The following is a 51,392-nucleotide window of genomic DNA, read 5'->3' on the forward strand; positions in this document are numbered from 1 at the left end:
CATCCATGTTCTTCATGGCATTTGAAAGTTGAATGCCTCTAACATCTTCCAAGTTCTCATTCTCTTCTTGTGAACCCTTGGTTTCATCAAATTCAACATCATGAACTTCCTCAAGAGTACCATTATCCAAATTCCAAACTCTATATGCTTTGCTTGTAGTGGAATAGTCAAGTAGGAATCCTTCATCACATTTCTTGTCAAACTTGCCCAATCTTGTGCATTTCTTCAAGATGTAGCATTTGCAACCAAAGACCCGAAAATATGTAATGTTGGGCTTTCTACCATTCAAGAGTTCATATGGCGTCTTCTCTTTCAATTGGTGACAATAGAGGCGGTTGCTACAATAGCAAGCCATGTTGATAGCTTCGGCCCAAAAGGATTGACTCACATTGTACTCACTAAGCATAGACCTTGCCATATCAATGAGTGTTCTATTCTTCCTCTCAACAAGGCCATTTGATTGTGGAGTGTACTTGGCCGAGAATTGATGTCTAATTCCAAATTCATCACATAACTCATCAATTCTAGTGTTCTTAAACTCACTACCATTGTCACTTCTAACTCTCTTGATGGTTGTTTCAAATTTATTGTGAATGCCTTTGACAAATGATTTGAATGTTGCAAATACATCACTTTTGTCCACTAGAAAGAATACCCATGTGTATCTAGTGTAGTCATCCACTATCACAAAGCCATATTTATTTCCACCGATACTAGTGTATTGTGTTGGCCCAAACAAATCCATGTGCAATAATTCAAATGCTTTACTAGTGCTCATCATGCTTTTCTTAGGATGGGTGTTTCTAACTTGTTTGCCGGCTTGACAAGAGCTACAAAGCTTATCCTTTTCAAACACAACATCTTTCAAGCCTTTAACTAAGCCATGCTTAATCAATCTATTCAATTGTTTTATTCCAACATGACCAAGCCTTCTATGCCATAACCAACCCATGCTAGACTTAGTGAACAAGCATGTAGACAATCTAGCTTCACTAGCATTGAAATCAACCAAGTATAGATTCTCATATCTAAAACCTTTGAAGATCAAGTTAGAGCCATCTACACTTATGATCTCTACATCATCTATTCCAAATATGCATTTGAATCCAAGATCACACAATTGTGCTACGGATAGCAAATTGAAATTCAAGCTCTCTACTAGCAACACATTGGAAATGCTCATGTCATTGGATATTGCAATCTTACCAAGCCCTTTGACCTTGCCTTTGCCATTATCACCAAATGGGATACTATCATAACCATCATTGCCATTGGTGTTGATTGAGTTGAACATTCTTGCATCACCGGTCATGTGTTGAGTACACCCACTATCAAGAACCCAATGCCTTCCTCTGGCTTTGTAATTGACCTACAAAAGAAGATCAATTCTTTTTAGGTACCCAAACTTGCTTGGGTCCTTGAAGGTTAGTCACTAGGCTCTTTGGTACCCAAATGGCTTTCTTCTTTGAGCCCATCCATGGTTTACCAATGAACTTAGCCTTTACACCATTTGTACCCTTAGTAAGCATATAGCATGAATCAAGCTTAATAAAGGATACATTAGCATTTTTATTCTTATTTTTGCATTCTTGCTCTTTGTGACCCACTTGCTTGCAACTAGTGCAAAACCGACCATTGTTCTTCACAAAACTAGTCTTGTGAGGAGTAAAGGCCGCTTTGCCTTTCTTGGGGGTATAGCCCAATCCCTCTTTGTAGAGAGATGCTCTTTGGCTACCCAAGCACATAAGCAAGCAGTCCTCACCACCATAAGCCTTAGCTAGGTTGTGAGTGAGCTTAGTGACCTCCTTCTTGAGGTTCTTATTCTCAACCACTAGTGAGACATCACAAGTGAGACCATCACTACTAGATGAGGTAGAAGTGGAAGTGCTACAAGAAGGGTTAGTAGGAGCGACAATAATAGGCATAGATAGTGGTTCATCAATTATGTCACAAGTTAAACCTACATTGCATGTTTCAACATGCTTTTTATTTTGCTCATCAAGCAAAGAGGAATGAGCCTTTTCAAGCTTTTTGTGAGCTTTGCCAAGCTTCTCATTGGCTTCCTCTAGCCTCCCATGAGATGCATTGAGCTCATCAAAGGCTTGCTTAAGGACTTTTAGTTCCTTACGCAAGCTTTTGCAGTCCCTTCTCTTGATATCAAAGTGTTCTCTAGCATCTTCTAGCATATCAAATAATTCATCCTTAGTGGGTTCATCATCATCACTATCACTATCATTTTCATTTTTATGTTCATTATCATCATCATATTCTTCATCACTTTCACCATCGCAAGATTGTACCTTAGTGGCCTTAGCCATGAAGCATGATGAAGATTCAAAGAGAGAAGGCTTCTCATTGATAGCAATGCTTGCAAGAACCTTCTTCTTGGTGGTCTTGTGATCATCACTATCATCATCATCATCATCACTTGAGGAAGCATCACTATCCCAAGTGACTACATATGAACCACTCTTCTTTTTCTTGAAGGCCATCTTGTCATTCTCTCTCTTTTCCTTCTTGTCCTTCTTCTTGTTCTTCTTGTTGTCATCATCATTTTCACTATTGTATGGGCATTGAGCAACAAGATGATCTTTGCTTCCACACTTGAAGCACCTTCTTGACTCTTCTTTGTTCTTGAATGAAGATTTTTTTCTTCTTGCATGATAGCCCTTCTTCACCATGAACTTGCCAAATCTCTTGACAAATAGAGCCATCTTCTCATCATCATCATCATCCCATGATTCATCTTCTTCACTTGATGTTTCTTGCTTAGCTTTGCCCTTGGATGATGTGGCCTTGAATGCCACGCTCTTCTTCTTGTCATCTTTCTTCTCTTCTTTCTTCTCTCTCTTTTCTTCCTTCTCATCATCATCTCTATAGGCATCATCGGTCATGATATCTCCCAAGACTTGATTTGGTGTCATTGTATCCAAACCGGACCTCACTAGAATAGTGACCAATGTACCAAATCTTGAGGGTAAGCATCTCAAGAACTTATTTGAGAACTCCTTGTCCTCTATCTTCTCACCAAGTGCCTTGAGATCATTTACAATCACTTCCATCCGATGGAACATGTCTGGCACACTTTCATCTTCCTTTATCTTGAAACTAGCAAATTTATCCTTGAGAATGTATGCCTTTGCACCTTTGATTGCCTTGGTGCCCTCAAATGATTCTTCCAATTTCTTCCATGCCTCATGAGCTCTCTCAATATTCTTGATTTGCTCAAATGTTCTCTCATCCAAAGCATCATGGATGGCACTAAGAGCAATGTCATTGTTTTGGAGTAGCAATTCTTCGGCGGCGGTGGGAGTCTCTTCATCTTCAATCTCAATTTTTGTTTCTACCACCTTCCAAATCTTCCTATTGATTGACTTGATATATGTTGTCATCTTAGCCTTCCAATAGGGGTAATTTGTGGCATCAAATTGGGGTGGCTTTTTGGTGTTGTTGATTTGAGCCATTTTTACACCGAAGGTTGTTAAGCCTCAAATCACGGTGACCTCGGCTCTGATACCACTTGAAAGGTCCTAATGGCTAGAGGGGAGTGAATAGCCTAATAAAAAATCTTCAACAACACTTAACAAAAGGTTAGACAATTATGAGGCGAAGTAAGTGTTGTGCTAGCCTACTTAAAATGCAAGCCACCTACCACAATTCTAGTTTAGATAGTGTCGATTCACACAAGAGGTATGACACCACCCTATGTTAGTGTGCTCTCAAAGACTAACTAAAGAGCCACACCAACCAAGCAAGCAAGCTCTCACAACTAGCTACACTAAAGAGCTTGTCAACTAGTTTGCGGTAAAGTAAAGAGAGTGATTAAGATAGTTATACCGCCGTGTAGATGAAGAACCAATCAATCACAAAGATGAATAACAATGAAGACCAATCACCTCGGAATCAATGATGAACACAATGATTTTTACCGAGGTTCACTTGCTTGCCGGCAAGCTAGTCCTCGTTGTGGCGATTCACTCACTTGGAGGTTCACGCGCTAATTGGCTTCACACGCCAAACCCTCAATAGGGTGCCGCACAACCAACACAAGATGAGGATCACACAAGCCACGAGCAATTCACTAGAGTACCTTTTGGCTCTCCACCGGGGAAAGGTCAAGAACCCCTCACAATCACCACGATCAGAGCCGGAGACAATCACCACCCTCCGCTCGACGATCCTCGCTGCTCCAAGTCGTCTAGGTGGCGGCAACCACCAAGAGTAACAAGCGAAATCCACAGCGAAACATGAACACCAAGTGCCTCTAGATGCAATCACTCAAGCAATGCACTTGGATCACTCCCAATCTCACTATGATGATGAATCAATGATGGAGATGAGTGGGAGGACTTTGGCTTAGCTCACAAGGTTGCTATGTCAATGAAAATGGCCGAAGATGTGAGCCACAGCCGGCCATGGGGCTTAAATAGAAGCCCCCACGAAATAGAGCCATTGTACCCCTTCACTGGGTACACTGCGCTCTGACCGGACGCTCCGGTCTTACTGACCGGACCCTAGACTCAGCGTCCGGTCCACTGATGGACGCCACGCGTCACCAGCTTCAAATGCTGTTTGTCAGATTTCAACGGCTATGAACCTGACCGAACGCTCCGGCAAAACTGACCGGATGCTGGAGCCTTAGCGTCCGGTCGAGTACAGTAAGGGTCGAAAATGGATTTTCCTCGACCGGACGCGTCTGATCCACCTCGACCGAACACAGCCCAGCGTCCGGTGGTAAACCCTAGCCACTGTACCACCAGTCAGCGTGACCAGACACAGGCGTCAGCGTCCGGTGCTTTTGGATCCAGCGTCCGGTCACTTGACCGATGTTGGCATCTCCTCTGTTTTCACTTCTAACTTCTCCACCCTTGCTCCAATGTGCTAACCACCAAGTGTATCACCTTGTGCACATGTGTTAGCATATTTTCACAAATATTATCAAGGGTGTTAGCACTCCACTAGATCCTAAATGCATATGCAATGAGTTAGAGCATCTAGTGGCACTTTGATAACTGTATTCTGATACGAGTTTCACCCCTCTTAATAGTACGGCTATCAAACCTAAATGTGATCACACTCTCTAAGTGTCTTGATCACCAAAACAAAATAGCTCCTATGGTTTATACCTTTGCCTTGAGCTTTTTGTTTTTCTCTTTCTTCTTTTCAAGTTTAAGCTCTTGATCATCGCCATGCCATCACCATTGTCATGCTATGCTCTTCATTAGCTTCTCTTCTTAAAGTGTGCTACCTATCTCATGATCACTTGATAAACTAGGTTAGCACTTAGGGTTTCATCAATTCACCAAAACCAAACTAGAGCTTTCACTGGCCCAGCGCGTGGCCTGCCCAAACCGGCCGGCGATTTTGCAAAAACACACCTGCGTTTACCTCTATTTCACTCAAGACCCATAGGCACTATTCATTTGAGTCACGTATCTCGCACTGAGAACCCCGTACAAAAATTTACTTGGACTCTTACCCCTGTCTTCATCCTCCAAAGCAGAGAAAGCACTGGCCGGTGATGGGAACGACGTGATGGGGCTGGAGAAGGCATGGTGGCGGCGGACCACCCGCCGGCGAGCCGCACGAGGACCCGTGCGGCCTCGAGCTAGCCGCGGCAAGAGCCGAGCTGGCCCCCGAAAGCTAGCCCACGCGAGCCAAGGAGGTGGGCACGCCGGCTGTGGCAGTGCCAACCAGGCGGGTGGCAAGGTGCTGTGGGTACCCGGGAAGGAGGGCGCGTGGCAACATGGCGTGACCCTGAGCGCCTCTGGGTGGCTATGGGCGTGCCGGGCAACGGTGTCGACGGTGGCCACTGCGGGGCATGGCAGCCGGCTAGGCAAGCCGGGATGGAGAGCAGCCTAGGCGCGTGAGAGGAAGGTGAGGAGCCGCGCACGGGCTCGGCGTGCCTGCACATGTGGTGCCGGGTAGCGACGCCGGTGGGTCATGGTAGGAGGCGGAACGACGCAACATGGGGATGCGCCGACGTGCAGGACAGGGGCACGGGTGGCCGGATGTGGCACGGTAGCCCAGCGGCGGTGGCCGAGGAGCGGGGAAACAACGCGGGTTCGGCCGGCCTGGAGCACCATGGCGACGGCGCTGTAGCAGAGATGGAGCAGTGCGCGTCGTAGGGAAGAAGAAGAGGAGGGACGTCGGTGCTTGCGATCATCGTGCTTGATCCGTGGCGGAGCGAGTTCGCGAGGAAAGCAGTACGACGGTTGGCTTGGGACGCTGCGACGATGGAACAGCGCAGCGGGGCCGTAGCTCTAGCACGGGACCGCGGGGTGACGCGTGCGGGCACGCAATGGTGGCGTGGAAGGGCAGCGCTGCGGCTGCGGTCCATGGCGGAATGGTGCGTGGCCACGACCGGGCACAAGCGCGCGACGCAGAGAGGAAAAAGGAGGGGTGCGGGGAGTAGGCCAAGGCGACACAGCACTGTTACGACGGTACATGGTTTGGCAGAGGTAGGCAAGGAAAAGACCGAGGGAGAGTGGACCGGAGCTTGGGCGTCTCCTCCACGGCAGCAGAGAAATAGAGAGAGAAGGAGACATCAGCGGCTCTATCATCTTCTTCATCAACACGGCATGGCAGGACGTCCTGGCCCAACGTGGCCGACAGGGTCAGGCCAGGCAGCGATGCATCCCATCATCACTGCGACCGTGGCCACGTTTACGTGCAATCCTGAGGGAAATTTCAAGCGAACTAGTACACGGTAGCAGTAACCAGCAGAGGCAGATGAACAGAGAAAAGAAAAGGCAAGCAAGAGAGGAGCAGTTGGTCAACTTTCATAGTCTTGCGGAGAGGACAGATAGGGACGTGTTACAGCTGCACTAGCGCCACAGTTACACATAGGAGTACGTTTGCCCCTTTTTTTTAATTCTTTGTTTTAGAGTTATCGTTGTAACGTATATATATATATATATATATATATATATATATATATATATATATATATATATATATATATATATATATATATAAAGGTTTATTTGTAACGTACAGGCGGAAAATTTTAGCAAATCTCGAATTTAAATTTGATTCAAAAGCTATATATATGTATATCGTTCTATTTATTGATGGATTTTATTTTATTTATAAAAGTTGCTTTTCATGCTTAATCTAATAGAACAAACCGTTCGCTATCGATTGGCCAGAATTGTCATTCGACATTGCTGAATATCTCTACGCACTGAGTAATTTAACTTGGGCATTGATTTGAGTCCGCGAAACTAAGTCACACAAGATTCGCTTATCGCATCAAGTACATTTTAAATCAAAGATTCGCTTATCGCATCAAGTACATCTATGCATTTGCATCAATGCATATCATATAGGTACGATGATGGAGCAACAGATCAATTGAATGATGATTGGGAATCCGAAGATGGTATAATGGTATTCTCTCTAGGAGATGATGCAATGGGCTTTCTATTCAGTTGATGGTGGATAATTTGAAGATGCAGATACTGACTTTTTAATATATATCTTACCCAGGCAAGCCCCGGTGCATAACCTCTACTTTTCTGTAGTTTAAATTATATTTGTGCATTAAGTTTTAAGGAGTTAAATAAAACCCACTTGCATATATATATATATATATATATATATATATATATATATATATATATATATATCTTTATCCTATGAGTCTTACTAGTATAACAGGATCGTGTAGATTGCTATGCTACAGGACTCCGATAGAAGTCGAGTGATGGCTATCACTCGTGAGAGATAGGAAATATATTATTGGATTATTATCACTTGGAAAATATAAAAATGGTGGAAAGGAAAATGGTGACCGGGCAGGGATATGGTTTGGGTATTGGTGGGTGTAAGAGGTTGTGTCGTCGTGGATGTGGGACATGGCTTGGTTATACTGCTTTCCCTGTCTGTGTCAATTAAGGACTAGTCATTGCATAAGCCATCGAGGCAAGTCACAGACTTATTATCCCGAGCACATACTTGGGTATGGGCGCTTGGAAGACTTGTTGCTCTCTTGTTGTGGGTTTTGGCTCTTTTCGGACTGACTGTGAGGGTTTCTTTTTGTGGAGGAGGTCCTTGCACCGCACTGAGTCCGGGACTCAGGGGTGGGGGCTTGGAGTCCCAGTTTGGACAGGGACCTAGGACCCTAGGACAGGAGGGTGATGGGTTAGTCCTGCTTGTGCCTTGGGTACAAGCGGGACATGTGTTTTCAGGGTACCTAGCTAGGGGCATTGATTCGCGAATCACCGGACGATCCGGTATGGCTTGTTTCGTGTCTAGCACCATAGTAAGAACTAAAAGATGAAAGATGGAATGGAAAAAGGAAATCTGATTGCTTACCACCTGCTTGAAAGTAGCACATGTGCTTACATAGAATGGTTAGTTAATGAACCAATGCGGATGTTAATAAAAATTGAATATAAGGACGCACATTTAGTAATGCTTCATGCAAATGCAATAAACCCACAAGCCAAATATCCTTGCATATCCTTGGAGTCTTTTATTTCCTCCTATCGGGTAAGTCTTGCTGAGTACAATTGAGTACTCAGGGTTTTATTCCCCCTGTTGTAGGTGACAGGTGGATGCTAGAGCTGACTCTTGTGTGTAGATTCCTCCTGGTGGGCTCAGAGAGGATGTCCTTACGCTGCGATCATAGTTTTATTTATTTATTTATAACTCTCACCAAATATTTTATAAAGGAAAGTTTTATAATCTGTTGTCATAGTTTACATATCAATGCTTCATCATGCCATGAATAGATAATTATTTCCGCTGTAATTCTGATCGCATGTTTATATTCCACTGTTATAATAATAAATATTGTACTCTGATGTTGTATTAAAAGTGATGTAAGAAATGGCTAAGAATGATGTAAGCTTTATTCTCTCATTTGTGAACCTGATGGAAAAATGTGGATTTTCGGGTTCTCCCATGGAGTGTGCCCGACGGAACCGAGTAATTTAGTGTTCTTCCCTAAGTGCTTAGTGTTTAACGGAAGACGAGCACTCCTGAGAGGTATTAGATTAGGCGGTTCTGCCACAACCGGCAGTGGCGGTGCCCCCTCAGATCCGGTCGATAGGCAGGAGGTGCCTCGAGCGAGATGAGGGGCGAGCAGATCGAGCGGGATGAGGAGCGAGCAGATCGACAAGGTACGCCCTTTCCTCCTCCCTAGCCCGACAAGGTGCGGCTAGGCCATCGAGCTCTGCGGCCCCCGGTGATAGCCTGGCCAAACCTGCGTGCTCGGCAGCCCCTGGTGGCGATGCGGCCCTTGATCTAGCTACTTCAACTTTCCCCTCTCCATCGACATCACAGGGGCGGCTCCTCCTTTCGTGGCTCCAGTCGGGCAAGCAACAACTACAACTCTGGCATGCTCAGCCCACATAACAGCCCATCACGCCCAGTGCTTCTCTTATCGTCTAACCCGTGCAAGCTTCCTCTGCTCTATCAGATTCTTTGTGATTCAATGATTTTTTGCAGCATGCTGATACCCCGCTTGAATGTTGTAGTAGTGCTTCTCTTCTTGAATGTTAAATGTTACAATTTCAATGGTGACGTGAAGTTATAGCCTCCAAGAGTGACCAAGGATAAGGAGAAGTACCATCGGTGACTACTGTACACCGGCCACATAGGTGACGATTGCTATAGGGCATATCTTTTGTATTTTCTTGGACAAAGATTAAGGTCTGACATCGGCAACTTCTCTAATGTGATCGAAGTCTATTAGTGTCTAGATTGCTATCCGGTGGATGCACAAATCATTTGACATTGTATAGTAAACTGAGAACTAGCTGCTTAGGAAAAACGTTAAAGAGTTCATGACAATTCTAATAGTTCAGTTGATCTATTTATCCTTTCTATTTTTACCACATCGATTCTTCTTTCTCTAAAACATACTTGATTACTCGTAAATTCATGGTTAATAGATTAAGTTTTGGATTGTTATAGGTATGGGCAAGGTTGTCACTCGGCCCTTACCGAGTCAGTGAGCCTACGACGCCGCCCACTCCTTGACAATGTTAATTTCATGAATTTTGCTTTTTGGATTAAATGTCACTTTAACATTTTCACAGTATTGTTATTTTATCGTGCGATCCTTGTGTTTTTAGTACAAAAGTTTTACTGTCCCGTAGCAACACACGGACACGCTACCTATACATGGACAAATGTATAACACAAATATATATATATATATATATCTTATGCTTTTTTACTCCGTATCCTGATAGATTTATGATTTTTGTTTGTAATATACAAATTTAGCTTCTTAAAACACACGATAGAGTAAATTACACGACCGGTCCTTAAAGTATTGAGTGGTTTTCATCTGGGTCACCAAACTATGAAATCGTACGTTTGGCTGCCTAATGTATTTAAGTGATCTCATTCAGGTCCAAAATAGACACGAGAAGGGTTAGAAGCTGATGTGGTGGTCACGTGGACATGATTTGAACCTAAAAACCCGAGCCGAGGGTCCACGGTACCCAGTGTCCACTTCCTCCGCCGTCGTCGATGGGGACGCCTCCATCTCGCTCGAGCGTGGAGGCTCTGAGCGGCCTCTCCGCCATCCCGCTCGAGTACGTCCGCCCCACCGACGAGTGAGCCAGCCTCGAGGACGCCTTCGACCTGGCACGCACCCATGCCAACGACCACATCGTGCCGTGGATCCCCGTCGTCGACATCTCCCCTTCCTAGACGCCACCGGCAGCCAGTAGCAGCAGGACGCGTGCGTGGAGGCCGTGCGCGCCACTGTCGCTGACTAGGGCGTCATGCACATCGCTGGCCATGACATCCCTGCTGAGCTCATGGACCGCCTCCACGTCGCCGGAGCCGTCTTCTTCGCCCTCCCCATCTAGGACAAGGAGGCCTACGCCAACGACCCCGCCGTCGGCCACCTATAGGGCTACGGTAGCCACCTCGCCACCAACACCTCCGGGCAGCACGAGTGGGAGGACTACCTCTTCCACGACGCGCTCTGGCCCGCGTGCCCGCCCGACTACATCCCCGCCACCCGCGACTTCGGTCGCCAAACACGGGAGCTGACCTCCACGCTGCTCGCCATCCTCTCCATGGGGCTCCTCGGCCCAGACCGTGGCGACGCACTAGAAAAGGCGCTCATCACCCACTCCCAGGCAGAGGCAGGAGACGAACATGAATAGAAGCAGCAGGACCTCGACCTCCTCCTGCAGTTCAAGATCAACTACTACCCAAGGTGCCCACAGCCAGAGCTAGCTATCGGCGTTGAGGCCCACACGGACGTCAAATAGCTTGCGCTCATAGCTCATCCACATCCTTGCGCTTCTCCCTGACCCGATCGCGTCGTCTCTAGCCGTTGAAATCGACCGTACGCCGAAGTTTCACCGTCGCTGTCCGTCATCGCCACCACAAGCATCTCTGCCGTGGCCAGCCCGCTACGAAGAGGTTGGTGGCGATGGACAGCGAGGGCAGCCATGGCACGAGCGGCACGTCCCACACCTTGGGCGCCCGCGCCGTTGGCACCAGCAGCTGGATGCCCAGTGTGCCAGCCGCCCACGCCGGCACCAGCACCATGTAGCCCTGCCACCGCTTCGGTGACGTGCCCCAGTACGCGGCGATGCCGATGGACGATGCGATGATGAGCAGCAGCAGCGCCATGAACCGCAGCGCGTGCGTCTGGGTCATCACGCCTCGCACGTAGTACCGCTGGATGAGCAGCGCCGTGGCCATCATCATGAAGATGAAGAGCATGCTGACGGAGAGCAGGCTGGAGAGGACGTTGAGGCTGGAGAAGAGGGTGATGCAGGCGCTACATATGGCGATGAGCGCGGTGGCATGCACAGGGGTGCCGGTCCTCGGGTGCACCAGCGCGAACACGGGCGAGATGACGTGGCTCCGCGCGATGTGGGTGGTGTAGCGCGCCTGCCCTAGCGCGCCCACCAGCAGCACTGTGGTCATCCCCTTGAGCACACCCAGCGCCACCACGTATTGTGCCCAGCGCATCCCCACGCTGGCGAAAGCCACCGAGTAGGCGGCGCTGTGGTCGATGGCCATGTACGGCTGCATCATGCTCAGCACCAGCGCCATGATGCAGTAGATGGCCGTGATGACGGACATGGAGCCCAGCAGGCCCAGCGGGATGTCCTGCGACGGGTTCTTGGTCTCCTCCGCCATGGTTGCGATGTTGTCGAAGCCACCGTACGCAAAGTAGACGATCGCCGCCGCCCGGAACACGCCCGGCACGCCGTGCGGCATGAAGGGCCGGAGGTTGGCCGGGTTGGCGTGGATGAACCCGGCCACGATGACGAACGCGATGACGACCACGTGCACGGCGGACACAACCCAGTTCACGCGGGAAGTGCCCTTGGCGGTGAGCATGGCCAGCGTGGCGGTGACGGCGATGACGACCACCTCGATGGGGTCCAGCTCGTCATACCCCTCGGCGAGCCCCGACGCGTGGATCCGTAGCGTGCTGGCTGGCTTGTTGATGAGCGACGCGAGGTAGGACATCCAGGACCGTTCCACGGCCGCCGTGCCGATGACGCTCTCGAGGATGAGGTTGGCGGCGGCGATGAACGCCGCGGCGTCGCTGAGCTCGACGCGGAGGTAGGTGAAGGAGCCGCCGACCACGGGGATCTCGACGGCGAACTCGGTGTAGCGGAAGACGGAGAGCATGGCGGAGAGGCCCGAGGCGACGTAGGAGAGCACGATGGCGGGGGCCGCGTGGTCGTGCGCCTCCTGCCACGTGAGAACGAAGATGCCGGCGCCGATGACGGAGCCGAAGCCGAACCAGGTGAGGTCCCACCACGTGAGGCACCGCCGCATCTCGTGCTCGCTCCGGCGGCGCAGCGTGCCCAGCTCCGCGGTGTCGGTGGACCGTCCCGCGAGGCGGTCCCGGAGGCGGGCGGGGGTCTCGCCCAGCGCCCGACGGTACGCGCCCCGGCTCGCGAACGACGGCTCTGGGAAGAAGTCGTCCCTGTGCCATCGCCAGTAGCTCCTCGCTGGTACCGTCGCCGCGGCCTTGCCTGCGCCCTCGTCATACTCTGCCGGCGTGGACATCTCCGCGGGCGCCATGTACCCGTGGCTGCTACGAGGATGCTTAGGGCCCGAGGCCGGTGCCCATGGCCATGCCCAAGTCGACGCCGAGGGCTAGCGATGGCGCGCCGCCCACGGCCGTGCAGGAGACAGCTGGCTTCGCGACGAGTGTAGGCATGGGGCGCGGCTTGCGGGAGCCGTCACCGATGGAGACGTTGCATGTCTCACGGGTTTTCTGTTCAAATCATGTCCACATCAGCTTCTAACCCTCCTCGTGTCTATTTTGGACCTGGATGAGATTACTTAAATACATTAGGTAGCTAAACGTGTGATTTCATAGTTTGGGAACCTAAATAAAAACTGCCGAATACTTTAAGGACCGGCCGTGCAATTTACTCCACACGATATAACTTGTCATATCAGCACGTTGCAACCGCCTTCATCTACATGCTGCTGGAGAAGAGGTGAAAACGTAAGCAAAACAGTGAGGTTTCAAAGGTCCACGTCAGGACATGTTTGGTGGAGTTTTTGCCGACTGTGATTTCACCGCTTCAATGGAGCAGGAGGCAATGAAGCCATAAATCTTTTTTTTTGGCTGGCTCTCATCCAATTTATTTTCTGCCTCAATGGTGTTGTTAAAGTAGCTGTGTCAGACAAGCCTATTCCTGCTTTGCTGGCTTCCTCTGTCACCCAATTTATGTTCAAACTATTTTGGCGCCGTGCGAAGGTACTCAACAGTGTTGTTGCAATCGCTGTGTCAGATAGGGGCTGTTTAGATGGTGTCCTGGCAGCTCGGTGGCAAGGCAACAATCTCAGCCCTAGGCAACGACCGAAATCAAACGTCTTGGAATGTCTAGTGCTCCCACACGCCAGTCGCACAACCATCTCTTCATTGGAGCATAGCCTAATTTTCACTATTGAACACGTCAAGAACTCAAAAACAAGATTATTATACTCAAATGATGTGAAATTGCTGAAAACACGGATAATAATATTGCAACACCCAGAACCTAAAACTTGGAAGCATAGCCAGTGGCACAACCATCTCTTCATTGGAGCATAGCCTAATTTTCACTATTGACAGCATTTTTTTTTTCCTGAAAAGTAAAATAGACGACATACCAATAACTTGTGTACAACTGCCAAGTTAACTCTACTACCGAAGCTATTGAAGCCCATTACCACTATTATGATTAATCAGGGCATAAATAGGTTAACACAGGATATACACAAGGGGATTACATAAACAAAAGCCTTGTGCCCTTAGCTAGGGCACCAAGACAAAAATACACAAAAGTTCAGAGAGGGCCAACATTGGGGGTAGCACAGCATGGCATCCGCATCCTCTTGACCTGCAGATGACAGAATCCACGTGTTCAGCTCACAATTATGCAAAGGCTAAATAACCAGGTAAGAGATTGCAAAACAGAGGCAAGATCCTGCGCAGAGGCAAAGATCATATATATGAGTTAGAAAAGCATAGGGAATCTTTTGTAGCTCCAAACAAACATTATGCCCAACAAATACAAATTCTTATCCTATCGGAAAAACTAAAATAGATTAAAAAAATGAACACTAAATTTTGATAAACAAATAAATATGCAATAAGAAGTTTAGATTCTAATCACCATAAAGGCAAAAGATGAACATGCACACATTTAAGGAACTTCTGGAACTTATAAAGTATATCATATATATGTTCCTTGCCGCAACTCTCTTAAATCTGATAGATATTGGGGAGCAAACATAACAGAAAACATACGAAAAAATCAAATTTGAAACAAAAATGTTCAGTTCTGGAGTGACTTAATTTTGCATGATATTTCTTTCATGCAATTTTTTTTCTTAGCAGGAGAGCTACATATCATTGCATTAAGAATAAGAGAAATAATACATAGGAGAGACAAGAGCTTACTCCTAGTACAAGGGAGAGATACTCCCGAACCCAACGCTCACACCACAGCACACTAAAACAGCACTCATATCTCTGTGCTTAGCTGAAGAAGCATCTTCTTAGGGAAAATTTAATGTTTGTTTCATGTAGAGGTGCAAAAGGGTAACCATTTTCTTGTTCTCCTCTAATGTTTAGCACCATATACGAAGATCCACGCATCAATAAAGAAATTACCTTGTAGTTATTTTTGCATCTCGTCTCAACATGCAAGAGGGTGTGGCAGGTGGAGTGAAGAGACAAAAAATAGGTTTTTATTTCTTAGCTCTAGTGCCTAATTTAGCTCCGGTGCTAGTGATTTCTAGCTTGGCACCACCTACTCTAACGTATTTCACCTCTGTATCCTTTTCTCTTCCCTGCTAGCACTGTCTTAAACTCATCAATGGAGCTGCCCTTAAGAGCATAGGCTCCAGACATGCACCAACGAACACCCTCATTAGCTACAGCTTGTAGAACCAATTGGAAATTTTTTATTTCATGCAATTACCCACTACAGTTCTATAGAAGAGTCGATAGGTTAATTCTTTCCTTAAAACCAAGTTACTAAAACATCCAAAACTAGATAAAAACTACTCAGCAGGAAGTACATCATGAAACAAGTTTTCCTTCTTGCTGTACCGACCACTTCTTTACAACAGAACACAAGTTCTGATCAGCAGGATCCGCTTGGAGATGCCAGGACAGGCTGACAGAACCTAGTTTTGGATGACTAGGTGAGTCTAACCAGGAACTAGATCGAAAGTTGGAAACAATCAGATTCTTGTAAAAAGAGTTTGGAACACAATGCCAGTAAACATCAATTATCTACATTAAAATATTAAGCTTCCAGGTTTAATTGTGCCATGGTCATTGCATTCTTTTTAGCTGCCAAAGCTGTAGTTAAATTCTAGCTTGTACTTTGAGTAGCGAAGTTGAAATGTGTGATCCAGAAATCAAAACACCAAGGCACCAAGCAATGCAATTGGTAAGGTTTCTGCTTGGATAAAATGGTGGTGCACTCCTTTATATCTATGGACAAATATATGTAACAAATTGCATTCATGAACACATCTTAACAGTAGAATAAATCAAGCACCAAACTGACATAAAACATATTTCAGTTTCCTAAATATAATTTTAAAAAATTATGGTTCCTTTTCTATTGGGACCAACTAAAAGCCTTTAGTAGATGATATTATTCCAACTTAGCATATGGACATAAGGTGCAAAATTTCTTTTGGCTATCAGGCAAAAAGGAGAAAAGAATTTTAAATCTCCACAAGAACAATTAGAAGCTCAGATAAATTAGTCAAATACAATAATTTTGTTGGGATTTTCTGACACTGAAATATGACTTGTAGCCTATTTGAATAGCAACACATGGAATTGCTAGAGTTTGGTTTTACAGTAATAGATAGAATTCTCTGAAAGAGATAATGAACTTTTACTATATACGCACTTTTTCAAGAGATAACTTACTTCTAACGATCACACTCTTTCAGTAAAGCTGCTGCATACAATGGAGCGGCAACAGCAACACCAAAAAACGGCAGCAAGCACAGCTTCTCCAACTGTGGATTTGAGATTGCAATATAAGCCAGCACAACAAAATAACAGCTCCCAAGGACAACAGAGCTTTTCTGCAGAAGATAAGGAATCAAAACAAAGTTAGCACCCAGCAAGAACTGTGTAATAAAAAAACATAGCAATCTACTACCAAGAATTTGGTGCAAACATAAAAGAGAAAATATTAACTTTTTGCAAAAAGGTACAGTGGAATGGCAAATTTTACTTTGACTTCATCATTTGAATGTAGTATTGACTTGATACAGATCCTGAAAAAAAACTATAATTCCCTAATTAACAGTGTTTTTTTTTAAAAAAATGGTGCTAGGAATGCTAGGATGGTACTAGTTTAAAAAAGAAGGATCGATTTTGTGCAGAAGTTGTACATTCAACAGTCGAATGGTGTGCGTTACAGTCGATCTGTGTATTACTACAATTGCATTTGGAACAAGCCAATTCACTTATTTACAGTGTCTCAAAACTCGCTTGACGCTAGGAGTGCTAAAAGGAGGGAGAATCAAATGGGAGAGGAACGAGAAGGAGGAGACAGGAGAGGAAGACCTGAAATTTCAGATCTGTGATCAACCGTGCTACCCTCGCCGACCTCTCAACCAGCCCAACCGCCGCCACGCTTGCTCTGATCTTCTCCCATCCAGTGAACAGCGTCAAACCCTCACCGAGGCGAGAGGGACCACGAAGGAGATCCGGAGGGAAGCGGCGCAAATCGACGCCGGCGGACTATACACGGCAACAGACCCTAGCCTATACTCGTATAGGAGGGGGAGTGATGGATTACCATGCAGAATTTGAATACGTGGTCCGCAAGATTGCGCTTTGGCCGGACCACCTTCGCCATGGCCGCCGCCTTCTTCCCTTCGCCGCCGATGAGCCGGCCGCCTTTCATATCTTTCTTTTTCTGGTTCGAACGGGGAACGAGAAGCGGACCGCCGGACTCAGTGTGCTTGTTCATGGCTGGCGGGTGGGGCCCGAGGCATATATTGCTTTTTTTTAAGAAGGCCGAGGCAATATTATATATTGCTTACCAGGATTTTTCGTTAACCCGATTGAGCCACAGGTTCCACCAAACCAGCCTTTTTTTTATAAATATGTTGTGGACCGCCGTCGAGTCCGCCCCGACCCCGAGCCGAACGACAGCGATTTCCTTCGCCTTCCACAGGCCACACGGCCACGGGCTCACAGAGTCACAGTCCACACTCCACGGCAGCGTCGTCATCACAACTCAGAGGCACGGTGCATCGTTAATAAAAAAACAAAAACAAAAAAATGGGCACGGCCACCACGGCAGCAAGTTAGCAACAAAGCAGCGGAGCCCGAACTTCCCCATCCCCGCGCCTTCCCCGGTTCCCCCGCCGCGAACCCTAACCCTAGCCCGCGCGCCTCCCATGGACGAGGACGCCGGCGGCGCCTCGCCGCCGCCGGTGCCACTGGCTCAGGCGCCTCCTCCTCCTCAGCATCCCACCGCCGCCGCCGCCGCCGCCCCCTCGCAGCGGGACATGGCGGCGTCCCCCACCAGCTCGCGCTCCGTGACGGAGACGGTGAACGGCTCCCACCGGTTCGTGATCCAGGGCTACTCGCTCGCCAAGGGCATGGGCGTGGGGAAGCACATCGCCAGCGAGACCTTCACCGTGGGCGGGTACCAGTGGGCGGTCTACTTCTACCCCGACGGGAAGAACCCCGAGGACAACTCCGTCTACGTCTCCGTCTTCATCGCCCTCGCCTCCGATGGCACCGACGTCCGCGCCCTCTTCGAGCTCACGCTCCTTGACCAGAGCGGCAAGGGCAAGCACAAGGTCCACTCCCACTTCGACCGCTCCCTGGAGTCCGGGCCGTACACCCTCAAGTACCGCGGATCCATGTGGTAAATTCTGTGCAGATCCTCCTGTCCCATTTTTGCCTGTTCCTTATTTGGTTGTGTTAGGTTCGTTGTAAGTACGAGACTGTTCCTGCTGAGACGATTTATCATCCATAAATGTATTTTTGCCAGTTCCTTATTTGGTTGTGTTAGGTTCGTTATAAGTATGAGACTGTACCTGCTGAGACGATTTATCATCCATAAATGTTTATTCTGCAGTAGAATTATAGCCTAGTATTATTCCATTACGGTTGGCGTGATGTGGTTGCGGCAGGTTTGCTACTACTTACTAGTATGAGAGTGCTCCTGTTGTGCCGATTTAGCATCCACAGAGGTTTATTCTGTAGTGGAATTATAGCCATTCGATATTCAATTAGGGTTCATGTTGTTGTGTTAACATGGGTTTAGTGCTGTTATGACTGGAATTGTTGATATTTTCTACTAATCGTTGTTCTTTACTTTTAATAGTACATTGCTCTTTGGATCAGTTTCGATTTGAATGGTTGCGAGGTGCTGAATTGGCTTGTGTGTACCTAAGTTGCAAAATGTACTACAATGATCTTGTTGGACTTCATGCTGATGCTTGTGGCTGTGAAACTTTGGATATGACTCCTTGGAGAGTTTAGTGTGCTTTAGGGTCTATTTGGTGTTTTTCATCTTGGTGTTCAGGTAGTCATATGAATTCCCCATTAATTGGTGTGTGTGGCTATGTTGTGTTTGTTTATCCATTTTCATATGTGTGTGGTTATGAATTTTCAGTTGCAATTTGTTCTGATCCAAGAATTCTTTTGTATGTTTCATTGTTAACTATACTTGTGCACTGTCGGATTCTAGTTTCCCATTGTTGAAATAAGATTATATATATGTGTTATGGGATTATTGAGTCCTTGATGAAAGTGCACATATCCCTGGTTGCCTCATGCAGTTTGATTTTTGTTAGTCCAACACTCCAGCATGTTAATGCTGCTGTTGAATGTATGTTTTCAGTTTCTATTGTTTGTTTGTCAATTTTTGCAGTGTAATTGTGTAATGGTGAACTGGTTCTGTAACTTTTTAGTGCCTTTGTGCTAAAGCATACTGACATTCTTTTGGTTCCTGTTTGAATAAGTTGAGTTGTTTGATTTTGTGGTCTCGACCAGTGAATCAAATCTTGAATCTTGCCTGGAAGCAATTACAATCCTTCCTTGTTTGTGGTTGAATGGGAGGGGAGGGGGGGGGGGGGGGGGGGGGGGGGGCGGCGATGCTGGTATGCATGTGATATAAATCTGGCATTAGATGCATTTGTTTTTTGAGGTCCCTGGATTTGATATTTTTTGTCCCATTTTGCTTGGTAAGTTCTGTGCAGATCCTCCTGTCCCATTTTGCCTGCTACTTATTTGGTTGTGTTTGGTTCGTTATAAGTATGAGACATTTATTCTGCAATAGAATTAATAGTGTTAGAATAGGCGCCCTAATGGGCTGGCCTTGGTCCTGGCGCCTAGCCTGTTAGGCTGGCTGCCTTAGGGGATAAGATAGATAGATTACATTGATAAGGCAAGGATCACCGTTGATTGGGTGTTTCTATAAACCCTATTGATCCTTGCCTATATATTGTACCCTATACTGCTGCTAATCTATCAATCAATTTCTGAGACCTATTCGCTCTCATGGTATCAGCCGCCTAGGTTTAGGTCTCCTCTTCCGCTGCCCACTCCACGCGCGCCGGCCCCTTGCCGCGCTGCGCCCTCTTCTCCCTGTCACGGCCACTGGCTCTACAGAGTTGTCTCGTAATTTACGTCTTAATAATGTCCTTATGTCGCCACAAATTATTAAGAATCTTATCTCTGTTCGCCAATTTACCACCGACAATAATTGTTCTGTTGAGTTTGACCCCGCTGGTTGTTCTGTGAAGGTTCTTCCATCTCGGACCGAGATCGTCAGGTGCAATAGCTCTGGGCCACTATACCCTCTGCGCCTACCCCTAGCACACTCCCGTGTCGCCCAGGCTTCCTCCCCGCTGTGGCATCGGCGTCTTGGCCACCCCGGTCGTGAGGCGTTGTCGAAGCTCGCGTCTAGTGTCTCCTGTCATATTCAGGATTGCTCAGAGTTATGTCATGCTTGTCAGTTAGGGCGTCATGTTCGTTTGCCCTTTCATGAGTCCACCTCTCGTGCGTTTAGCAAGTTTGATCTTATACATTGTGATTTATGGACCTCTCCAGTTGTTAGCATTTCTGGTTATAAATACTACTTGGTCATACTTGATGATTGCACTCATTATTTGTGGACGTTTCCTTTGCGGCTTAAATCTGACACTTTCAGCACGCTTGCTCACTTCATCGCTCACACCTCCACCCAGTTTGGCGCCCGGGTCAAGGCTGTTCAGTGCGACAATAGGAGAGAGTTTGACAACTCTAGCTCCCGTCAGTTTTTCCTCGCTCAGGGCATCCACCTTCGCATGTCCTGTCCCTACACATCGTCTAAAAACGGTAAAGCTGAATGCATTATTCGCTCCATCAATAATGTTGTTCGCTCACTGCTCTTTCAGGCGTCCATGCCTCCGTCCTACTGGGTAGAGGCCCTCTCTACAGCCACTGTTCTGCTCAACATCCTGCCTACCAAGACTCTACAGTTTTTCACACCGCACCTTGCCCTGTTCGGCAAGCCACCAGCATATGATCATCTACGAGTCTTCGGTTGCAAATGTTACCCAAACATGTCGGCTACTGCACCCCACAAACTCGCCCCTAGGTCTGTCCTGTGTCTTCCTAGGCTATTCCGCTCATCACAAAGGGGACCGCTGCCTTGACCTCTCCTCCAATAGAGTCATCGTCTCCCGGCACGTCATCTTCGATGAAACGGCCTTTCCCTTTGCTGAGCGCCATGGCCCTAGTGCTCCAGCGGACCTACAGTTCCTCGATAACGATACTATTGACCCTGTGCTCCCTCCTATTGGACCGATGCACAAGTTTTTGTCTGCAGGAACACCACCCAGCACCGCTGATGTCTCCAGTGCCCCTGCCGGTCCCACTGCTACTGTGCCTGGGGCGCCCCTGCCTGCTGATGATGCTGATGATCCACCGGCGCCCGCGCTCTACATTCCACCAGTGCTGCGGGCGTCAGGGACACCTACCGCGCCATGCGCGGCCACCAGGACCACCTCTCCCGCGCCACGCGCGGCCATGGCGCTGCCCAACATGCCTGGAGAGGCCTCCCCACTCTACATCCCGCCTGCCCTGCGTGCAGGCGCAGGACCCCCCCGGGTTCCCACCTCTCTGATCGGATCGGGCCTTCACGTACCACTACACGCGTCGACCCGACCGCTGGCTACTCCTGTACCAGCCGCCCTGACACCGCCTGCTCCGGATGCTCCTGCACCGGCCGCCCCGCTACCCAAGGGCGCCGTTGCTGTCACTCCAGTGACGAACCAGCACGCTATGGGCACGCGGTCGAAGAGCGGCTATTGGATGCCTGCCGCCTACCACGCCCCCCCTCTCTGCAGTGCCAAAGACCTTTCGTAGCGCTCTCACTGACCCCAATTGGCGAGCGGCTATGGAAGAACACAGTGCTCTCTTGCAGAATCACACTTGGGACCTCGTGCCTCGACCTCCTCGGGCCAACGTCGTCACTGGCAAGTGGATTTTCAAGCACAAGTTTTAGTCCGATGGCTCCCTTGAGCGGAACAAGGCACGCTGGGTTCTTCGTGGCTTTACCTAGCGGCCTAGTGTTGACTTCGATGAGAAGTTCAGTCCTGTGGTGCAGCCCGCTACTGTCCGCACGGTGCTCTCCTTGGCGCTCTCTCACAGCTGGCCCATCCACCAGCTAGATGTGAAGAACGCCTTCCTTCATGGCAATCTGTCTGAGATTGTGTATTGCCAGCAGCCGTCCGGGTTCGAAGATCCAGCTCACCCGGACTTTGTCTGCCTTCTTAAGAAATCCCTATACGGCCCGAAGCAGGCTCCTCACGCATGGTACAGCCGGATGGCCTCATTCCCGCTGTCTATTGGGTTTGTGGAAGCCAAGTCAGACACCTCACTTTTTATTTACCAGTGTGGATCAGATACAGCCTACCTGTTGCTCTATGTGGATGACATTGTCCTCACAGCTTCCTCACCCGGTCTTCTTCGGCGGATTATCTCAGCGCTTCAGCAGGAGTTCGCCATGAAAGACCTCGGTGCATTGCATCACTTCCTTGGTATGCAGGTTCAGCGAAGTGCTGATGGCCTCTCACAGCGACAGTATATGCTGGACATTCTGGAACGTGCAGGGATGACAGAGTGCAAGCCGTTCTCCACTCCAGTTGACACCAATCCGAAGGTTGCTGCAGCTGATGGGGCCCCTGTGTCTGATGCTACAGACTTCCGTAGCCTTGCCGGAGCTCTCCAGTACCTGACGTTCACTCGCCCAGACATTGCATATGCAGTTCAGCAAGTCTGCCTCCACATGCATGATCCTCGTGAGCCTCACCTTTGCTGCCCGAAGAGGATTCTTCGCTACGTTCGAGGCACTCTTCACCTTGGTCTCCTGCTGCGACCGTCTACTTTGATTGATTTTGTCGTCTACACCGACGCTGACTGGGCTGGTTGTCCGGACACTCGCAAGTCCACCTCAGGCTATGCGGTGTTCCTTGGCGACAACCTTGTTTGCTGGTCCTCGAAGCGCCAGAACACAGTGTCAAGATCCAGTGCTGAAGCCGAGTATCGCGTGGTGGCCAACGGAGTTGCAGAGGCTACTTGGCTCCGCCAGCTACTTCTGGAGCTACATGCCCCTCTACGACGCGCCACACTGGTGTATTGTGACAACATCAGTGCCGTCTACATGACCTCCAACCCGGTTCAGCATCAGCGCACCAAGCACATTGAGATCGATCTTCACTTCGTCCGGGAGCGAGTCGCCGTTGGTGATCTTCGTGTTCTGCATGTTCCCACCTCTTCGCAATATGCATATATCTTCACCAAAGGGCTGCCTACTTCAGTTTTCACGGAGTTTAGGTCCAGTCTAAACGTGTAGAGTGGCTGACGATTCAACTGCGGGGGCGTGTTAGAATAGGCGCCCTAATGGGCTGGCCTTGGGCCTGGCGCCTAGCCTGTTAGGCTGGCTGCCTTAGGGGATAAGATAGATAGATTATATTGATAAGGCAAGGATCACCGTTGATTGGGTGTTTCTATAAACCCTATTGATCCTTGCCTATATATTGTACCCTGTACTGCTGCTAATCTATCAATCAATTCCTGAGACCTATTCGCTCTCAAATAGCCTAGTATATTACTCAATTGCGGTTGGTTCGGTTGTGTTAGATTTGCTATTACTTACTAGTACGAGAGTGCTCTTGTTTTGCCGATTTAGCATCCACAGGTGCATGGTTTATGAGGTGTCGCCTAGACGACAAGGCGTGGTAGAGGTGCTGGGTGTCGGGGTCGCCACGACCTCTGCGGGTATGGCGTCCGCCTCATAGGATCAGGTGTCGCCTAGGCGCAAATGGCGTTGGGCAGACGCCTACAACACCGCAGCGGATGCCGGATGCGAGTCTGCAGGGAATGGATGGGAAATCGACCACAGGTGGGTGGGAAATTGAGCGGACGTCCGAGCCAGAAGACCCGTGGCGGAAAGTGACCGCATATATGCTCTTGCGCGGGAAATTCCCCGCTTGGCGGCATATACCGCGGGTGTGGGCAGCTTCACGGAGAGAGAGGGAGAGGAAAAGAGAAGGCCCGAGGGTAGGAACTCTTGGCTGCTGCGGCGGCGGCCTTGCATCTCTGCTTGCTGCTCGTCTGCTCAACTCCAGCGGCTGCCCGCATCTCCCACGAGGCCGCCCCTGCATCTCCGCCTGGCTGCGCAAGTCCACCAGCGGTCCGCACCTGCTCGCCCGTCTCCGTCGACCGGCCGGACCTGGGCCTAGTATGCTCCCTGCCTCGTGGCTTCGAATCGCCGTCGCTGTCCGCAGGTCCATCCGCACCTCACCTGTCCATCTGCTTTGAGCCACCGTCCGCAGGTCCATCCGCACCGCACTTGTCCGTCCGCTTCAACTCTGTCCCCTGCCTCCTCTTGTGTTTTGTCTCACCAAATCTCCCATCTGTCTGCCGCTTTTCATATTTGTTTGCTCTGGCTTTGCTCATTGATGGACTGGTGGTGCATCTACCCTGCTTTCAGTACTGTGTGCTGCTTTCTACCCCCTCCGTTTTAAATTACGAGTCGTTTTGACTTTAATGGTTCATCCATTTTGCTATGTATCTAGACATATTATTATATCTAGATGCATAGCAAAATGGATGTACCAAAAAAGTCAAAGCGACATAATTTGGAACAGAGGGAGTATATTTTATTATTGGCCTGTCACATACTCACGAACGGAGTAGACTAATGCCTGCTTGTGCTTTGGTTGTTATTTTCTTTGAGCATTACATAACGCAAAGCACAAGGATCTTTCTTTGATTAGTATAATATCTGTTTGGGGTCTTTCTTTATCTGTACACTTTTACAGAACACAAAGTAGAAGTTTTCCTTTGATTAGTATAATACTTACTGATTAGTAGTACTCCCTTAGCTGTGCTAGTATGTGCTGGTCTCAAGCACTAGGAATAAACAAGGTCTGTATGTGCTGCACTAGTATCTACAATTCTAGCTTACACAACACCTTCGTGGCGCCTAAAATGTGCATATGGCGTCGCCTAAGCGTCCACCATAAACGCCTAGGCGTTGTTAAGGGGGTAGGGCGCCGTGCCTCGCCACAACGCCTAAAAAACCATGCACAGGTGTTTATTCTGTAGTGGAATTATAGCCATAGTTATGGTTCATGTTGTTGTGTTAACATGGGTTTAGTGCTGTTATGACTGGAATTGTTGATATTTTCTACTGATCGTTTTTCTTGGATCAGTTTCAGTTTGAATGGTTGTGAGGTGCTGAATTGGCTTGTGTGTGTGCCTGAGTTGCAAAACGTACGCCAATGATCTTGTTGGACTTCATGCTGATGTTTGTGGCTGTGAAACTGTGGATATGATTTGAGAGTTTAGTGTGCTTATTAAGGGTCTATTTGGTGGTTTTCATCTTGGTGTTCAGGTAGTCATATGAATTCCCCATTAATTGATGTGTGTGGCTATGTTCTAATTGTTTATCCATTTTCATATATGTGTGGTTATGAATTTTCTGTTGCAATTTGTTCTCATCCAAGAATTCTTTTGTATGCCTCATTGTTAACTATACTTGTGCACTGACAAGTTCCAATTTCCACTGTTGAAATTAGATTGTATATACGTGTTATGGGGTTATTGAGTCCTTGATGAAAGTGCACATCTTCCTGATTGCCTCGTGCAGTTTGATTTTTGTTAGTCAAGCACTCTGGCATGTTAATGCTGCTGTTGAATGTATGTTTTCAGTTTTTATTGTTTGTCAATTTTTGCAGTGTAATTGTGTAATGGTGAACTGGTTCTGTAACTTTTTAGTGCCTTTGTGCTAAAGCATACTAACATTTCTTCTGGTTCCTGTTTGAATAAGTTGAGTTCTTTGATTTTGTGGTCCTTCTCGATCAGTGAATCAAGTCTTGAATCTTGCCTGGAAGCAGATACAATCCTAACTTGTTTGTGGTTGAATATGGGGGGATTCTGGTATGCATGTGATAGAAATATGGCATTAGATACATTTGTTTTTTTAGATCCCTGGATTTGATAAGTTTTGTTTGTTTGTTCATTCTATTTTTGTTGCTTTCTGTTATGTTTGGTGGTAGGCAAACCTGTTATTAGGACAAGTGATTCTATGTTAATTTGTACAATTTGAGTTTTTTATTGTTTGTTAGACAACCATCTCATTACATGGGCACACTGAATGATTTTATTCAATGTAAACAGCAGTTTTTTTTAATCAGCCCATTTATTTTGGATGTGTATTGTTTGTGGAACCAGTCTAATCACAGAAATGAAACCCTCTTTGATGCATTTGTTATGTAAATTGAGAGATGGATGAAGCTTTCTTAATGTTTCTTTACATGTGGAACCTGTATTGTGGGAATCATTGCTCTTGCAATAGTATGCCATTCCATAAAATAAGGACATCTAACTGGCCTCAGATAATTGAATTTTCGTCTATCCTTCTTTGTTTCAGGGGTTACAAGCGATTCTTTCGGCGAACTGCCCTTGAAGCATCAGACTTTCTCAAAGACGATTGTCTGAAGATAAATTGCACTGTGGGAGTTGTTGTGTCAACTATTGATTACTCCAGACCACACTCTATCCATGTTCCAGACTCAGACATCGGCTGTGATTTTGGTTCACTGTTGGACAGTCAGGAGGGTGTTGATGTCATTCTTAATGTGGGAGGAGAGTGGTTTCATGCCCATAAGTTGGTATTGGCTGCACGGTCTCATGTGTTCAAATCTCAATTTTTTGATGATGAATCTGATGGAGAGAAGAGTGAGGTTAATGAGACTGATGAACTAAAAGAGTTCTCCATTGATGATATGGAGCCAAAGGTTTTCAAGGTCTGTTGCTGTTCTTGTATTGTGTTTATCCTTCTAGTAAAACAGTGACTAGAAAGTATTTGGTGAATATTTGTTGCAGGCAGTGCTTCACTTCATCTATAGAGATACCCTTGTTGATGATAATGAGTTGGGTGCGTCAAGCTCTGATGGTTCTATCTTTGATACTCTGGCAGCTAAGCTGTTGGCTGCAGCCGACAAGTATCACTTACCAAGGCTAAGATTGCTATGTGAGTCTTACCTGTGCAAGGGCATATCAGTGGCCTCAGTTGCGAGTACGCTAGCACTGGCTGACAGGCACCGAGCCATGGAGCTTAAAGCTGTTTGCCTAAAATTTTCTGCAGAAAATCTTTCAGGTACTTAAACTTATCATACCAGATATTGCTTACGATTATTTCATCCAAGTGGCCCCATTATTTGCTCTGAGAACTCTTGTCAGTTGAAAAATATTTTGTAATGTATGAGTGTATGGCCATGCACTGCGTGTTCTTTCTTTTGGTCATTATTCTCGCACAGAAAATTCTCTTGAACTTGGTCAGTTAAACTTTTTGGCTTTACTTCTCGTGAAAATATGCATTCGACTATTACAGATGCTTTTTAAATACAGTTTGCTTGAGGCACCTACATGGTTACAGTTTGCTAGGCATTCATATAATCAGCTGTATATGTCACCTGAGTGCCATATTGGTGCAATAGTTATTAACGACCTAGACTGTGTTGGCATTTTTTTACTAAGATTTTAAGCTATCAACAATTTGGTAGGTAGCGTGCAGATGCAGTTATGTGTTAGCGTCTTTTGATAGCAATACATGGGTCATGGGTTCTCTACTTATTCTGCACGTAGTACATTAGCAGCCTCAGTTGTGAGCATAATGCAGTCTAGTTTAAGGCAGCATAAACATATGCAATGGGATGGTGTTTGGTTGCTTGTATTGTATGTGATCACCTTCCCACCCTTTTGGTAAGAGTAAAATGTCACCTCCATCTTCTTCCTCCCCCCACTCCTATCTGCCTCTTTTTGGCATTGCTTGGACCGCCTGAAATGGAGGAGCGAGGAGAGCCGGAGCCGCATTTGGGCCGGAGCTCGTGGATGAGGTGGAGGTGCACAAGGTTGAGGATGCCGTTAAGCGTGGCGGCACGTGCCGTCTTGAGGTGTGCGGTGCGCCCAACGCGGGGACGCAGAGGACTGTGGGCTCAGGGGGCTCGAGGAGAGCGTGTCATGTACCAACACCGGGTCCGACCCAGTCGCTAGGCCACGCCGGCGGTTAGGGGCTAGGCGCGCAGGATTTGATCTCCCTAGATATTTTGCTTCTTTCCATAATTATAGGATCTTGATTGATTGATCGGTTTGTTAGGAGAGGGATAAGCTCCCCTAGACAGTATTGGAATGAATTAAGCAAGGCAATTATCTTTGCCTGGCCTCAAGGGCCTTCCCTACGCACGTCTCGTTGGCTCGCTGCTGTGCAGCAGCCTTGCTCCCGCACCACCACGACTCCTGCTCGCCGCCGGGCGAATCGACCCCGGCCACCGATCTCCTACCCCTAAGCCTTACGCAGCTGCGGTAGGATCCCTGATCTTATCAATTTGGTATTGGAGATGCCGGGTGACGACGACAAGGAGCAGCCGTCAGTTCCGCCACCGGCCGCGGAGGCCACTGCAAAGGCCCTCGCCGACATCTTCCAGCAGCTAGCCAATCTCTCCACTCGCCTGATGACCCTGATGACCGTGGAGAGCCAGCAGGCGCCTTCCTCGGCCAGTGCCATGCCCCCAGGGTTTCCCTATGGGTTGTTGGGGGTACGGCACCACGGCTTTTCCCTCTGCCGCCGCTGCACCAACCACAACCACCACCACACTGTCCATTGCGCCTGCCATTGCTGCACCCTCCGCATCATGTACCAACCATAGCCACAAGAATTCTGGGTCGATCGAGTCGAGGGAGGGGGGTTGATAATTGAAAAAAAAATGTGGTACAAGTGGGGTATACCTCTGCCGGACGAGAACCAAACATTTGGTACGTGGATCAAAAGGTTATGGTTCGATGTCCCTGGTATGGAGCATGGAGTTGCGGGTCACGACTCTAGTGATTTTGGGTCCCGGTATGAGTCTGGAGTCGAGGGCCGCATATTGGAACCAATTCTTTTTTCCATTTTTGTGACTACACATTAGGAAACAAATCACATAGGAATTTTTTACGGATGGAAATCTCCCACCACATGCGACACATTTTCTCCAAAAACTAAAATACAGCGTGTAACCTGTACAGTCTCATTAGAAAACAAATAAAAATTAGAGAGCTGCTTAGACCGTCGTTGCAAAGTCCAAAAGAGAAAAAACATGCTGCGGGCCTATGCTGTGCTCATGGCGGAGGGGACTGGAATCGGGAGGCGATGTCAATGTGACGACGGCTTGAGCCCTCGACGGGATTCCCTGTCCGCCATTCACAGCGATGAGGTGCAGCGGCCGTCCGGCGAGCGCCCTGGTCTCGATTTGATGCTGCCTCTGTCCTGACCGTTGACGGAGATGCCGGTGCGGTGGCCGTCCAGCGAGCTCCCTGGCCCCGATTCGATCCCGCTTCCGTCTTGACCGTCGACCGAGATGCCGGTGATGCCATGGCCAGGCCAGCGGCGACGCCGGAGAGTGGCGAGTTGGCGACAGCCCGATCCATAAGTCTTTCTTCATCTGCATCTCGCCGTCTTCGAACCATGCGGCAATGGGTGCTGCGACCCATCTAGGATTGGGACTCATCCCTTGAACCCCTGCTGCAATGGGTGCGTGACCCGTCCAAAAATGGGATGTGGATCCATCTCATCCCCATATTTGGATTTGGGTCAGCGTACCTGGTACGTGGTTCGCGGCTTTGACCTTGAACCCTGTGACTATGGTACCAACTCCAGGTCCAACCCAATGGCTAGGCCACGCCGACGGTTAGGGGCTAGGCAACCAGGATTTTGTTTTGATCGGGTACACCTTGGACGCATACAACCCACACACTCCACACTCACCACACGCACACACACGCGTGTGCGTCAGTACACACGCAAAGAGGAGATTGGGAGCCTCCAGGACGCGGGAAACGCGCACTACCACCGAACGCACGTGCATGTACCCTAAAATTTCTGGAAAAAAATCCAGAAAAAGGTGCAACACCAGGGTTTGAACTCTTGTGGGTAGCGTTCCACTGGACAGCCCTACCACTGGACCACAGGCCCATTCGCTAGGCGCCGAGGATTTGATCTCCCTAGATATTTTGCTTCTTTCCATAATTATAGGATCTTAATTGATTGGTTTGTTAGGAGAGGGATAAATACCCCTAAACAGCTTTGGAATGAATTAAGCAAGGCAATTATCTTTGCCTGGCCTCAAGGGCCTTCCCTATGCGCCTCTCTTGTTCGCTCGTTGCTGTGCCGCCGCCTTGTGCCCGCACCACCACAGCTTGTGCCCGCACCACCACAGCTCCTGCTTGCCGTTGGGGGAATCGACCCCAGCCACCGATCTCCTACCCCTACGCTTTACGCAGCCGCGGTAGGATCACTGATCTTATCAACATGGTGGAGGATAAGGAGGGGAGCGACAGCAAGATCCGTGCACTGATGGTGGTGGTGGTGATGGTGAAGGTAAGAACAGGTCCAGCGCATCCACCAACGTCTTCGAGCCCAGGTGGGAAGGAACTATTTTGTTTATAGCCTGCCAGGCAAGTTAGGAGACAGGCATTCATCACCAAACAGGTCTGAAGTACGCGGTGAGGGCAGTGTCGGAGGAGAGCAGGGAGAAGGGCATGGGGTTGTGTGGTGGAGATGCCCCTTGGCAGTGGTGTTGGTGGCGCGGTGTGGTCATGGTGTCGTAGGAGAGCAGGGAGAAGGGCGTGGGTCATGGCGGTGGGCGACATCCATTGGCGACGGTGGCGTGGTTGTGACGTGTTCCATTTTTGCATACTACTACACAATGCAGCCATGAACCCTTCTTTTGCTTCTCTAAGGCCTAAGCCTGCATAACGTCTAGTGCGGGCAACCAAACACTGCTGACCTGCACTATCAAAGCCTGGATATGCTCTAATGCAGGCAACCAAGACCCTAACTGAATTAGATACTGTGGACTGCAACATATTGTCATTAGCAGGTTCAGATTTGAGATGGACTAATATGGCTTGCTAGATTGTAATAGTTATGATGTGTTTCATAACAAAGAAGGTATGGGTTGGTGGACAAGTATCTTTTTTAAAAAAAAACTTTTGTCAGGGCTTGAGATTCTGTTATTGCCAACCTTTCTGTTTCAGCATTGGGTAGTTCCAGGGTTTGCCCCTGTACAAGAAAATTATGCCTCCAGTCCACATACCATCGTTTGATCTTTTGGTTGCTTTATTATTTGCACAATTATGTTTGCACAGCTCCTGGTTCAATTAAGTTTATAAAGCTCCATTAACCCATTCCAGATACCCTTATGTCTCTGCAGCTGTAATGCGGACTGACGGTTTCATTTACCTCAAGGACAACTGCCCATCTCTCCAGTCAGAGATACTGAAAACTGTTGCAGGGTGTGAGGACCAGTGCAGCAGCGTTGGGAAGAGCCAGAGCGTTTGCGGGCAGCTCTCGGACGGTGGCGATTCCAGTGTCCGCAGGGTTAGGCAAAGAACCTGAGGCCAACCCAGAACTGAAATGGTTAGCCAGCTCTTGGTCTGTAAATGACGATGGCAATTCGTCTGTATGTGAAGAAAAACAATTTTAAAGGAGCTGTAACTAGCTGTATCTCATCATGCTCCTTACATCTTGTACCTGCCAATGTTGTTTGTAACTAGTTGACTGTTTGTTCGTGATCAGTTACTGAATCGATGTTGTAGACAGCCCTGCAAAAGCTCACGAGTCACGATAAACATGGTGGTCTTGTGTCTTCGCAACTGGCGTTTGCAGTAGGCCAGCAGCTGTCTGCGACTAACCCGTTGATTTGGCAACTAGCGGTATCAGAAGTGAATTAGGAAGTGATTCTTAGATGTAGTCATTATGCTGCAAAGATGGTGGTGGCAATTCTTGTGTCTGTTGGCATGTACATGGATTTTACATTTCTGTTGAGGTGGTTCTCAGATGGAGTTATTGTGCTGGAAAGGTGGCGGTGACAATGTTTTCGTGTTTTGTTGGCAAGCATATAGATTTTACATTTCTGTTCGCAAGAATTCGGAATTGTCATTTGTCAATGTGATATATAATAGTATTTGTTGACATGTAAATTTGTTAATGACGGGTCGTAAATGTTCACCAGTGTTACGGTAGTGTAATTTTGTTGACTCCTCAATTCGGGCGAAAAGTGGTGCGAATCAATCTACTAGTACTAGGCGACTACGCCGGGCCGGCCATGGATCTCCTGTGGGCGTGGCCAGCGAAAGAGTACGGGCGACCGAGCAGCTTTTTTGCTCACGTACGTACGCGCTGCCGCCCCTTTCCACGGATGCCGCCAAGCAGGCCGGCGCCACCACACCCCCACCAGATTCGATACCCACCCGTGGCCCACCACATTAGGTCGCCGCCTACATCAAGTTCTCCTCCCCGCAACACTGACGCATGGGTCCAGTGGCATCATGTCCCACCCACGGTCCCACGCATCAGTTGTAAAAAATCGCAACGAATTTATCAGGAATGTCCCTGACACCTGGGTCCGCGTCCTGCACCTGTCGTGTCAGCGACACGGACGGCAACGGCAGTGCGGCGCTCGAACGTATTCCCGGGTACGTCGGCTGGTGGGGTCATACGCGGGGGCCCCTCGCGTCAGCGGCTCCGAGCTGGGTCGCGCGTGGAAACGGAGCAAGGTCGCGGGGAGGGGAGGGCCCACCGCCAGCGTGGGCGTTGCGGCTTCCACTCTTTCCCACCCGTGAAACTTTTCTCACGCGCACCCACTCCACCCACCACCCCTTCCTTCCTTTCCTTTCTCTGTCTCGAAGCATCTCTGATTTCAGACGCAACCTCGCGGGGTCAAGGAGCCAGCCAGAGGGACGCAGCGTGCGTTCTGCCGGAGATCGAAACCCTAGCCTAGGGTTTGAGGGCGCCGGGCTGCGGCGGCGGCCGAAATGTCGACGCCGGCGAGGAAGCGGCTGATGCGGGACTTCAAGCGCCTGCAGCAGGACCCGCCCGCCGGGATCAGCGGCGCGCCGCACGACAACAACATCATGCTCTGGAACGCCGTCATATTCGGGTAGCTCATCATTCGTCCCGCAGAGTTTCCTTTCCTTTCCCCCCTCTCGCCCCCCCGGAGCCCGTTAATCCCGTTCCTGTTCTAGGGTTTGATTGAGGGACTCCGGATCTCGGGGAAGGAGACGGGTTCTCAGCTATTCCTTTTCGTTTTACTCGTGTTTGTTGTACTGATGAGAGGCTTCGTTTGGTTTTGCAGGCCGGATGATACGCCGTGGGACGGAGGTGAGATTCCCGGCTCTGACCCCCCTCTCTGATCTGTTGCTCGTTTGGTGGTGCTTGTTGTGTGGTTGCTACTTGCTTGATTCGGAATCATGCAGGTGGAACCGTAGAAATCATGGGGTATAATATATTTGGTTGTCACAGGAACTGAGATTCATTTGGCACCCCCTGACTGTTTTAGCTTGTTTCCGCCAGTTAATCTTTCATGTCCGTCTTGGAGGAACATTCGGTTATGTGATTCTTTAGCTATCTGTTGAAAGTTGTCTTATGTCTGCAGAACGTCGGTTAACTGTAGGTTTGAGCTGAAATTCTGTAATGGCTTTGGTCTCAGTTAAATCAGAAATCGAAAATTTTTGCTGGCGTACCGTTTTAGTTACTATTAAATCAGGTAGGATGCAGCTGTAAATCCGTTGCCGTTTTGGTTACTATTAACTGGAATTGACAAAAAAATTTATTGGTATACTAAAAGCACTGACTATGTAAGCAGTTCCACCTGTGGTGTGCGGAAACTGCCACGTAGATATTAGCTGTTTGCAGTTTAGATTTCCTAATTTTGAAAACTATCTGATTTCTCATTTTGCACAGGAACTGAGAATTCCGTTTAATGCTACTGTTGAAAGTTGTGTCTGGAGCATATGTCCGTACTCCGTTGAACAAGGGTTAACTGTAGGTTCAAGCTGAAATTCCGTAACAGCTTTGGTTTCAGTTAAATCAGAAAACGACAAATTTTGCATGGTGATACCGTTAACACCCACTAGGATAAATCCGTTACAGTTTTGGTTTCTGTTAATTGGAAACGACAACTTTTGTGCAGTATACTAAAAGCTCCCACTAAGTAGGCAATTCCACCTGTGGTGTGCGGAAACTGCCGTGTAGATATTAGCAGTTTGCAGTTTGGGTTTCCTAATTATGAATGCTGATTTCTCGGGTTGCTTGGAAATGTTTGCTTGCTATATATCAGCAAATCTTTCATACTGTTGCCTTGGGTCTGCACCGAGAAGCATTCTGCATAATTGATTCAGTGTTCTGCTGCTTGCAAGACTTTGTTCTTTATATTGTTATAGATATAGAATTAATTAGGAAAGAAATGACTTCAATGGAGGAGCCAGGCGGTGACCAGCAGCGGCCAGGCCCTTGCTACCGCACTGCATATAGATATAGAATTAATTAGGAAGAAATGACTTCAATGGCGGAGCCAGGGGGTGACCAGCAGTGGCCAGGCCCTTGCTACCTGTCTACCACACTGCATATATTTTTTGCTACATTGATTTTGTGACACATAGTCCTTGCCAAAGTGATGGGTTATGACTTGTCGCATTCCTTGTTGCGATGTAGTACTATGTGCTGAACTACTGAAGCCTCCTTCCTGATTCCCTTGCCCCTTTGTTACTTCACTCCTTGATTTCTTGACCCCCTACCAAAGCCGGGCTGAGCAAGCTACAACCTGGAGCCTAGCCAAGGTAGCTTCTATCCCCTGGTTAGGCGATGCTTCCTTTCATCAATTCTGTTAGGGTATTGCTGCACTCAGTAATTTAGTTCCCATAAGCTTACATTGACTAAATTTATTTTGTTAATCTCACAAGGGTAATGATAACTGAACTAAAAAGTAAACTTGAGTGATTCAGATATAGTGAAAACGTGGCAACATGATGTCAGTTGGCTTCCTTTTTACGTATCTATCATATGAAATATCCTTATTGTAGGACTGATAATTTAAGAAGAGATACCTTCTGTCTCGTTTGGAAATGTTACTTTCCATCAAAAAGGGTACATGGCGAAATCATTATTACTGTGAAAATTGCTGTTTTGGGTGTAAATTAACATGGGATATTGTAAGCGCGATAGTTTTGGGGGAAAATAACTTCATTATGATAGCATTCTTTATATTTGTATTTAAGGGGCCCAGTTGGACTTCTGTTTCGGTGTTTATTAATGTGTGCTAGTAGCAATGTTCAACTATGCTTCATATTTTATCTTAAAATGGTACTTTTGACTGGATAATTATTATTTTTGGAATGATGAATTTACTAAGGCATCCTAGATAGGTGCACCTGACCTTCTTGTGGACTGATTTGTTCCTCCTCCTTGAACTCTGTCAGTAGTGTTTGTCATTGTTGCATCATGCATGTAGCTTGCGTACTGTGCATATTTATCAGCACATAGCTCCCTGAGCCACCCTTGTGACCAATACTTTAGTATATTTTCAATCATGTTTTTTTTTGTGATACTCCCTCCGTTCCAAATTATAAGTCACTTTGACTTTTTTGGTCTACATAGCAAATTCGATGTACCAAAAAAGTCAAAACGACTTACAAATTGAGCTAATTATTATTGTTATTTGGAAAACAGCTATCTGCTTCTGCTGAGAGATGCTTATGTTATTTTTCGTTTTCATTTACTTCCCATTTAAGTTCATGGAAACTTGGACTTATATTTGAGCTAGGCATGTGTTACTGATACCACTTCGCCTCTATATCCTTTGTTTCTTGTTTTTCTTCAGAGTCATCTTTAGGAGACCCTTGCTTTGTTGATGTAATGATTTCCAGTATTGTCTCTGCTATGTTAAATGGTGCAGTGCCTGTTGCTAATTTTGGATGGTATGCTTGGCAGCTCTAATGTGTGTGCTAAGGATGTGCAATGATGAGAGAGATGTGAGGTGCTATAGATTGGACAGTATTGCACCTGTTGCCAAAACTAAAAAAATAATATGCACCACCACTCATTCTCTCCATCCACCATCCATGTTAAGAAAAGTTAGGATACTATATATTTTTATTACATCCGGAGCTCACCTTAGTACTGTCTAACAGATTTATATGTTGGAGCTTGTTTAACTAGTAGAACACCTTGTGTCATGGCTAGCCTTGCACCTTGCTAAGACATTATACACTGGAGCTGCCCTTAGCTTCTTGGTGGCATGCACTCTGAACATTCTATTAAGTCATACTTAGACTGCTATGGTATGATGTGTTACCTAGAAATGTTGACTGAATTTATCTAGTGAAACTAAGATGATATATGGGCCTGTAAAGTTTGGCTTTAAACATGGATGTAGATTTTGCTTGCCTAGACTATTAGAGAAAATGCTATGGTCTTGCACTCATGCATGCACACAGTCCAGTCACTGCATTTGGGTCACCATATATAGGTTTTGGGTCTGGACCATAACAACTTAAGTAGCGCAAGCACTCAAGCAGGAATGAAGGATCCTTGAGTTATATCTATCTTCTACTTTTATTTTGTTCAGCGACGTACATTAGTGCACCCACTTTTTTTCAATGGGGGGCATTAGGCTATATTCAGGCTCTGGGTTGCACCTAGTGCCTTGTTATCGATTAGTTTGGCTAGGTTGTTTTTTGGGCTGCCTTCTTAAAGCCGTCTGAATGGAGTTGTAGTTACTGTGCTGCTGGTACAAATGAATAGTGCTAAATGTTCTAGCATTTATGGTTCACACAACAATCTGAAAATGAATCTTTCAGAGATGATCATCACACTCCAGATGGAACTGGTCATTTTCTTTTTAACCCAACATCAATGAAAATAGCAACTGTATTCATTTACCAAGACTTTTCTAGGTTCAAGATGTGTTAGGAATTGTCCGTTTATGAGAATATTGTCTGGTCTCCATTTATTTCTTGAAAACTAGGACTTTTTGGTGGTTTAATCAGTTTCTGCTTCTATACAGGCGAAAACTAGAGTCACTTTACCGGATCAGGTTTGGTACTGATCTTTCTAGATAAAGTGATATTTATTTTCTGGTTGAGTTGCATGGTTAAACCTCCAACGTGGAGTTTGTAGATCTTTACCACCTACTGTAGTCATTTTATGGCTACAAGGAATCAACTATAACCCCCAACTTGTTTATATGTGCAAGTTAGTCTAGCATAATTTAATGCCCGTGCTACAGCAATCTGGCTCTGTTACTTTATATGTAAAGCATATTGTATCTGGGAATTGTCTGTACATTCCTTTGTTGCAGTGACATATGGTTAAGAACCACTCGCAATGAGACATACGTGATTAATCAAATATGAATTTGTTGGATTGTCCTCAGACGTTATGAAAGCTGTCTTTTATACTGGGATACCCTCTTATTGACTTTCAGTTAGGTTTGTGTTTTTTCTTGATTCAGCACTGTGGTTGTGATGTTTCACTTGTTTTACATAGCCTTGAAACATGTGGGAAACGTTTTGAATGTGTGCTGAAAATTCAATGTCTATTTTTTTAGTATGTTAAGATCGCGACTTCTATTGATTTTCATGTGTCAATAAGGTCAATGAGGTTTCCCTTAGCCTTAGCATGCTGGATTTTTAAATGGCTATGTGCTATTATGTTAGCATTGCAAAGTTCATTAACTATTGACTGTATGTAACATCTATATAGGCACGTTCAAGCTTACTTTGCAGTTTACAGAAGATTACCCGAACAAGCCACCAACTGTTCGATTTGTCTCTAGGATGTTCCACCCAAATAGTAATATCTCTCTCCCTCCCTACCTTTTTTTTTGTGACTCTTTCATCCCCCTCTCTGCCTTTGTGCACAGTAACATCAATCTCAATTTTGATTTTGTGGAAAGTGGTGTAACATTTTATTATTCATGCAGTATATGCTGATGGAAGCATATGCTTGGATATCCTACAGAACCAGTGGAGTCCTATATATGATGTTGCTGCAATTTTGACTTCTATTCAGGTACCTTGCACTTCTGAGTGGACTTTTTTGGTGCAAAAATGCATGTGTAGTGGTAATTGCTAACTTGCAGCATCAAGGTTATATAGTATCAGAAACATGTTAAAATCGGTTCTCGTAATGGCTCAGACAGAAAACTGTCTAGCTGCTTGTATTTATATTATAGCTTCCAGTTCAGCAAGTTGTCTTATGATATAGTTGCAAGTTTATCATGCATGATGAACATGATTAGCCCTTTCGTAGCCATTATAATTCACCTATGTACTGAGAGGAGGAAGATATATGGGTCAACATTTGGTATTACATATGAACTAAATTCTTGTTGCGAAAATAACGCAGTAGATAAAGTTTTTCTTGCCCCTGGCTTAATTCACAGAATGTTGGAACTAGTTTAACAGCCCAAATGATTAAGGGATCTTGTGGACCTAGAAGCACAGGACAATGACTACAAATTAATTTGGTTTGCAAATCGTTAGTCCTGGATTTCTATACAGGACCAACGATATGAATGGTAGCAGTGTTTGAAACCTTGATCGAAGGATGTTAACTAGAACCATCTTAATGACTTTTATGCTGTTATCCTTATACAATTCAGTATTCACACACTTCCATCTTTCGATGACTTCTGACTGCAAGTTGTATCAATATTTTTTTTGAGGGGAAGTTGTATCAATAATATGCTGTTGTATTTGAACTAACTTGCACTGAACTTGCTTTGCAGTCCCTGCTGTGTGATCCAAACCCAAACTCCCCTGCAAACTCAGAAGCCGCAAGATTGTTCAGCGAGAACAAGCGGGAGTACAACCGCAAAGTCCGCGAGATTGTGGAGCAGAGCTGGACAGCCGACTAGTGCAGGAGGATGCTCATGGTGCCCGAAAGGGCACAATAAGAAACCATGAAAAAAAAAAACCTCCTTGTGTTTCTGGTTCGCCAGGCTTGTCGAAACATTGAAGAACCCCAGTGATTGGTTTCTAGTCTGTCTGTCGTAGTCGTGGTTTTGCCCCGATCGAGAGCCCCGGTTGCTCATGGTGGTGGCTACCTGTCGTAATGTAGCGGTTGTTGTTGACCTATGCTTCTCATGAATTAAAAGGATCCTGCTTATGTAAAAAAATTATAGGAATGTTTGTTTGATGGACCCCTGAAATCATGTTGCTCTTGCATTGTGGGCTTGACCGACAGCATCTATCGCGTGTACGGATGGAGCACACTCAACTTGGACCAGGTTAGTTGGCCTTGCGGCTCATCTCACTTGTGGTGTTGGCAGCAAGGCAGGCAAGGTCGATCTGGAAATGAGATTCAGATTTTGTCCATCGCTTGAGGAGCTGTCCTGAAATCCTGATCATTCCGCACTGAAATTTGAAGATCGCCTGATCGTGGTGGATAACGGTCTGCGCCCAGGATGAGATCTTGTCCCGATTCTCGAAATGGGGACGTACGTACGTAATGATGACAGCATGGGCTGTCGGTGCTGTTTGGTGCTGTCGGTGCTGTTTGGTGCTGGACCACTGGCGGTTTCACGATTTCAGGATTGCGGTGGCTGTCTGCCGTTGCTGTCTGGAGAACGGCACAGCCGCAGCATTGAATTGTTGGAGAGCAGCGCACAGTGCACTCACTAATCCACAGTACCTTGCCAGTGTGCCTGTTTGGCCTTCCGACTCGTGATGCCATCTTGGCATGCAAAGAGCCAAATGTGCTGCAAGAAGTCACGCTTGGTCCTACTGAGACCTCTAATAAGGTTGACGCAAATACAGCTGTGCAGTTGTGCTTAGGCCTGATTTAGTTCCAAAAAATTTTCACCCTAAACTATCACATCGAATCTTACGGCACATGCATAGAGTATTAAATATAGACGAAAAAAAACTAATTGCATAGTTTGGTTGGAAATCGCGAGGCGAATGTTTTAAGACTAATTAGTCCATGATTAGCCATAAGTGCTACAATAACTAACATGCGCTAATGATGGATTAATTAGGCTTAATAAATTCGTCTCGCAGTTTCCAGGCGAGCTATGTAATTAGTTTTTTTTATTAGTATCTGAAAACCCCTTCCGACATCTCCGAAACATCCGATATGACATTAAAAAATTTTCATTTCGCGAAATAAACACACCCTTACATAGTCAAACGATCAATGGGGAGCAAATAGGAAAACAAGAGAAGGTGGATTTAAAGAAGCAAAGACCGATACAAAAATAAAACAATAAACCAGTGCTAGTAGGCCAACCAAAGGGGCCCTGTACACATCCTGGGGTACTAGTAGTAGTAGTAGCAATATATATGTAAGTTCCAGCTTCAGCTGCAGCTGCTGTACACTTAAGCCTCACGTTATTCTGTCACGTTCGTTCTTCCTTGCAGCAGTACGAGCTGACCAACAAAATCTCATCTCACAGTGGAAGATCTCGCTTCATGCTTCTCGCCCGCCTGATCGCCCAACAACCGCCGCATCTTCTTCTTCAGTTCTTCTCAACCTAAAAACGTCCAAGAACAATGTCAGTTTTCAGAGCCTGTTCAGATTGAATGCGTACAAGTAGCACGGCACGAGCATGGATTCATGGTTCCAGGACAAGGAATTCACAATCACCTAGGCTCGCTCTGCTTCTAGGCGGCTAGGCGTCCGTCCTGGTGATGATGGGGTCCCTGGGGATCTGCGACGGCGACAACGGCGACTCCTCGCTGGTGGTGCTCCGTGAGTCCGCCGAGCGCCAGTCGTCCTGCACCTGCGCCGCGAACTGCAGGTTCCACAGCACGTCCTCCACCGACGGCCGCTGCGCGGGCTCCTTGGCCAGGCAGCGCAGACAGATCTCCATCACCGTCCGCGCCGACTCGTCGGAGCACGCCCGGCTCACCGCCTGGTCCACCAGCACCCGACGCCGCCCCGGGCTCTCCGACGTCAGCGCCGACTGCAGCTGCACATGTATGTACACATCGGTGATTCAGTCAGCTGGCCATGTAACAATGGACCAACGGAAGGAATGTGAGATGATCACCTGCTCTTTCATAATCTCCACCTCGTGTATGGACGTGATGGGCCTCCCGGTTACGACCTCCAGCAGGATCACGCCGAAGTCGTAGATGTCGATCTTGTCGCCGTTGGGCACACTGTAAAAATTGGGTTTTTGATCAGCAGTTGGTTAGTAAGATCCATCATGTTCAGAACAGGCGTTATATGTAGCAGCATCCTTTACGTACCTGTCAGATGGATACTTGCTTCCACCTCCCTACATTGACCCATCCAGGGAAATTAAACGACATTAGTTCAGGCCACAGCGAGTGAGATTCATGCATTGTTCAGAGACAGGAATGTGCTTTTATTTACCTCTGATTTGGCGGTCTCGGCGAGGATGGGGATGTTGTAGCTGCCGATCTTGGCGACGAGGTTCTGGTCCAGGAGGATGTTGGTGATCTTGAGGTTGTTGGCGAAGAGGCCCGGCATGATGCCCCCGTGCAGGAACTGGATGCCCCTGGCCACGCCGATGGCCGCCGAGATCCTCTGCACCCAGGGGAGCTTCCTCCCTTCGGTCCCCTCTGAATGAACGAAACGAACAAGCGTCAGCCAGTCTAGTCAATGAAGACGAGAAGAAGAAGAAGACGATGCGATGGTCAGTGGTGGACTGGTGGGCACTCACGCGAGATCCTGCTCCTGAGGTTGCCGTTGTGCACGTACTCGAACACGAGGTAGAGCTGCGTGACGGTGGCGTCGTCGAGGTTGTACTCGAAGCAGTGGCCCAGCGCGCTCACCAGGTGCCGGTGCCGCAGCCTGGAGATCATCTCCACGTGCCGGTTGAACGCCGCGGCCTGCGACCCCCGCCGCGCCACCCGCAGCGACCGGATCGTCACCGCCGTGCCGTTGCTGAGCGTGCCGCGGTACATCTGCCCGTGCGCGTCCTGCCCCATCAGCCGCGACACCTCGAAGTTGTTGGTGGCCGCCTCCAGCTCCACCAGAGAGAAGCTCCGGTACGCCGGGATGCCCAGCACGCCCTGCAGCTTCACCGTCTGCGAGATGTACCGCGCGTCGGCGAACAGCTGCGACGGGTACGCGCCGCTGATGGACATGGACATGGACGACGCGGCGTGCTCCACTAGCCGCCGCGGGGGACGGGCCTTGGCGCGCCGCACGGCCGCCTTCCGCGCGGCGAGGAATGCGGCCACGCCGCCGAGCAACGCGGCGGCGAGCGCGGCCGCCACGGCGCCGCCCACGACCCCGGCCTTCGCCTTGCCCTTGCCGCCGCCGCGCGACTGGACGGGCACGATGCCCACCGCCAGCGCCTGGTTCTGGCAGAACAGGGCCGGGTGCTGCGTGCCCGCGACGGACGTGGCGGACAGGCAGTTGGACGCCGCCAAGAGCGTCACCTTGCCGGAGGAGGAGGAGGACTCGTCGTCGTTGTTCTTGCCGCCGGCGCCGGCGCCGGCGGCTCGCGTCGTGAGGCACGATGGGAGCGTCCCCGTGAGGAGGTTCGAGGAGACGTCCACGAACCGGAGGTTCTCGCCGCAGGACATGTTGGCGGCGAGCAGGCCGGTGAGGCGGTTCCCGGCGACGCTGAGGTACTCGATGGACGGCAGCGCGAGCAGCGCGGGCGGGAACGGGCCGACGAACCGGTTCCTCGACACGTCGAGCCGCTCGAGGAGGTAGAACGAGGCGACCTCCTCGGCGGGGAGCCCGTTGCCGAAGCGGTTGCCGCTGAGCACGACGCTGGCCACCTTCTGGCCGAGCCGCGGGAACGCCGGGCCCAGCGAGTTGTTGGCGAGGTCCACCACCTGGAGGTTCGTCAGCGCGCTCAGGTCCGGCACCGCGCCGGAGAGGTTGTTGCACGCGAGCGTCAGCGAGCGCAGTGACCCCATGTCCCGGACCGACTCCGGCAGCAAGCCCTGCAGGGAGTTGTTCCGGAGGCTCAGCACGGCCAGCGACGGCAGCTTCCCGAGCCAGGCCGGGAGCTCGCCGGAGAGCATGTTGTCGTCGGCGATGAACGTCTGGAGGCTGCTGAGCCGGGAGAGCCCCTCCGGGAGCTGGCCGTAGAGGTAGTTGCCGCTGACGTTGACGATCTCCAGCGACGCCAGCCGCGACACCTTCCCCGGCAGCGGGCCCCAGAGGCCGAGGCCGGTGAGCGTCAGCACCCGGAGGTCTCGAAGCCTCGTCAGCGTCGTGAAGAAGGCGTCGATGCTGAACGTCTTGGGCAGTGGGCCGCCGCCGGGACCCATGATGTGGAGCTGCGTCACGCTGTCGCCGTAGCACTCGACGAAGGCGGAGGCGGTCTTGTAGTCCCCGCCGTAGCAGAAGTCGGTGCTGTTGCCCCAGGTGCGGAGCACCGGCGGGTAGTTGAGCAGCTGCTGGATCTTCAGCAGCGACCATGTCTGCGACGACTGCAGCTGCGTGGACCCAGGCACCATTGCTAGCAGCAGCAGCAATGGCGGCAGCAAGACGAGCAGAGGATGCCTGCAGCTTCCTCGAGCCATTCTTGGACCTTACTTACGCTTGCTAGCTCTAGCTTGCCACAAAGAATTCCTCTCCTTTTCTTTCTTGGAAATCTTCTGATGATTCGTTGATGATTGCCAGCTTTCTACTGCTGCGCAACTGATGACAGCAGCTTGATGGATGGAGGACAGCAAGCGCAGAAATGATGAGCAAATGATCAGAAACGGCGAAACCTTTTTTCGACCTCCAGCTGGAATCGAAGAGAATGAGACCAGCAATCAATCTCCACCCTTGTTAATCAAAAACACATCTAGATAGAACTTGGAAGAAAAGATTTCTGTCGTCTGAGCTCTGAATGCAGGGAGCCAGCAAAATGAAGGCAGCAACGAACTGGGAACTCACAGTTGTTATTGGAGATAGGCAGATAGCTACTGGCGACCAGAAAAAAAAGAAATGTCGAATCCTGCACAGGGAATGGATCTGAGTGGTAGACCACCAGTTGTTTTCACCCCCTGGCAAGCAAGCACTGGATGCTAATGCCTCTTCCTCCCCCTGCAGGAACCTCACCACACCAGATTTGCTCCCTTTCTTCAGGAACTGGCAACAGGGCTGCACAGCACAACAATTGCATCGTCAAGTTATATTAACCAAGCATCGCCTCTGCAGCAAGATTATTGCTAGCACTGTTACCTACTACTAATTACCGTTTTAACTCAATACTGAATACTAGTAGTAGTAATCCCAAGAAACCAGAAACAGAAGTTCAGGAGCTTACCATACAGCTACAGCTACTGGAGCAGCACAGCACTCACTGTCAGTGCTGATGAAACGCAGAGGCCAGCTTGCAAGGGACTGGGAGAGCATGTGCAGCAGATGAATGCAATGCAACTGATGAACTGAGCTCTCTCTCTCTGAATGGAGCTAGCACTGCAGCATCTACAGTTGATATTATTTTTCCCTTGGGTTTTGTGGGGGCAAGGAAAGGAGGGAGGGAATCGTATGCGCAGTGTGTCGGCTACTACTCTACTGTCGCTGAGCATCACGGGCTGGCTTGACGCATGAGGAAAAAGCGACAAGGATTGAGCTGGAAGACGGAGGTTGGCAAAAGGACAAGGAGATGTGAGCCCGGAGCTACCTTTTCCTCCCCTATCATACAAAAGTTCAGCCAGGAACCAGGCAGGGAAATTGTTGGTTTTTTTCGTAGGTTTAATAATTCTTTTCTTTATATATATGTGCTTTCCCTCTGCTGCAGTCTGAAGATTTGGTAAAGGTAGGGTGTAACAGCATGTTGTTTTCTGGTAGGTTAATGTTTTGACTTTTCAGTGCCACCTTTTTCTATTTATTTAAAAATGGTTGGTTTCAGTGCAATTCATTTTTTCATAAAAGAAATAATTTTCAGTACAATCAGTGGGAATATAAAATAGAGTCGGTGGAATAACGACATCTGACCACCCCGGGATCTTATCCCTGTTCGTTTGAATTTATCAGCCGGTTTATCAGCTAGAATCTACAGTATTTTTCTCTCACAATAATCAGCTTTAACCAGCTTTAATACCAGCTTAACAGGCCCGATTCTTCAATCATTAGAATAGTTTATCTAGTGTTCTGAACATAGAGCAGCTGATTTGATCGACTAGCCCAGCTTTCAATAGGGACACAGAGAAGATTCAGAATGGGCACTGTTTAATTTCCTGCCCACTTAAAAAAGGAGATTTAAAAGAACTACAAATGCCAATTCAAGATGCCTGAAAAATTGAAAAAATTGGGTGGCCCAATAGCTTGAAATTTTACATCAGCTAGCTCTTCATGTCAAAATTGTTCCACACTGGTAGGGCTACTTCGCTGTAGCTTTAGTTCCTTTGATTTGACTGGTTTCATTTTTTTTTCTCCTTAGTTCTGTTCCACCGGTTTGCTTTACACAAAGCACAGAAGACAATGGGGGGCATCACTTTCACTTAGGTGGCAATTGGCAAACATGCACCAACCGACCCTTTTACTTTCATAGGCAAAAGACATCCAAAAGAACACAAATATTAGGTAGATACATACAAACAAATACAATGTAAATGTAGATAACAGATTTGCCCTGTGAAACAAATTTTTTTAAAGAAAATCATGGATCGGAATCCCTATGAAATAAAACTTTGGAATCTGCAGAGCATGTGTGGTGTGTTCTCACATTTGACTTGGATGTTTGTTAGACCTTGGTGCCCACACACTGACACTGTATCCATCAGACAATAAATAATTGCTGGATTTTTCCAACCACCATACGTCCCCCCCTAATTGGACCCTACAGTATTATAGAACCAAAATGTCCCATTGGAAAGAATCCAGCAGAGGCCACAATGCACAATTCATGTGACTATGGGTGAGTGGGACAAAGATGATGGTTCAGTGACGGTGGTAGTGCGTAGCAGTGGATGCTGATGGAGATGCTGACTTACAGTATTTTTCAGCCAACGAATAATATTTTTCTCTCACAACAAATCAGTCAACAGTACTCTCAGCCATGGCTTATCAGCCAAACGAACAGGGCTGCAAAGCTTGCCCAGAGGTTAAAACCTAAAAGCATCATGGTTTGACAGTAGAATAATAATGTCACTCGTGCATGTCATGTAGCACGCAACTTCTGTGAACCGGATTGGATTCCTTGCTGCTTTCTCTTGTAATGCATGCGCGTGTGCAGTGTGCACAGCAGAAGCGGGACGTGGGGTGGTGCATGCTGGGAGCAAATAAAAGCCTTTTACTTTATTTTTTTTAATGAACTGGCAATCTGAGAGCAAATAAATATGAGATAATAACAAGAGTGGAATATGTTTTTGTTTTGTTTCAACAATAGAATGAGATGCATTGATGTTTGGTCTCAGTTATTTTGGGGCTTGTGCTTAGTGGTTCATGGGCTTGTTTGGAACGAAGTTCACAAAAGGATTGTAGAATTTTGGTAGGAATCGGTTCAATTATTTGATTCAGACAAGAAAATAAAATAAAATAAAAATGTCAAATGAGGCCCAGTGGATTGCATGAACCTTCCCTACAAATAAGCATGTTTTTTACATTAAATTGTGGCATGCAATATCTTTACACTAATAGAGAACAGACTTTAGAACGATGTCCCAAATTAGCATTAGCCTCGGCATTTTTTTTTTGCCCCCGGGACTAAAGGACCCTTTAGTCCCGGTTGGTACCCAACGGTCGTCTGCGGGGCAGGGATCTTTAGTCCCGGCTGGTATTACCAACCGGGACTAAAGCTTTTAGTCCCGGTTTGGGTAATGCCCCGGGAATAAAGATTAATCTTTAGTCCCGGTTTGGACCCCTAACCGGGACTAATTATCCCGGCCTATAATTCAGCTCATTTCTTCCTCCTCGAGCCCGAGCCATTCCATTCAAACTCACTGCCTCTGTTCTTCAGCTTGCTGTTGTTCTTGCTCTCTCCCCCTCCATTGGTGTTGCTCTTCGATTTTGAAGGTAACAAACTTAATCCTCTTATGTTTTATCAGTAGCTTATCTCATTTTGCGATGTAGATGAATGTGTAACTTTATATGTTGGACTTTATTATGATTTTATGTCATTTCTAGCTCAAAATCACATGATGATTTGCATATATGTTTGGATAAACAAAAGTTAAATTAGTTCATCAAAATCACGCCTCGCTCGTCCTCGCTGGAGCACGCGCCATCCTCGTCCCCGGTGGCTTACGTGATCTTAGAATTAATTTTTCCATGAAATGAAAAACTTAGAAAATTGTAGAAAATCCGTACTAGTTGAACTTGCAGACCGTGTTCAGCTCGGCAAGCATGTTCTCTGCCGAGCGGTAACGGACGTCAAGGAGGAGCTTTGATTCTACGAGGGAGAGCGGCAACGGTCGTGGAAGACCGTGTTCCCTTTCTCGTAGAATCAGAGCTCTTCCTTGGCCAAGTACGGTGCCGTCCGGTGGAGAAATGCTCGCCGAGATGATCACGTAAGCAAGGTCAACTAGTACGGATGGTTATTTATTGAAACATGTTTTTGAGCTATAATTTGATGGATATTTGATAACTTCAGACCTACAAATGTCATCTACAAATGTTACTATCCTCGGCAACCTAAACGCCCGCGAGCTCGCCGATATCGAGCAGGTCACTTAGAATTATTTTTTTCCATGAAATGAAATACTTAGAAATCATGCCTTTTAATTTTTAGAATTAAATTTTCTATGAAATGAAAAACTTAGAAAATAGTTAGAAAATTGTAGAAAATCCTTACTAGTTGAACTTGCGGACCGTGTTCAGCTCGGCGAGCATGTTCTCTGCCGAGCGGTAACGGACGTCAAGGAGGAGCTTTGATTCTACGAGGGAGAGCGACAACGGTCGTGGAAGACCGTGTTCCATTTCTCGTAGAATCGGAGCTCTTCCTTGGCCAAGTACGGTGCCGTCCGGTGGAGAAATGCTCGCCGAGATGATCACGTAAGCAAGGTCAACTAGTACGGATGGTTATTTATTGAAACATATTTTTGAGCTATAATTTGATGGATATTTGATAACTTCAGACCTACAAATATCATCTACAAATGTTACTATCATCGGCAACCTAAACGCCCGCAAGCTCGCCGATATCGAGCAGGTCACTTAGAATTATTTTTTCCATGAAATGAACTACTTAGAAATCATGCCTTTTATTTTTTAGAATTAAATTTTCCATGAAATGAAAAACTTAGTAAATAGTTAGAAAATTATAGAAAATCCGTACTAGTTGAACTTGCGGACCGTGTTTAGCTCGGCCAACATGTTCTCTGTCGAGCGGTAACGGACGTCAAGGAGGAGCTTTGATTCTACGAGGGAGAGCGGCAACGGTCGTGGATGATCGTGTTCCCTTTCTCGTAGAATCGGAGCTCTTCCTTGGCCAAGTACGGTGCCGTCCGGTGGAGAAATGCTGGCCGAGATGATCACGTAAGCAAGGTCAACTAGTACGGATGGTTATTTATTGAAACATGTGAAATCCGTACTAGTTTTGTTTAAATATATCATTTTAGAAAATATGAAATTTACACTAGTTTGCAAAAATAAGTATAGAAAGTAGATGACAATTGGTACCGGATCCTCGGCCTCTCGTTCGGTTGCGAAACAACTGAGGCCAGAACTCCCTCTCATTATCTGCGACAAGTGTAAGCAGAAGATTGTGATGGAGTACCGAGTCAAGAGACAGGGACCCAACAAGGGTCATGTTTTCTACAAGTGCCCGGATCGCGATGTGAGTTTCTTACGTATTTTATAATTATGGCTAATTGACCTGCTTTTCTTGAATATTTTTGACTAAATATTTTTTGGCTTTAATTTCAGTGGGAGGGCAATGGATGCGATGGTTGGTACTAGGAGGAAGATTATGCTACATGCGTGCAGAATTTGAGTGCGCTTGAGGTAGCGGCTGCTGATGATGAGGCAGTGAGCCAGCAGGAGAAGCTTATTGATATTCAACAGAAGAATGATTTGTCTATTTTAGTTGCGTACGATCACGAAATAATTATGTTACTGAAGTGCATTATAGTTTTAGTTTGTTTAGTGATAGTTGGGATTGCTTACGTTGTAGCCAGGCTTAGTTAATTAATCAACCGTGTGTGTGTCATTTATGTTGTGTAATAAAATACTTAATTATGTTCAAGGTTTTTATAATTTGTCGTATAATACAGATTATGTCATGCCATTGGATGTACAATGCCGATCGCCGCTCCCAAGACTTTATTGAGGGCTTGCACTATTTCTTAGGTGTGGCCGAGGCAAATAAGCGGGATGGTTTTATGTGCTGTCCATGTGCCCTATGTAAGAATTTAAAGGAATATTCAAGCTCAATGAGTCTTCATTCACATTTGCTTAAGTCAGGTTTCATGTCAAACTATATATGTTGGACTAAGCATGGAGAAAGCGGGGTAATAATGGAAGAAGGTGAAGGAGAAGATTTAGACATTGATGACATTATTGCTCAGTATGGTGCCTTTGATGATACTACAATGGGGGGAGATGAAGAAGAGGTAGCGGTAGAAGATGATCTCGGTGATGCTCTTGGTGATGCCATTCGTGATGCACAACAAGAATTGGAAAGTGAAAAAGAGAAAGTTAAGTTTGAGCGCATGCTTGAGGATCATAGGAAGTTGCTATACCCGATGGCCAAAGAGGGGCAAAAAAAGCTAGGTACAACACTGTAATTGCTACAGTGGAAGGCAAAGAATGGTATATCCAACAAGGCATTTGGGAATTTATTGAACCTCATAAAGAAGATGCTTCCGAAGCCAAATGAATTGCCCACCACTATGTACCAAGCAAAAAAGGTTGTCTGCCCATTGGGATTAAAAATCCAGAAGATACATGCATGTTCTAATGACTGCATCCTCTACCATGGTAATGAATACGAGAATTTGGATGAATGCCCGGTATGTAAAGCATCGCGGTATAAGATCAGGTGCGATGATCCTGGTGACGTCGAGGGTGAACAACGTCCTAGAAAGAAAATCCCTGCCAAGGTTATGTGGTATGCTCCTATAATACCACGCTTAAAATGTTTGTTCAGAAATAAAGACCATACAAAGTTGTTGCGGTGGCATAAAGAAGACCGTAAGGTAGACAATATGCTAAGACACCCAGCTGATGGGTCCCAGTGGAGAGCGATAGACAGGGAATTTTTAGAGTTTGCAAATGAGGCTAGAAACTTAAGGTTCGCCTTAAGTACAGATGGTATGAATCCTTTTGGGGAGCAGAGCACTAGTCATAGCACTTGGCCAGTTACTCTATGTATCTACAACCTTCCTCCATGGTTATGCATGAAGCGGAAGTTCATTATGATGTCGATCCTCATTCAAGGTCCGAGGCAACCTGGCAACGACATTGATGTCTATCTGAAGCCATTAGTTGAAGAACTTCTAGTCTACACATGTGGATATAGATGACACGAGTCAGTACTTTACTGATTATGAGGATATCCTGAATATGCTGGTGGTTGAAGATCAATAAATTGTCACGCAAGAAAATACTGGCGAGGTATATTCGATTATCTATCATCTCTTATAGATGCATGCGTACGTATATTTGTTGTTAATCGTTGTGTTTCTACTCATGTAGCCGGTCTCTGGATCTACATCAACCACCGACAAAAGTAGGAAAGTCCGAGGGCCAAAAAAGCCATTAGAGGGCCGTTTCATAATATCAGAATTCGACACCGACACCGGCAAACCATTGGGACTACATGCTCAGACATATGTCAATCAATGTGGGTTCATTGTAGGGGATAGGATCCCAGTTAGTGCTCATGAATGGAAGCAGAAGATATCCGCTCCTAATGTTAGTTTTGTATCTGATCGTGACAAGAACCTAGCTTGGAGAGATATCACTCAGCATTTCACATTACAAGCAGATGATGCTTTGAAGGAGCTAGTGAGGGATTGGACAATGAAGAAGATGGCAACATTGTTCCAGAGTTGGAAGAAGACATTGTATAAAAAGTTTATATTGAAGAATGCTACGCCAAATTTCAATGCTAAGGCGTTTGTCAAGTTGGAGTCCCATTGGGATACCTTCGTAGAATACAAGACATCTCAAGACAGTGAGGAACGTGTGATGAGGAATCGGTAGAATGCCCGACAGAAGCAATACCATCATCGCATGGGATCAGGTAGTTATAGGAGTGCTATTCCCAAGTGGCAGAACCTAGAAGCAGAGATTACTGCCAAAGGAATCATACCTGAAACAATAGAGAAGAACTGGCCTCAACGCGTGAAGAATTGGTTCTACGCTCATGGGGGAAGCCTAGACCCAGACACTGGCAAGCTAATTTTCGGCCAAAAAATTGAGAGAGCAACACAGAGACTAGCTCGTGCTAGGGAAGAAGCTGATAGTGGTGTTTTCAAGCCCAACAGAGAGAAGGATGAATTGACATATGCCCTAGAGAATCCCGAATACGGTGGTCGAACAAGAGGCTATGGGGCGGTTCCGTGGCTACATGCATTCCCAGCAGACAAGGATACCTACAGAAGCCGCCAGAGAAAGAAGGATGAGGAGGCAGAACGAATCCGTGCATTAGAGCAATTTGTTGATGAGTCACGACAAGCATTGCTTGAATCACGTGAACGAGAA

At 47.2% G+C, this 51,392-nt stretch overlaps 4 protein-coding genes, 1 long non-coding RNA gene and 1 pseudogene across 7 annotated transcripts; 3 read left to right on the forward strand and 3 right to left on the reverse strand.

Moving 5' to 3' along the window:
• Nucleotides 1–8,681: 8,681 nt before the first annotated feature.
• LOC136544790 (cationic amino acid transporter 5-like) lies at nucleotides 8,682–13,026 on the reverse strand (the record flags this gene model as incomplete). Its single annotated transcript, XM_066536858.1, has 2 exons — nucleotides 11,382–13,026; nucleotides 8,682–8,698 (listed from the first exon to the last, which is right to left on the reverse strand). Coding segments are annotated over exons 1-2 (1,662 nt in total), but the record flags the coding sequence as incomplete, so codon positions are not given.
• LOC136542862 (leucoanthocyanidin dioxygenase-like) lies at nucleotides 10,489–11,243 on the forward strand (annotated as a pseudogene).
• Nucleotides 13,027–13,918: 892 nt separating the features above from the next.
• Nucleotides 13,919–17,464, reverse strand: LOC136544791 (uncharacterized). Its single transcript, XR_010780834.1, has 3 exons — nucleotides 17,280–17,464; nucleotides 16,397–16,557; nucleotides 13,919–14,339 (listed from the first exon to the last, which is right to left on the reverse strand). It is a non-coding gene; the product is annotated as an uncharacterized lncRNA (long non-coding RNA).
• Nucleotides 17,465–17,753: 289 nt separating this feature from the next.
• Nucleotides 17,754–31,612, forward strand: LOC136541263 (BTB/POZ and MATH domain-containing protein 5-like). Of its 2 annotated transcripts, none has more exons than XM_066533069.1 (4): nucleotides 17,754–18,362; nucleotides 26,427–26,802; nucleotides 26,882–27,155; nucleotides 31,229–31,363. In XM_066533069.1, the coding sequence occupies exons 1-4, from the start codon at nucleotides 17,887–17,889 to the stop codon at nucleotides 31,252–31,254; spliced, it is 1,152 nt and encodes a 383-aa protein (XP_066389166.1). In that variant the 5' UTR covers nucleotides 17,754–17,886; the 3' UTR covers nucleotides 31,255–31,363. The 2 variants fall into 2 exon arrangements, with proteins under 2 accessions (XP_066389166.1, XP_066389165.1); XM_066533068.1 differs by having other exon boundaries at nucleotides 17,758–18,362; nucleotides 31,249–31,612.
• Nucleotides 31,613–32,712: 1,100 nt separating this feature from the next.
• LOC136541265 (ubiquitin-conjugating enzyme E2 2) lies at nucleotides 32,713–39,027 on the forward strand. The gene is made up of 5 exons (XM_066533072.1): nucleotides 32,713–32,976; nucleotides 33,172–33,197; nucleotides 37,578–37,667; nucleotides 37,798–37,886; nucleotides 38,605–39,027. Exons 1-5 carry the CDS (start codon nucleotides 32,852–32,854, stop codon nucleotides 38,731–38,733), a joined length of 459 nt encoding a protein of 152 aa, XP_066389169.1. The 5' UTR covers nucleotides 32,713–32,851; the 3' UTR covers nucleotides 38,734–39,027.
• Nucleotides 39,028–39,953: 926 nt separating this feature from the next.
• Nucleotides 39,954–44,617, reverse strand: LOC136541264 (probable inactive leucine-rich repeat receptor-like protein kinase At3g03770). Of its 2 annotated transcripts, XM_066533070.1 has the most exons (8): nucleotides 44,068–44,617; nucleotides 43,695–43,901; nucleotides 41,509–43,542; nucleotides 41,199–41,407; nucleotides 41,072–41,100; nucleotides 40,870–40,981; nucleotides 40,464–40,788; nucleotides 39,954–40,350 (listed from the first exon to the last, which is right to left on the reverse strand). In XM_066533070.1, the coding sequence occupies exons 3-7, from the start codon at nucleotides 43,331–43,333 to the stop codon at nucleotides 40,489–40,491; spliced, it is 2,475 nt and encodes an 824-aa protein (XP_066389167.1). In that variant the 5' UTR covers nucleotides 43,334–43,542; nucleotides 43,695–43,901; nucleotides 44,068–44,617; the 3' UTR covers nucleotides 39,954–40,350; nucleotides 40,464–40,488. The 2 variants fall into 2 exon arrangements, with proteins under 2 accessions (XP_066389167.1, XP_066389168.1); XM_066533071.1 differs by lacking the exons at nucleotides 43,695–43,901; nucleotides 44,068–44,617 and having other exon boundaries at nucleotides 41,509–43,443; nucleotides 43,526–43,675.
• Between the last annotated feature and the right edge of the window lie 6,775 nt (nucleotides 44,618–51,392).

This window comes from Miscanthus floridulus, chromosome 3, assembly GCF_019320115.1.
Source record: "Miscanthus floridulus cultivar M001 chromosome 3, ASM1932011v1, whole genome shotgun sequence".
In the NCBI taxonomy this organism is placed as follows: domain Eukaryota; kingdom Viridiplantae; phylum Streptophyta; class Magnoliopsida; order Poales; family Poaceae; genus Miscanthus; species Miscanthus floridulus.

What these genes read in the sequence shown, in the direction of transcription:
- LOC136541264 (XM_066533070.1), bottom strand. Translation starts at nt 43,333, where the DNA reads ATGGCTCGAGGAAGCTGCAGGCATCCTCTGCTCGTCTTGCTGCCGCCA. An exon ending in CCTCAGGAGCAGGATCTCGC is followed by an intron (nt 41,408 to 41,508) that starts GTGAGTGCCCAC and finishes TCGTTCATTCAG; the next exon opens with AGGGGACCGAAGGGAGGAAG. An exon ending in AGCAAGTATCCATCTGACAG is followed by an intron (nt 40,982 to 41,071) that starts GTACGTAAAGGA and finishes CAATTTTTACAG; the next exon opens with TGTGCCCAACGGCGACAAGA.
- LOC136541265 (XM_066533072.1), top strand. Translation starts at nt 32,852, where the DNA reads ATGTCGACGCCGGCGAGGAAGCGGCTGATGCGGGACTTCAAGCGCCTG. An exon ending in TGGAACGCCGTCATATTCGG is followed by an intron (nt 32,977 to 33,171) that starts GTAGCTCATCAT and finishes TTGGTTTTGCAG; the next exon opens with GCCGGATGATACGCCGTGGG. An exon ending in TAGGATGTTCCACCCAAATA is followed by an intron (nt 37,668 to 37,797) that starts GTAATATCTCTC and finishes TTATTCATGCAG; the next exon opens with TATATGCTGATGGAAGCATA.
- LOC136541263 (XM_066533068.1), top strand. Translation starts at nt 17,887, where the DNA reads ATGGACGAGGACGCCGGCGGCGCCTCGCCGCCGCCGGTGCCACTGGCT. An exon ending in TGGAGCCAAAGGTTTTCAAG is followed by an intron (nt 26,803 to 26,881) that starts GTCTGTTGCTGT and finishes TATTTGTTGCAG; the next exon opens with GCAGTGCTTCACTTCATCTA. An exon ending in TTCTGCAGAAAATCTTTCAG is followed by an intron (nt 27,156 to 31,248) that starts GTACTTAAACTT and finishes ATGTCTCTGCAG; the next exon opens with CTGTAATGCGGACTGACGGT.